A 71273-nucleotide genomic window follows, 5' to 3' on the forward strand; every position below is an offset into this window, starting at 1 on the left:
ATTGCTGTTGTCACATTTTCCCAATCAGTGCTAGTCTTTTTACAAACACCAAAAAGTCTATATCAGATGTCTATGCTGCATCTTTGCAATGCCACACAACAAATGAACAAGCCCAGGGTTTGAAGTTTGGTTACTATTGCTTTTATGGCTGGGGATCCAGAAATTAAGTTCTACTTTATCAATAGGTGTAGAAGAGCTCAAACCCAAGACAAGTCTCCTGGAGATTTGAAAGCACATTCAAGTATGAGAAGAACTTGCTTAGAAGGGATGGCACCTTGTCTGGGGTATTGAACTACTGGAGATCAGGAAGCAGGAGACCCAGGGGCAGAGTGTACTGCAAGGATAATGTGTAGGGAAACCTGGGGATTAGGGGATAACAAGATGCTTTTCCGGTAGTCAGTGATGGGAATTAGACAGTGTCACGGCCCAGACTGAGGTCTCATATAATAGCATCTACCTCTGTGTCCAGGACACTTCTATGCTATCTAGACTAATAAAGCATCCATGGGAGATAGCTCTTGACATCGTTTTGTTGGTTCAAGGTTGGCCTGTTATTTACTCAGAGCTACTCCAGTTTTCACCTTTTCTCGTGCAAAGTCTGTTACCATGATTGGAAAAAGCCCTGGCAAACTGCCTGGTAAACTCCAGGCAACAGCTAAGGAGATTTTTACATTTTCTCTTTCATCTCTTATATAAAAGGAGAAGCAAGAGTATTTCTTTCCACAGAAGTGATAACAATTAAGACCTGACTTTACTGTTTCCCAAAGCAAGCGGAGTACACTTATGTCTCTTTTCAAGAAAACGAAAGTTATCCCAGAGTGCAAAGTGTACAAAGCTTAATACTCAGCATAGAAATGAAGTCTTCCAAGAAAATTGGATTTTAATCATTGCCCTGTTGTAATGCTGGCAGAGCAATCTGTGGTCAGGGAGGGGCCACAGTGCACCAGAGAACCAAAAGCTACAGAGAGTTATCATTTCTGCTCAAATACCTTTTGTGAATTCACACAACAAATTATGTTTCATTTTTATGCTTCACAAAAACTTCCAGAAAAGACAGAGTTCTAAAAAACTAAAATCTCCTCCTCCATAAAAAACTCTTTCACATAAGCAAAGCTTTTATTTCAGCTTTTACAGTGCTCTTTGCCATTTTGTGCTTTGTCCTGAAATCTTATAAAACCAAGATTTGGCTCTTTTATAATTCATGGCATGTTATGTTTTCGACCCTTGGATTTTCTTTAGACAAGGAAAGTGATTATACAGTTCAGTTCTATTGCATGGGGCAAAATATTTCATTATTTTTCTATGAAAGCTGAGGATTTAGACTTTTCCTGATAAAGTCAGGTACCTATACGCTGCTGTCTCAAAGTCTAGCAAAAAATATAATCATGTCACATTTTTTAAAACTAATTGGATGAGAAGGCAAGCTAAATCAGTAAAAAGTTTGAGTTACAGAAATACAATTTTATTTGCTTTCAAGCACAGATAAACTCAAGTCAGGTTAATCAAGTAGTGTCTGATAAAGGTCCTTTGAGGACTTGCTTTAGCAAATAAACAAGGATGCAGTGCAATTAGCACAACTCATTGATTAGTATTCTTAAATACCACTGGTTTATGATTAGCTCACCAATACTCCTGGTTTATTTTTATTTCACTTCAGTCTTGCTTGTGTAGGTGCAAACTTCTCAAGTTTATTTACTTAAGTAATTAAAAGAATCTCAAATCTTTTTTGCAATGTTAATTTGCTCAATAAAGCATGATTTCAACCATACCGCTTTGTAGTCAAGGTTTAGAGGGAATCTAAGCGTTAGAGGGGTCTGCAGCTAAATGATCTTTAACTCTGATTTGATGGTGCCCTTCAGTGAAGTGTGGTTTAGTGGAGGAAAAAATGAAAAGACCTGGGTTGGAGACAAATTATTAACCCTCTCTGATTTTATTTGCTCATCTGTTTGAGGTTGATCTATACCTCCAAAGACTGTATTAAGATGAAATAGCTTTTAAGTATGCTATAGCTTTCAAAATTGCTCTTTAAACAGGAAAGAACTATTCAAATGTTGGGTATTATTACTATTTCAAAATCTGGATTGCTGAAGCTCAACCTAATGAGAGGTTTTTTTTTTCATGTATGAAAAGAACTTGTTCAGTCAGCATTTTCCCAGGGTGAATCACTCCTTCTAAGTAAGGAAGCTGATTGGGAACTCATCTACCTTTCCCAGGAGTCCAGAGGGCTACCCTGTTTGCAAAGTGTTATCCAGGGGGTTCAGAAAAACAAACTTACCTCTCCTGGAGCAGCCAGACTAAGGTCTGTCTTATCCAAAAAGCCTGCTGTGATGACTTCATCTCAGTTATCTCTCTGCCTCTTCTGTGATTAGATAAAATTCAACAATTACTGAAAACCCTCCAGGGAAAAGACCACTTTGCTGGGTGCTGAGGTAGAGGGTGAGAGGGTGGTAGGACCTGAGATGGAAAGAGGGCTCAAGGGCACAGCCAACAGTCCACTGGCCCAGTCCTCTGGAATTCGCGGTCTGCAGAAGGACACTTGTTGGACGTTCCCACCCTATCAGGCAAGTAGGGGTAAGTGCAAAATAGAGATATAAAATGTGTATAGAAAGGGGAGATTAATTTGGCCTGGGAATGTCTAGGAAGACTTCTTAGAGGAGATGGGATTCTAGCCACATCTTGAAAAAATGTATGGGATCTGGGGAAGACAGCTGCCTTCTCACTGTGTCCTCACGCGGCCTTTCCTCAGTGCATGGGCTTCGAGCAAGAGAGGTCTCCTGTTTCTTCCTTTTCTTATGAGGGCACTAATCCCAACACAAGGGTCTCACCCTCATGACCATATCTAAATCTAATCACCTCCCAAGGCCCCACTTCTGAATACCATCACATTAGGGGTTGGACGTCAACATATGAATTTTTGGAGGGGGTGGATATAAACGTTCAGTCCATATCAATAATGTGTGCAGTAAACTCAGGTCCATGCAAAAGGCAGGACTGCTGTTGGCTCTGTACCAGAAGGAGTAGTTAGGGCCCAGCTCCTTGTTTGAAACAGGGGTGGAAAACTGGAACTACAGAGAATAAAACTCAAGGTAATAATATCTCAGAAAAGAAAGCAGTCACGTATTTTATAGCTTTTCTCATATGGCTGTATTTTGCTTTATTTTGATCGATTTTTCAACCTCACCATATTGTATGTACCTTAAGGCCAATAAGTAGGTTTTACATCTGTTTATCCTCTATGGCACTTAGGCGAATTATATGATCAGGGTAAGCATACATACAAACGCACACACACACACACACACACACACACACACACACACACACACATACACACCCCTCAAAGGACATAGAAATAAACAAGAACTTCAAAGTCACAAGAGTTTCTTATTTTGTAAGCTATTTCTTATTTTTCTTATTTTTTTATATTTTTTATATTTTTATTTTTTATATTTTTATAAATATTTATAATATTTTTTATATTTTTCTTATATTTCTTATATTTCTTATTTTGTAAGCTCCTTTTAGTGTTAGGTGATGGAGAAATTCATACTTAGTATCACTGTAAAAGGTTTTAATTTGCTGAGTAACCTTCACACAGGAAACTTACCCCATAGAAAAGTTATCAGATACTGCAAAAAGACCATGGTCCCTTGAAGCCACATTTCTAAAGGTTGCAGTGGTTGGGAGCCAGGGGGATTAGTAAATTGAATGTCTTTATTACCATTATAACCAAGCAAAGCTAAAGGATCCCCTTCTTTCTCACATAGGCACACACAGAAATATAGATACATACATAAGCTGACTAGAATTCTAAATAGAGCGTGTATGAGATTCCTACGGCTACTGTAACGAAGTAATACAATCTTGGTGGCTTGTAAAAATAGAACTGTATTCTCTCATGCTTTTGGAGGCCAGAAGTCTGAAATTAGTATCATTGGGCTAAAATCAAGGGTCAACAGGGCTCTCTCCTTCCAGAGGCTCTAGGTTCTAAAATGCCTTCCTGGACTCTTTTAGGTTTTAGTGGCTCTGGCATTCCTTGGCTTGTGGCTGCCTCACTCCAATCCTCAAGGCCAACATCCTCAAATCTCTCTGCTCTGTCTTCACAACACCTTCTCCTCTGTGTGTTAAATCTCCTTCTGCCTCCCTCTTATAAGGATATGTGTGACTGCATTTAGGGCCTACCTGGATAACCCAGGATAATCTCCCCATCTAAAGATCTTAATTTAATCACATCTGCAAAACCTTTTTTTTCCGTATAAGGTAACATTCACAGGTCCCGTTGATTAGGACATGGCTATCTTGCAGGGGCCACTTTTCAGCCTACCATAGAGACGTTCTTATGACCAACCCCAGGGACCCCATATTATAATGATTAATGGGATGATTATCCAGTGTGTAGGCTATTTGGGCTTTTGCTTTCCTTCTCCATTTCTCTTTTTTCTGCCCCATTACCCTAGGAGTTGGGAGACGAAACTCAAAGAAGTCAATTTAACAATTATCCACTCCAGTCAAAGGTTGATGAAGAGCTTCATTAGTTGACTAAAATGAAAATCATATTACCTGGGATTTATTTATTTCTTGCCTAATTGAGTTCAGCTAATCAAGAATCAATGATATATGTTCAGTAGAGAACACAGAGGTAGGTCAAATAAATCCTTTATTTTCTTTCTGTATTTTCTTCAGGCTTTTATATTGCTAGTTTAGCAAATTGCAAATTAATAAGCCATGGAGTAGTGGATTGTGAAATTCTGACCTAAGAGGCAGGTTCTGTTTCTATTTACTCTGCATTTACTCTGACCAGTCACTTCACTTCACTGTGGGAAGTTTGAAAAATGAAAAGAATGGTTATATTTACTTTCTGTATGTCGTATCAGGATTCTTTAAAGACAGCAGGTGTAACGGATTCATATTCATTTTGTACAAAAGCTTTAGAAAATAAAGCATTCTAAGTGCGCTTTTGTGTTTCTAATGAAATGTTTAAAACTGTGGTTTTAAATTTTTGTAAATTCATTCATTCATTTATCTGTTTATTCAGCAAATATTTACCCAGTGCCAGTGACCTGTCTGCCACTGTTCTGGTGGCTGGGTACTTTAAAAGCCTGAATGTGCCTGTAGGACTCTAAAAGCATGGCTTAAATACTGAGAGAATCTAGTTGAATTAACGTATGTTGGTTTGCACTCCTAAGAAGGGTGTTAGAGAAATCTGAGTTATGGGCCTTCGCTTGCTCCTTTGAGTTTTAGGCAGCAGTGGCAATGGTGAGCAGAACATAGAAGTACCTCCTTCTGATTCCTCCCAGCCTGGCTGCATCGGAAAATAGCCTCCAGCCAACTAGGATGGAGACTGGAAGGCATGCCTTTGGAGGGTTTAAATTTATGTTTCAACAGTCCCATGTGAAATAAAGGTCTGGTCGATTAACCAGTTGATTGAATCAATGAAAAGAGCTAGTCAAAATTATCCTAACTCTGGAAAGGATTTTTTTCATCTAAATAACCCACTGTAAAAGCCTAATACATCAATCAACTGAATAGTGATCGTTATCAGGATATTGGTTTGACAAAGTTTATGTGATTTTAGTGCTACGTAGACACAAACTCAAATCTTGCGTAGATATAGCCTCCCTTTCTTCTGTACATCCTTCATGGCCTGACTTTGTATGCTTATAATTTTTATTATTAAATATCTATTTTAATGATAAACTCATTTCTTTCTTTATTAAGACTATTTACAATTCAGTCTATATTAGGATGGTTGACTTTCTTAATTGCTTGGTATGCACTAAAACCAAGAAGCAAATGAATGTAACTTAAGGAGAAAATAGAGCTAGCAGTTGAGAGGAGGATTAGGAAGGACGTGGCACCATCCTGGTACTGACCTGTGTCTGACCCAGAAAACAAATTCTCTCCTGTTTGGAATGACGAGGCTATTGTTTGGCAGGGAAGACTGCCTCTACTAATTCATGGATTTCTTTTCTTTCTTTTTTTTCTAATGTTGAGCCTTCTTTCAATTTATTTATTTTTATTTTTGGCTGTGTTGGGTCTTCATTTCTGTGCGAGGGCTTTCTCTAGATACGGCGAGCGGCGGCCACTCTTCGTCGCGGTGCGCGGGCCTCTCACTGTCGTGGCCTCTCCCGTTGCGGAGCACAGGCTCCAGACGCACAGGCTCAGTAGTTGTGGCTCACGGGCCTAGTTGCTCCGCGACATGTGGGATCTTCCCAGACCAGGGCTCAAACCCGTGTCCCCTGCATTAGCAGGCAGATTCTCAACCACTGCGCCACCAGGGAAGCCCCATTGATTTCTTCTCCTCCTAGAATGTGAATATAACATTTACTTCAAGGATAATTTCTGAGTGTCAAAGACAAAAATACTAAGGTATTTGCTTGACATTTCCATACACCAAACGTCCTATCTACTTTTTTACCAAGAATTTGATAGTATCCAAAGTGGGTGGCTGGGTTTTACCTATTTGCTCACGGGTGTTTTTAAGAAAATCATTGAGTACAAATAAGTATTTATTGAGACTCAATAGTCAGTTCCCAGCCTTCCATTGTCTTCTCCTTCCCGACAGCCCACAACTTCTTTTTCAGGATTATTGATCAGGTGATAGTTTTATTACTTAGCTTCAATGTATTGGATCTAGGCTGTCCAGATGACCTGGCATGGCTGGGAAGGATTATACCTTGCACTGATGTGACAGTAGGGGGACAGATGGGAGGATGCCAAGGGCTCTAGGTGAAGCAGAAAGGAGCAGACACTGGTTCTGCCCATTGCTAGCTACCTGATGAGGGCCAACAGATCTACCCTTTCTGAACTGCCAATTTCTCCACTATAAAATGTAGGCAGTGATAAGCCCAGTGATCGCTGAGTTGATGTACTGAATCAAATGAGGGTCTTCATTTACCTAATGTGCACAGTAAGTGCTGACTTGATAGGGCTAATCTATATCCCGTTCTTTCAGTCCCAACCAGCCCTCCATACCTTGCCATGAGGAGAATTAAGTAGAAGAGAGTTTTTTGTTTGACAAGCACCCTTTCTCTATCAAGCCTATACTTTGGTGAGTGGGTTTCCATCTTGACTGTGAATTCCTTAATGGTATGGATTCTGTCATACTCATCTTTGTATGGCCACCATCTTGCAATGTATGGCTGTTTGTTTCACACGTGTATGCTAAAATGAAATGAAAAATAGATGTAGAACCCACCAGAAGGTTGTTTCTCTTCAAATATGAGTATAGATGAATTTATGCATTCACGCGTGCATCAGATTGTATTGAGTACTTTTTATGTGAAAGATCCCCGAGCTCCTCTTATCAGCTGTAACACGCTTCAGATCTATAGAAACCCATGAAGGAAAGAAGTTGAGCCCATGAAGGAAAATAAGCATAGCCATTTTTAATGACTTATCTGAGGTAGTTCGGCTATTTGAATACCTTTTCACTGCAAAACACTACTATCCATCTATGTAGGTACCTTTTCTTACCAGGATCCTCTCATGTACTGAAGCCCCAGTCAGCTTCAGTTGAAATTTTCACTGTTTTGAACAACTCATTCCTCATTTTCTTTGCCTTGAGGAACTCAGAACACTCCACATACCTTTACTGTCTTCTCTGCAATCTTGCCTGTTCTATCTCAACAATCTGTTAACTCCAGACCATCTTTGCATTGCATCATCTGAGAGAATAACTCACTAGCAAGTGAAACTGCCTTTGTCCCAAATGATAAATAGTAGTAGTAATTAACAATAACAAGAGCATGGCTAATACTTGCACAGCACGTACTCTGTACTAGGTGTTATTCTAACTGCTTTACACTTAACTCACATTCTCCCTCTTAGGTAGGTATTACTATCCCCATTTTGCAGGTGAGAAACCTGAAGTTAAGTAACTTGCTCAAAGCCCTATATCTGGGAAGCAGTGGAGCTAGAATTTGAACCCAGGCAGCCTATCAGAATCAGTGCCTATACCCACCAGGCTCTACTGTCATAGGGTTCAACGAACAACTGCAGGTCAGCTACATTCAGAGCTTAATCTATACACAGACAGGGGCTGCATTATGCAGGGGAATTTGTAGGGAAGGACCTTGGAATTTGACAGGGACTGCATTATGTGGGAAAGTCCTTTGAACACTCCCAGGACTCTGGGAGTATCATCTAGTTAATCTGTAGACCTCGAGGGAGTCCATGTTTCTGCTGTATGGCCATGATACCTAGCATGAGCACTGTATTCAGGTGCAGCCCAAGATAGGGCTGTAGTCTGTAGTAGATGCTCAGAAAGTACTAGCAAAATACAAAGCCATTATTAGATACAAAAGGGAGAGAGCTTCAACCTTCATGGCGGTAGCCAGTAGACCTCCCTCTTACGAGATAAGGAATTATAATGTCAATGTTGTTTTTCTGTAAATCCTTGTACTCAACATAATACGGTGATGTTCTCAAACTGAGTACAAGTGTCTGCTGCACCAAGCGTTTTACTCATGGCCGCTTTATTTACACTGGATTATTGTAATTTAAGTTGGCTGCCTTTACAGTTTGATGTTCAGCAGCTTGCAAACTTGTTTAGCCAATAGAAACGAAGAAGTTTGGAGTCCAAGAGGAGATTCTTGTTTCCAATATGTATGCAATAGAGTGATTTGGTGTAGAGGTGTCAATCTGATTACTTCAATATCTGTTACCTGAATAGCTCAAAAGGAAATAGAGTCTGTTACAGTCTTATCTTGTAGACTGTTATAAAACCAAATGAAATCACGTCTATACACTGTCTTGAGCTTTTTGGTGGAAAATACATTATAACCAGTGTGTCTTCTTGTTATACATAATAACTTGTTGCTGGTAACAAGCTCAAAATTACTTGACATGGAATGTGATCTGGAAATTAATGTCAGTCTCCTTTGCACTTATTTTTGGAAATGGCCAATTTTCTAAAATAAGAAATGGAAATTTCCAGGGGCAAGTGTAGAAGATTAGAATAAAGTTTTCCTTTATTTTAAAATTCTTCCCCAAACTAAAGAACCAAAACCAACTCTGTGTGTTGGGGGAGGGGGTATAATTCTCATGAATCAACTGGGTCCATTGATTTCAGGAACTATTCAATCCCTATGTGATGGGGGAGGGGGAGGGTTACTGCTCTTCTCTTGGTGTGGTTTCTATTTCCGAACTACTTACTATGCTCTATTCTTATCGTACACATTGATACATACCCTGAGGTTCTTTCTACACTTGCAAAGTGGACTGAGGAGCAAGCCACTACTGAAGATGACCTGAGTCACAGTAACGTGACAAAGGTGTTACGACTTTGTGACCGTATCAGATCTTGGCACAGTGGGAATAGGCAGAGGCCGGTTCTGGGCCTCTGGCTCAGTCACTGGGATCCAAGGTCATCTGCGACCACGGAGGCAACGTCACGAGCAGAAGCCTAATCGCCACGACTCATCAGGCAAGGCAGGCACGGGTAGCCCGACCAGAGCCTTTCGAGAGGCCGCAGTCCAGGTGTGAGGCTGGGGTGGGAAATGGAGGCGTGACCAAGGACCTGGCATAGAGAGGCCTGTGTGGATTTAGCAGAACCTTCTGTGGCCATTTTAACTGACTTCTATGCCTACAGGCTCAGGCAGAGGCTTTCACTGTGAGGCAACTCACAAGCACCTGATGAACTCTGGTCAGATACTTTGGGCAAACAGAAGCAATTGTACAGATTTGTATAGGAATTGTTCACTTTATATGGCTGAATAAAGCCTGGGACCAGAACTTTGTTCAATAGAAATAAGATACGCCTTCCAGGATTTTCTGAATTTGTGTCTCAATCAATTTCATTAAAACAGAGCAAAGTCACTCAACAGGACAGATATGAGAAGTAGCTGATATGAATGGAAACTCACCCAGAGTGCTGTCTGATGGATGTTGATAACACCAATCCAAGGTAGGCCAAAGGTCTGTGTGTCCAGGCAAGGTGAGGTCAGGTGCTCAACACAAGGTCAGAGGAGTGCAGGGCTTAGGGGAGCCTGGCCAGCAGGAAGGATCATTACTGTCCGTTTCACAATTCGACCTTGGATCTAAAGGGTCTGGTGTGGATGGCCCTGAAGAAGTTTGCATTTCCTCTGCTTTTGGCCAAAGGTGGATTCCCTCATTTGAGTCCTGAGATTGGAAAGAAAAATAAAAGACCTTAACAATACAGTTCAAAATATTTCACCTTGTGGAATAAATGAATTCGATTGACCCATGTGAAACTGTCATCTGTGACCTTACCAAATTCCTATTGCTCAGACATTCCTGTTAAGTGTTGTTTAATCACATCAGCATTGTTGATTTATTTATTGCATCAGTGAAAGACACAGAAACTAGTAAATGTAAACACATCAGTTAGAGGATGTTTCTCACTCAAGGGATTTATTAGTAGAATGACCTTAGAAGTTGTTATTTCAAGTCAGACAAAGCTGTATAAAGAATCCAAAATTCAATCGCATATAATGTTAAGTATTTTAAAGAGCTGTATGGTCCTAAAACAAAAGAATGAGAGAATCCATCAAGTTCCAACATCTTTAAAATGGCATTTCTTGTGATCCCATCCAGTTCAAGGTGTAGAGGTAGAAGGAGAACGACATTTATTTGTCTTAAGGATTTACCAACTCGAGTGGGAGCTGCGGGCTCTTAGTAGTTGACAGAAGAGCAGTTCACGTGCTTAACTTGAATCCAGGGGAGGGGCAGGTGATCACTCCCCTCTTGAATTGAAGGTACCCTTGACAAAACATCTGTAAATAGGTTAAGCACCCCCCGCTTGGAGTCACAAGAGAATCCAAGCAGCTTCCCGCCTAAATCTCTATAGTAGATATCATCAGTTGCAACAAAACTGGCCACTAGCAGCCTGAGGCCCTTCTGTGTATAAAGACCAGATGAGGGCTACATTTCAGAGGACTCTGGAGCTCAGCCCAGGAGGTTTCCATTCTCTTTCAACTACTGTCTTCCAACACCTGGAGGGCACTTGCTGTCACCGTAGACCCCTTCTCTTCCGTGTCTTTTCTATGCAAAAGGCCAACAATGGACCCTCACCAACATAGCCATACTGGCCAGGAGACAAGGCTACAAAGATGATTCTGGAAAAAGTCTGCCTTGGCCCCAACGAACTGAACCCTGTGAAATTCTCTTGACCATCCTCAAAGACACAAGCATTTCATTGTGAGCTGGCCCTACGTCACTTCCAGAGACACTTGGATAACAAGCCACAACCACATCCGATTTACCATTCAAACTAGATGAGGCTGGTATCCTAAAATATTTAAAAAACCAAACAATCTGGTCTTTGGTATAAATAGACTTATTTGTTAGTCTTCAGCTGGGGAGGTAAACTCACCCAGTGCCATCATTAAGGGGTTGACAAACTCAATTAAAACTGTAATATGTACTTAGAACATTTCTCAGTAATCTGTGAGGTCCATACCAGATGGATCTAGAATGTCCTGCACTTCAGATATTGACATTGAAATAGATGAAAAATAACTTTGTTAAGGCTTTTTTCATTGTTCCCATAAGGAAAAAAAAGATGAGGCAGATTCGTGCAAATTTTGGAGAAAATTTAAAACCTCAGAAAAGTCCTAGAGGACCGTCCACAGCCTTGTGGCAGCTTCAGAGTAAGAGGTAAATGATTTAACCAAGACCACAACCAAGTTTTGAAGAACTGGATAAGGAGGCAGAAGACACAATCTCAGGGCTATTAGCATGAACCGGAAAATCACCAGGCTAATACCAGTTGTAGGGTGCACAGGTTTTGCTTGCAACTGTAGTTTGCTGCTCGCTAAGTAGAAGATCCTTCTTCCTTCTTCTCCTCTTGATCATTTCCCTCAAGTGTCTCTTACAGTGATGATGAATAATCATTATCCTTAGAAAGGTATGATCATAGCTTCATGACTATATAGATTTAAGTGTGGATTCGTACACCCAGGAGCAGGTTGACAAGAGAGACCAGCCCCTCCATCATCAAAATAACTTGATAACCCATATCATATATTCTAAATGTTTAAAACATAGCTAACAAAAATATTCCTGATTTTTCACTCCCTCAAGGTCATAGCCCTTTTGTTCTTCAATAAATACTGTGACTCCCTTTCTTTTAAAATGGATACCTGAATTTCTCTTCAGATATATACCACACTTTGTTTATTACCCTTGCTTTCAAAATGTATGCTTGGATCTGGTTTCAAAACATGGGCTATGGGACGCAGTGGTTGAGAATCCGCCTGCCAATGCAGGGGACACTGGTTTGAGCCCTGGTCCGGGAAGATTGCACATACTGCGGAGCAACTAAGCCTGTGAGCCACAGCTACTGAGCCTGTGTGCCACAACGACTGAAGCCTGCGCGCCTAGAGCCCGAGCTCTGCAACAAGGGAAGCCACCACAATGAGAAGCCCGCACACCGCAACGAAGAGTAGCCCCCGCTCACAGCAACTAGAGAAAGCCCGCGCGCAGCAACGAAGACCCAGCAACGAAGACCCAATGCAGCCAAAAATAAATTTATTTTAAAAAAAACAAAAACACGGGCTAGAGTTTATATGTTTGGTAACTTGTGAGTACAAAGACCTAACTAACTTCCCTTGTGGACTGCGGAACAGTTTCCAGAAAGGTGGTGAGGAGGGAGGCTTAGGTTATAGTCAAAACAGAACATTTTTAAAAACAATGTGTTAAGAATTCAGATGAGGTAGTGACCTGACTCCTAGCTGGTGGATGCTCCTTCATTTCTTCTTGCATGCAGATTTTTTTAGGCAAAAGCCTTTTTTTTAAAAAAAAAATCACTAGTAGAGGGAGCATTTGCTAACATAGATCTTTAAAAGACTTTAAAAGGTTATTTAATGTGTTCATAAATTTGAAGGATGAAAGTGTGAACAAAAGTGTCATGGAGACCTGATTCCAGGTACTGTTATATTTTCATCTCTTATGTTAACAATAGCCATCTGTGTTGTATTCATATAACAAATTGGAAGAAAGTTGGTATCAGACAGGCTGAAACAGTTTTTAAATAGCAAGAGTGAGGGCAAAGGGCAAAGCCACTTAATGAATCAAGTTATGTTTTACAGCACTCATGCACTCAGCATTTATAGATTGCCTTCTGTGGGCCAGACCCCATGCCCAGCACCATAGTTATAAAGCTTAGTAGGGTGAGATAAAGAATAAAAGTACTAAATGACAAGCAGAACAGTGGAAAGATTGACAAGTTATAAGAGTAAGGCAGAGAAACGAGTGCTTAATTCTACTTGGGAGAAATCTCTCAGAGAAGATCTCTGGGACCTTGAACTGATTTGAAAGCATGAGAATTTTTTTCCATTGGGTTTTAGAGGGAAGGAACGAAGAGATTGTAGGAGAGACAAGCACATGTTCAAGTGCATGGTTCAGCATGGCACGTGTATGAAATTTCAACTATTTAATATTATTGGAGCGAAGTGTGCAAAGGACAGAGCAGCAGTTGATAAGGCTGAATTTTAGTTAATATCCAATCTTAAGTCACAACTGTTGTCTGTCTCTTCTTTATTCTTTTTCCCAATTCAACAACTAGTTTCCTTTATTACCTTTCCATTTTCTCTGCAATTCCCTAAAAAATGGAGTCAAGGCAAATGTTTTTAAGGGTCATTGAATTAAATTCCAGATACGCAAGGAAATGCTGCCACCTGCTACTCTCAGAAACCGCCCCCTTGTGCGTCGATGTGTCATGCCATCAAATATTCCAGTAGGATTGCTAAGGTGATGGCAGTCTTCTTCAGGGAGGCAGAGTCAGAGTCCCTCTCCCAGCTTCTCCCTCTGTGAGCTCTGGGCCCTGAGTAAATTACTGTAGCTGAACCCCAGTTTCCTCTTCTGTGAGATCTGGGCAGCTTCACAGGGTTGTTGTCTTAAATACCATGCAAAGCCCTCAGACAGAGCCGGGCATGGAGAAAGCACTCTGAAAGGTGGCTGTAGCATTGGGGTGGGGATTCATGCCCACACAGGCTTCGGAGCCCAAGCCCCACTCTGCAATCTTTAAGCAGCAAAGCAACACTGCTTCTCCCGTGGGAGAGAAGGGAGAAAGCTGAACGTGGTCCCTCCCTTGTTGTACGGCAGGGTGTATTCATTTCCTGTGACCTCTGTAACAAAACCCCACAAACTGAGCGGCATAAAACAACAGAAATTTATTCTCTCGCCATCCTGGAAGCTAGAAGTCTGAAATCGAGGTATTTGCCAGGTTAGTTCCTACTAGAGGTTCTGAGAGAGAATCTGTTTCATGCTTCTCTCCTACCTTCTGGTGGTGGCTGACATCCCTTGGTTTGTAGGTGCATCAGTCCAGTCTCTGTCTCCATCTTCACATGGCGTTCTCCCCTGTGTGTGCCTGTATCTCTGTTTTCTCTTCTTTTAAGGACACCAGTCATTGGATTAGGGCTCACCCCAATCCAGTATAAACTCAATCTTTTTCCAAATAAGGTCACATTCACAGGTGCTGGGATTTAGGACTTCAATGAATCTTTTGGGGGACACCATTCAAACCATAATGTAGGGTGGAAAAGAAATAACATCGTTTCTGTTTAGTGTTCCACTTCCTGCAGTGCCCTGGAACACCTTGTACCCTTTGTCTTGGCAAAGGGACAGCAGGGAAGAGAGAGCTTTTCCCACAGAAAACCTACGATCATTCAATCTACACCAAGCAACACTTGGACCAGTCCATGGGAAAGCAGAGCAGTGCCTGGCAGGATTTTGGATGAGAACTTATTTCTCTCTTTCACGTTGATAGTTTCAGAAAGGAGGACTTAGGTTGTCCACTGACCATTTCTACATCTTCTTTCCTTGAGCCTCTGTCTTGACTGACAGCATGAAAATAAAAGAGCATGTTGAAATGCCTCCTGAGCTGAAGGATAGTGCAATGGACACGTAGAAAATTGTCCCTGTGAAATATGCTATCTGCTTCCAACTCCGCCCCATTCAGGTAGGAAGAGGTTCAAAGTGTTCATCATATGGTATCTTTATTAAAACCTGCTCAACTATCTGAGTTAACACTCTAGCTTTAGATCAGAATGGATAAGACTTTTTGGTTATGCTTATCAACACCCAAAAGTTGGTACAGGCATATCTTGTTTTATTGTACTTCACAGATACTGTGTGTTTTTTTGTTTTGTTTTGTTGTTTTACGAAGTGAAGGTTTGTATTAACCCCACATCCAGCAAGTCTATTGGCACCTTTTTTCCAACAGCATTTGCTCACTTCGTGTCTCTGGGTAACATTTTAGTAATTCTCAAAATACTTCAAAATTTTTCATTACCATTATATTTTTTCTGGTGATCTGTGATGTTTAATGTTACCATTGCAAAAAGATTACGACCCACTGAAGGCTTAGATGATGGTTAGCATTTTGTAGCCATGAAGTATTTTTGAATTAAGGTATGTACATTTTTTTAGACATAATGCTATTGCACACTTAATAGACTACAGTATAGTATAAACGTAACTTCTGTATGCACTGGGAAACCAAAACAATTCATGTGACTCGCTTTATTGCAATATACGCTTTATTGCAGGGGTCTGGAACCGAACCTGAAGTATCTCCGAGGCACACCTCAATTATTTTATTTTCTTCTTGGTCTGTTAAACTTTTCTATGTCTGTCATGAGAAATAACATTTGGAAAGAAGGACATACAGGGCATTAAGAATATCAAATTATTTGCATGCATGATTAAAACTTTTAAAAAATCATTTAAGATAGCAGAATTGCTTTGAAAAAAAAGGTTTCAATCCTGAACTGTGAGTGCATTTCAAGATTTTGGGATGAAGACCAGGTGCCTGTAGCAGCTGTCTGAATTTTGTCCTGATCAGCAATGACCCAAAATCCTGTAGTAGGAACCCTTGCTGACATGTCTTAAAATATATGACAGTTAAGGGGACTCCTCCCCAAATTCATCTTGGGCACTATTTCAATTATTGTTAAATTGATTTTACCTTACAGATAATCAAAAAAAGTAGACCATGGAGTTTGCATTATTGGCTTATTGAATATAATTGTTCAGCCTTTCTTTGTAGTTATAAAAGAAGAATCAAAGGCATACAGCACAGAATTCTTTGGAAGCAGCATTGCACTTCTATTTCCCATATGTATCTTATTGGGTCCTTTTAAATTGTTCAGAACCCTCAAGAGGGGCCACGTCCACATCAAATCACTTTGACCAAACAAAGGTGTAATTAATACTGATCTTTCAGCCTAGTTTGACAACAATATCTGATCTAAAGTACAAGTGTGAAGTCAGCCTACAAGGATTAAAGCTGCTACATGGTATAGCGGCAGGTCAATTTTGCTTCAAAGATGAGACAAAGTCCAACAAAAGACCAACAGGTGTTTAAAGCCTGGTAAGTTAAAGGTGTTACAGTAAATATAGTATTGAAAAAGTCATAGCCAAAGCTTCAGTTGAGACTTGTTAATTATGACAATAAGAGGAAAGAGTTGAGTTTTGATGTTGCTGTGCTGTCTTAGTCTGTGCAGGGTGCTCTAAGAAAAATACCATGGACTAGGTGACTTATAAACTCAGAAATTTATTTCTCCCACTTCTGGAGGGTGGGAATTCCAAGACCAAGCTGCTGGCAGATTCAGTGTCTGGTGAGGAGGGCCCACATCCTGATTCATGAGCATCTTTTCACTGTATCCTCACGTGGCAGAAGGTACAGGGACATCTCTGGGGTCTCTTTTATAGACATTAATCCCATTCATGAGGGTTCCAACCTCATGACCTAAACAACTCCCAAAGGCCCCACCTCCTAATACCAGCACATTGGGGGTTAAGAATTCAAAATATGAATTTTGAGGGGACACAAACGTTCAGTCCACAGCATGTCCCAGGCATATTCCAAGAATTCCCTTAACTTAGTTTTTTCTAATGCTCAGAGACTTTAAGATGACATCAATATGGCTGACACATAAAGGTAGTTACCTATGTGGGTTAGATCAAGCAAGGGCATTTTTATATCAGGAAATACACAAAGTATAACAAACATGAATATATATATAATATAATATATGAAAATATAACAATTTGAGCTTTCCTTAGATCGTTAGATATATTGCTATGAGTTATGCCAAAATGAAATGTCCAAAGGAAGAAAATCAAATCCGTGTTATATTAGTTATACTGGAAACCATGCTGTTGTTGTGTTTTTGTATAATAAAATTTACCCAAAAAATGAAAGCATGACTTTGATAAGAAAAAATAATACAACATCTAAAAGCACAGACTATCTTGCTTTTTAAAAATGTAATTCTAGGGCTTCCCTGGTGGCGCAGTGGTTGAGAGTCTGCCTGCCGATGCAGGGGACATGGGTTCGTGCCCCGGTCCGGGAAGATCCCACGTGCTGGGGAGCCGCTGGGCCAGTGAGCCATGGCCGCTGAGCCTGCGCGTCCGGAGCCTGTGCTCCGCAACAGGAGAGGCCACAACAGTGAGAGGCCTGCGTACCGCAAAAAAAAAAAAAAAAAAAAAAAAAAAAAGTCATTCTAAACTAGGAGCCTGGAACTGTCATCTTAAAACTGAACTGCTTCCTCTTTTAGTCTAACATAGTACTGAAATGTACGGCTTTATCCTAAAGTAGAACTGACTAAAATGTAGCATATAGAAAAAGTATAAAGATTTTTTAAATAAACTTGTAAAATCTAGGCACTGAGAAGTTTCTGAGTTAGATATTTTGTTGTGGTTAGGTAAACAGTAGCTAAAGAGAGGGAAACATTCCAAGGTGAGTTTTAGATGATGTCTTAGTTCCTCATTGGCTTTAAACAAACTTGTGATGTATAACGACAAATTTTTTCCATTCATTTTTTCACCATGAAAATATTTTCCATCGTAGTTCAGGGAAGGGTGGAAGAATATCTTTTTTTGGCAGGCGTAAAATGCCAAATAGTATTGGCAGTCAAAGCTTGATGTGGTGGGCTTTCCTGGTGGCGCAGTGGTTGAGAGTCCGCCTGCCGATGCAGGGGATACGGGTTCATGCCCCCGACTGGGAAGATCCCACATGCTGCGGAGCGGCTGGGCCCGTGAGCCATGGCCGCTGAGCCTGCGTGTCCGGAGCCTGTGCTCCGCAACGGGAGAGGCCACAACAGTGACAGGCCCGCGTACCGCAAAAATTAAAAAAAATAAAAACTTGTGTGGTACAAGAATACAGATCACACAGACATACTGCGTGGTCGCCTCTATTTTTATTTTCTGTATTGTTAATGGAAAATAACCGACAAGATGGTCATCTCTCTAGCCTCTACCCCCGCAGATGCTCTGCCAGATGGCTGAGAAACACATGGTAAATTTGTTACCTAGGGGATGGCATCTTTCTGATGTTCAGTATTTCCCTTTGCTTGTGGCCCTGGGTCTCTGAATCTGATGACATTGCAATCCTATTTCAACCAGCAGTTGCTGGGAATGTCCCAACTAGAGGTTTTGTGAATTGCCATACCGGATGGTGCATGTCTCAGTCTTCCCCAACAAGGACTGAGTTTATCGCTGGCAAATTGAAAACAGTGATTGATGCAATAATTGCTGACAAGGAGCTTTCCTTCTTATTCCAGCCACTGTTTATTCCAGCATCTGTAAACGTAAACTTCCTTAAATAGGTTGGTTATGGGTGGCAGCAGCAAAATGAGAAGAACTTTGTTGAAACCTTTGGATCCTGGTAAGGAAATCCAATGAGAGAAAACTCTTATTGTGGCCTGAAAGTTGATTAGTGCTCACTCCTCCTGAAGAAGCAAAACTCTTCATTCTAATGTCTGTCTTACTGCTGCCCCTATAGGAACATCAAGTAAATGAAGTATTGGATTATAACAATTATTTGTTGGAAAGGTACCAGCCTGGGCTAATATGGGTAGGAGGAGGGATGGGATTGATCCTAACCTGAAACCAGAGGTTTGTTCTGAAACACACTCTGCCTGTGTAATTAAAGACGCATTTTCTTGTTTTGAAGGTAGAGCCAGGAATAGGTTTACCTTCTGCTAAGCTGCTAAGGTTGTGCTCAGAAAGTGGGCTTGCTTGTACTCACTGGGTACAAGGGAAACACAAGAAAATTTGAATGCCACCAGCCATTAGATCCCTAGCAAGAAGAGAACAAGAGATTCTGTTTCTCTCTACTCTGTAGGGGGCCCTGAGCATGCAAGGGGGTGGGAGAGGGAAATATCCTCAGAGTCTGCAGGCACATCTCAGGCACATCAGTCTGCCCCAGAGTGAGGGGGCCACCATTTTCTCTCTCTTTATGGAGTCATCTGTCATGGAGAATCCCCAGGCACAAGCAATTAACCAGCTTTTAAGAATATATTGCAATATACCACTAGTATTCTTTAGGTTTTAATATAGCAGTTGCACTAAATTTAAACTGCCATCCTAAATTCAAGTTGCCTGGGCCAGCTGTATGTGTTAGGGTCACCAGCTTCAGCTAGCTCAGGAAAGTCGGCCAGCCAAAGGAAGGAAGTCTGTTACAAAGCGGTATTTGTTTGAGAAAAATACAGACCACCCCCAAACTCCCAGGATTCTTCTGCCAAAAATGCAGCATTTACATCAAAGTCATCTGAGTTTCAGTAGACATTTGGAGAGTACCAGTTTCCATGGTAAGTCCAAGGAAGATATAGTTTCCCCAACTGTTGATCTTTGAGTACAACCTAAAAATGGCATCACATAGGAAAGCCTGACCCACTTCAGTTTGAGGCATAAGATCACTTTCCGATTAAAGCTGTATTAATTCAGAACCTCCTATGCTATTGTATAGATAGTAGATAATTAATGCCTGCATTCCTTTTCATGGAGACTGAAGGAAGCAGTAGGATATCCTGGAGAAAATTCTAGGAGTGGAAGCCAAGGGTTCTTCTGCTGGTCCAAAAATTTGTTGTGTGATCTTAGGCAAATGACTTTAAATCTCTGGACCTAGCCTCCCAGTCTGCACAGTGCAAAATTATATCTGGGTCTCTTAAGATCAGACTCAGCACTAAAACCCTAGCAACGTCTAGCTGTGCTGTAGCCTAGAAAAACTGTTCAGCTTTCATTTTCAAGTCTTATATCTAGAAATATACTTTCCAATCTTCCTTGACTTGTGCAATTAATATTTGCATAGGAGAATTTCCGCAATAATATTTCGGAGATAGTTACTCTATGCAAAAATGCAAAACTCTTAAGTGTTTCAGCACGTTACATTTTTGTGTGTTTGCATTGTGATTTTTCACAAGACTGTTTCTTCTTCTTTTTACTCTTGAACATTAAAATATTGTGAATGATTATTAACAAAACTGTGGATCAGGATTGAGTTTGCCTGCGTGAGAAAGGGTTAAAGTTACCCTTCTAGAGTGTCTTACTCTCTCCTGTCATAAATTTTGGATTTTCTGACAATATAGGAGTAAGTAAACATTTTTAACCAGTCATGGGAAGTTAAAACACACACACACACACACACACACACACACAAACACACACTTATGTACGTATGCATATAGGCATGTCTATGTATATATGAAAACCATGCTAATTTTCATCAGATGTTAAAAGCTAATTACCAGGCTCCACTTACATAGTGCTCTAGAAATATCTATCAGGCAAAACATATAATATTTATAAAAAGAAGCTTTATTGGGCAAAGGTCCTAAACCACAAGATATCATATTCAAATCAAGATTATAAGCACATTTAAACTTCTACCCGTCTTAAATCTCTACCTGTTTCACTTCAGATCCCAGTAAACCAGCCTTACTTTCACCGGTTTTTACAACTTGGAAAATGATTTGGCTTAAGTTTCTTAGGAGATTCTTGTCCTAAGAAATCTCTCCACGTTCTCACCATTACTGTGAAAGTCTCACATTTAAGAAGTCTGCTGTAAGCAAGTCTAGATTTGGAGAACTAGAGATTCTCTTCCCCCAACCTTACACAACTCCAGACAGTTTTTAAGGGTGTGTGTGTGTGTGTGTGTGTGCGCGCGCACGTGCATGCGTGCTTGTGTGTGCACACACGTTTCCCCTTCTCATTTTAGCTTGAACAAACAAAAGCGATATATGCCAACTATTTATTTACAATTCCAACATACCTAAATAAGATTCAATAAAAAATCTTTGAACCTGTTTTATCACAGTAACTGTAATAACCATTCTTCAAGTCGTATTCAGCATCTGTCACAAATTATCTCAAATAGGAGCTGAATTTTACTTACACGCCCATAAAATAGAACCATTTTATTAAATATTTATAGTAGTATCATTTATGCACTGTACAAATATTTATGTAGCTCTTCGTCTATGCTAGGTACTTTGCTAAGCACTGAGTACTCAAAAAGCAAAAATCCAAGAAAATAAAGATATTATACTAAAGGCTATCACAAGACACCCTCTTATAGACACTCGCTTCATCTAGAGCTTGCTTCTTCTCACTCCCTTCAGAAACAAATCGTAAAATGCATAGAATCCAGGCAACGCATGAGGTTCTTACCACGTCTTCTTTCCATGCCAGGCTACTTTAAAAATATGCAAACTGTGTTGATGAGTATAAATAAGCTCACAATCTATTCAGTGGGATTCCAATGTGCAAAACAAGAAACTTTATTTTCTTTAATGGATCTTATCTTGCTCTTGAGCTCAAAAGTGCTCCATTTTTGGTCAATTAAAAAGTGACGGATTGGGCTTCCCTGGTGGCGCAGTGGTTGAGAGTCCGCCTGCCGATGCAGGGGACACAGGTTCGTGCCCCGGTCCGGGAAGATCCCACATGCCGCGGAGCGGCTGGGCCCGTGAGCCATGGCCGCTGAGCCTGCGCGTCCGGAGCCTGTGCTCCGCAACGGGAGAGGCCACAGCAGTGAGAGGCCCTCGTACCGCAAAAAAAAAAAAAAAGTGACAGATTATTTTGTAACATACTGTGCAGAAAGAGTAAATGTGGCAGGCCTGAGACTGCTGTCTTTAGAAAGGCCAGCTTACAAGGTTGGCCCTTGGCTGGCGTCTGGGAATTTGGAATTGGGAAGGGTTCTCACCAGTCCCAGAACTGATAAGAATGATTCATGGTTCCCGGGCTGTCTATGCAAACAACATGGTTTATGCTGCACACCTGCTTTGCTTTGGGGAGTCTGAGATTTTGGCACCTGCCAGGCAGAGGGTGCTTATGTGTGTGACCAACTTGCCAAACAAACCCTGGGCCCTGAGTCTCTAATGAAATTTCCTGGTAGACAGCGTTGTGTATGTCCTGTCACAACTCATTGCTGGTTGAATTAAGGGTGTCCTATGTGACTCCACTGGGAGAAGACCCTGGGAAGCTTGTGTCTGGTTTCCCTGGACTTTCCTCTGTGCCTTTTCTCTTGCTGAATGTACCAGGTAGCCTTTCTCTGTAAGCAGTCTTAGTTGTGAGTACAACTCTGTGATGACAGCTGCCAGTCCTTCTAGAAAATCACCAGACCTGGGAGTGGTCTTGGGGGCCTCCAACACACACATAATTATTATCTTCTATGTGCCAAGCACTTTTCTACACCTGAGGATATAGCAGTGAGCAAAACAAAATACCTGCTCCAGGAAGCTTACATTCTATTTGGAGGGGGTAGAGAGAAGACAGGGAGAGGAGGAAGGCGTCAAGCAATAAAATATAAACAAGCAAATTATGGACTGTGCCTGATGGTAAGAGGTGCTATGCCGAACAAGAAAGCAGGAAAGAAGGTATGGCATGTAGTCATGAAAGGCTTTGAGTTAAGAGCGGAAGGAGGTAAGGAAGTGAGTCGTGGCAATACCCAGGGACAGAGCTTTCTAAGCAGAGAGAACAACTGGTGCAGAGGCCCTGAGGCACAGCATGTTCAATTCAGGAATAGCAAGGGGGCCAGTGTGGCTGCAGGGCAATGAGCAACCAGCAGGAGAGGTGGGAGATGGGCTGGAGAATGAGGGGGACCAGATCACGTGGGCCATTACCAGTTTTCTGGCTTTTATTCTGAGTGAGACGAGAAGCCATTGGAGGGTTATGAGAAGAGGAGTGATTTGATTTTAAAGCATCACTGTGGCTGCTTATGGAGGACACGCTGTAGAGCGGCTAAAGCAGAAGTAGGGACATGAGTGTAATAGCCCAGGATTTGTGGATGGATTAGATGTAGGGTGTGTGTAAAAGAGAGGAGCCCTAGATTCTAGGGCTTTTCTCCTGAGCAATTGGTGAGGTTGTCATTTATTGAGGTGGGGATACTGAGGAAGGAGCAGAGTTGGCAGATGTGGAAGTAGGTTGGAATCAGAAATTTTGTTTTGGGGTGTGTTAAGTTTGAGATGCCTAATAGTCTAGCCAAGTTGTACAATTATTTCCATTTTGTAGATGAGGAAACTGAAGCATAGAGAGGTTAAGTGACTTGCTCAAGGTCACACTTGCAATCATCAAAATTAAAGTGACTCTCCCATGGTGCAAGAATAAGCACATTTGAATAATAAATACATAAACATTATTTAAATAGTATTATAATAAATACAATAAAAAACAAATATCATTGTCATTAATATGCTGCAGCTTATCAGTGTACGGTTGGTGGCTAAGTGATCTACCAAAGCCCAATTTTCCCCAGATAATTGTCTATTGGGAACAGAAATTCCGGGATTGTGCATTGCCATTTGATACTGGTTTCCAGCCTAGGATCAATGAATGATAGTTTGGGGACTGTTGGGCTTCCCTGGTGGCGCAGTGGTTGAGAGTCCGCCTGCCGATGCAGGGGACACGGGTTCGGTGCCCCGGTCCAGGAAGATCCCACATGCTGCGGAGCGGCTGGGCCCGTGAGCCATGGCCACTGAGCCTGTGCATCCAGAGCCTGTGCTCCGCAATGGGAGAGGCCACAATAGTGAGAGGCCCGCGTAATGCAAAAAAAAATTTTTTTTTAATTTAAAAAAAAAAGATAGTTTGGGGACTGTTGAAATGTTTCTTCAACATTATTGTCACAGTGATTTAACATTTTGATTTGCGTGCACTTTTAGAACTTTTTAACTTTAATACGGCAAAGAAAACACAGAAATAATCTAACTATGCATTCCAATGCAGTCACTGCACAGATATTTTAAGTAATAAATTGAATTATTCATTTAAAGGAGAGACGGCAATATCACTGAGATAAATATATAATCATTATTTGAATAAGTGGTATGCAATTGTAATTAAAATTCAATACTTTTTATATGTCAAGTTCATGTTTGTAAATATCTTACTTTACTATATCTGGAGGCTGCATTGATAGTTTTATTTTTTTAATTAGAGATAATTGCATTAACCTGATATACATTCCCTTAACCAAGGGACCAAGGGCAACGATACATCATGTCAATATCTTCTACCCTGACAGGGTGCAACGGGAATGGCACCTACAACTCTGCCTCAAACTCAAATCGAGGGACATTCTACAAAATACCCAAGCTGTACTTTTCAAAACTGTCAAGGTTGTGAAAAATGAAGGACGTTTGAAAAACTGTCACAGATCAGGGGAGACTAAGGATACATGACAACTAAATGTAATGTGGTATCTTGGAGAGGACCCTGGAAGAGAAAAAGAGCATTTGTCGAAAAACTGGTGAAATCCAAAAAATGTCTGTAGTTTTATTTAATGGTATTGTTCCAATGTCAGTTGTTAGTTTTGACAAATGTATCACAGTTATGCAAGATATTAACATTAGGGGAAACTAAGTGAAGGGTGTATGGAAACCTCCGGGGACTATCTTTGCAAATTATTTTAAAATAAAAAGTTTGTTTTAAAAATGACTCCCTTAATATATATCTACTCATAAGTTTGCTAAAATATAACTTGCTTTGGGAGCTGAACATTTATTAACTCAAAAACATTTCGATACCCTTACTATTTGTCAAATAGTTCAGAAAGGACTGGTTTAGCCTGCTGAATACATTATTAAGCAATGAGAACTCAGGTTATATTAGCCCAGATGACAACCCATTTTCTACTTTCAAGAGTAGAGGAGGAAAAGTTTTGAAAGCTTTGGTTGGAAGTGGAGGAAACCAGATAATGAAACCACAGACATAAAATAACAATCTGTGAGGATTCTATTCAAACTAGGAGTTTTGAAGAATATTAACTATTAATAAGTTGGATTGATGACCTGGAAAATAACTTCTGATTGAGGGGGAAAGGCCATGCTATTAGATTCTTTTTCATGAAGATAGAGGAAAGTAGATTTTTTTAACCACATATGAAGATCAAAAAGATAAAATGGGGGCTTCCCTGGTGGCACAGTGGTTGAGAGTCCGCCTGCCGATGCAGGGGGCATGGGTGCGTGCCCTGGTCCGGGAAGATCCCACATGCCGCAGAGCGGCTGGGTCCGTGGGCCATGGCTGCTGAGCCTGCGCGTCCGGAGCCTGTGCTCCGCAATGGGAGAAGCCACAGCAGTGAGAGGCCCACGTACCGCAAAAAAAAAAAAAAAAAAAAGATAAAATGTTTCGCTTCCTCACACCTGTATAATTTTATATTGTATGTCAGCTCACCCTTTAGAAAACGGTATAATGTACAGTAAGTCATAACCAGGAAGGTAGAGACTAAAAAAGGAATGCCATTCTTTTACTGAAACAAAAGGACAAAATAGGAGAAGAAAATTCCAGGATCAGCACAAATTTAAAGAATTCTATAATTTTAAAGCTCTGCATTTAATCTTAAGATCAGTATTGCTAGTTCAAAGAAACCATTTGGAATAAACTGCTTTGCTAATAGGTCCTGTTTTTTGTTTGTTTATAAGTTAAAAGTCTAGCTAAGCCAAATAATAATGAAACTACCAGCATAACAGTTTAGTGATTTTTTTAGTAGTGAAACAAAAGGCCACGTAGAGGTAACCCTGACTTAGAACTATAGTCCACACTTGATCATCTACACTTACCTAGATTATGCTACAGTCTCTACAGATGATCTAGAAGTGCTTTTCTGCCGTTCAGCTATCATACCACCTACTTGGATTATATTAGTAGCCATGACTATGCTGAATGAATTGTGGTCACCACAGAGGACAGTGTTGATAGACCTACTTTCCAAGAGCCCAAGGCAAAAGGCTATTTAGGACAATGCGGCCAGTTCAATAAAATGATGAATCAAGTTCAACAACAACAAAATGTAGCCCAAGTTAAATACTTCCTCACATATTCAATACAAAATGAAAGAAAATCATATAAATTGGAAACCAGTAGAATTAAACTCAAAATGAAATATAACTGGTAATTAGAATTTTGATAATGAAGTTTCAGAATATATACTCAACAGCAGTGATTTTTAATCATTTACCAAGTAAGTTCCACTAAGGAAGAACATATAAGAGGCAGGTTCTTTTAAGGTAGCAGTAGGAAATTCTGAAAACGATTTTGACGTAATCTAATCAACCACCTTCTTTTCCAAATGAGGAAACCTATGGAGTTGTAATAATGGCCAATAATTATTGTAGGCTTATTGGGTGCCAAGGACCCTGCATAATCTCATTTAGTCCTCACCAAAATCAAACAGGCAGGTAAACTCCTCAGAGATTATGAAACTTAGGCTAAGCAAGGTGAGTAATTTACACATGATCACATAGAAAGTGGCAGACTTACAACGGAATGATCTTACAGTCAACGAATAGGAAACATTGGAGGTTGGTAACAAATGACTTACCATTTAACTTAGCTTATAAGCTTTTAGAGAAAGCATCGCTTTATTTCTCTCTGGAAGTATCTCAGACATTGTCATATTAAAATATATACTTGGTGTGTATATATATATATATATATATATAAAGACATCCTTCTGTATGAAAATGTCTTTAGTATGATTCCGCTTGTTCCTCCAGTTAAATTGGTTCCTTCCTTTACATCTGAAACTACATGTTGGTGTTACTGGAAGAACCGTCAAAAGGTTCTGCCTTAATATTTGTCCTGGGGCAATGAGATGATATTATTATAATTAACAAGGTTCAAAGGACTTTCAGGTAAGTAGAATGTATGGTATTTTAGAAAATAAGAAACATGGGCTTAGTAGAATTTAAAGACTACCAGAACTACTACTTTTCCAGTAACCTACTTGTCCAAGTATAAATACCTGCTAAATATTATTTGGGGAAATAACCTGAATGTTAATTAGTATCTTGAATTGACAGAGTGGGTAGAATAATATTAATATTTATCCTTTGAAGTGTAACTAATGGAGTTTCAGTCTATTCATAGTGGAACTCCATATCAAAGTTCTATTTCTTTGGTTAGTTTAAAATACCTCATAGTATTTCGAGTAATGCTAAGGAACTACAACAAGACTATTTTTAATACTTTTTTTTTTTTTTTTTTTTTTTTTTGGTACACGGGCCTTTCACTGTTGTGGTCTCGCGGAGCACAGGCTCCGGACGCGCAGGCTCAGCGGCCATGGCTCACGGGCCCAGCCGCTCCGCGGCATGTGGGATCTTCCCGGACCGGGGCACGGACCCACGTCCCCTGCATTGGCAGGCGGACTCTCAACCACTGCGCCACCAGGGAAGCCCATACTATTTTTTTAGATAGCAAAAGCAACGGCGACTCATTTAAATTTCTAAAATAAGGAAAATTAGGTGGTTTTTTAAAAAATTTCTTTTTATAAATTCCTGTTAACCAAAATAATCACAGCCAACATTTTTGTGTATTTCCTTCCAGGTTATTTTCATTCATAGATTTGGTGTGTATTTTACATTCTGTTAGTAGTTATATTACCCCAATGGTTCTTAAACTTTAATCAACAGTGAAGTAAGGAGGGAGGGGTGATCCTAAAGGCTCCGCTACCCTGGCAGATTCTGTCTGCTCTCTGCTCTTCTCTTCTATTATTTTTGCTGGGTATGGGGGATGATGAGCCCCCAGGGGCTGGTCACCCTCAGAGGCCTACAGGAGAATCTTCCTCTGGGGTGGAATATGCAGACAGAGGCTGAGAGTATCCTGAAGGTGAGCACCTAAGGGTTAGACAGGGCTGAGGTATCTGATAAACCAACCACACAGGACTTGCCTGCTATGTGCCACTTGACCCTTGCATACTTTTCCTGCTCCTTAGGTGGCTGTGACACTCATTTTCCATTGCCACACAAAGGGAAGGAGAGCTGACAACAGGAGCACCAGCAGGAGAGCTGCGAGGCAGTGAAGCAGTATCACCAAGTGACCAGAGTCTCGTTATTAGGGAAGGTAGGAAGGTTACTGAAACTGGTAAGAAGGTCAAGGGAACTGAATAGTCCCAGCGATGAGGGAGGGACTGGTGAACAGTGAACCCTTTTCATAGTTTAATTTCTTTTGATGAAAGCATACAGTGAGGGCTTTGTAGCTTGGAAAACCTGCAAATAAATGAAGGTTAGTCCAGTGAGGAATGGCCAAGCCCTCACAAAGCTGACTGTCAACCCATCTAATTGGAATTTGATCGCAGCAATTAAGGGCAAGTGTCTTAGCCTTCTCTCCTTATGACCTCCAAATAAGATTTCAAGTTTGAAAGCCCCATCTATGACGACAATTGATTTCGGAAACTGCAAAAGTGTGTGAGGGACATTAAGGAGAAGGTCTGGCCTTTAATAAACCCTTTACATTTCTTTGGAATAGGTGTGTTACATTGTGTTATCTTTGCTTTTACTTTAAAAATGATTATTCTCAACCTGAGGCATATTCTACAAGATCTATACTCTTCAAAATATCAATGTCATAAAAGACAAAGACTGATGAAATGTTCCAGATCAAAGATGGATAAAGTGTGACAACTGAATGCAAAGCATAACCCAGAGTTTTTCTTTTGCTATAAAAGACACTAATGGAACAATTGGTGAGATATGAATCAGGTCTGGATATTAGATAATAGTATCACATCAAAGTTAATTTCCTGATTATGATAATTGCATGTGATTCTGTAAGATAATATCCTAATTTGGGGATATGTGGATATTCATTTCAATTAATTCTTATCCTTGAAGTATTTAGGGTTAAAGGTAGCATCATGTCTGCAATTTACTCTCCAACAGTTCAGGAAAAGATTACATACATAAAGAGAAAGAAGGATAAAGCCAGTGTGATCAATATTTGAGGATTCTGGTGTAAAACTGCATGGAAATTCTCTGTACTATTCTCTCCTGTAAGTTGAACGTTATGTCAAGTAAAAAAAAATTAAATAATAAAAGATGGCTTTTAAACCTTAAAAAATGTTTAACATGGTCTTATTAATATTACATAAATATTGCAAGGCACCACTGTAAATACTTAGGATAGTTTTAATTATTGATAATGTGTTTTCCTTTTCATGACATACACTAAAATTCTAATGGCCAAACATGATTTTACATTTATAGTAAGGAATGATCTAACTGGTCTTACTATATATCACCAGAAACAGCAAATCCCGCCAGTCATCCGCCAGCAAGAATTGTCCCCTAGGAGAGCTGATTTACACAGCAGTACATCAAATGGATAATAAAGGCACAGAACACAGGTGAGCGATTTAAAGGAATACTACCATTTTACACTGTACATTTGAATATCACTTTTTCTTTTCTAAGTATTTTTGCCCATATTATCTCATTTTATACCCTGCATTCATGTACCATCTAAGACTTGCTGTTTTTAAAGCAGGCATTTTCACAGCTAGATGAGATTTTTTAAAAATCTATATATATTTGAAGCTGGTTAGAAACAACTACAATCTGAGAAAGACCTCTTAATGACTGGAGCTAGAAAAGGAAGGGGAGGATTTCATTATTCTCAAAGCACCTGGAAATGTGAATGTTGCTTATTCTTAATCTATCACAATGCTGAAATCCAACACCTGCCTTGGGCTGTTTGTCTATGATAAATCAAAATAGGTTTTAGTCATGACAAGAACAATGATATCAACCCAAATAGAATCTTGTTTCCATGAGTGTATATTTGCCCTACTCTATTAAACTGAAGCCAATTAGAACTTTGTATTACAAGTTTTTCCATCTAAATTCAACCCCAAGATAAAGAGATTTGCTGTCTGAACACTGTTTTCCTTGCATTTACCACTGGTGGCCAGATTCTGAGAAATGGATGAAAAAAAAAATGTTTAGGGTTGATGGAAAAGAAAAAATAATACTGAATTTTAACTTCCAGTATTTTAAAGGAAAGCCAGGTTCAAATGTAAGGATTTTTAACAGAGATAATTTGTCAATTATTTACACATATAATTCTCTTGGACTTTATCTTCAAATATGAAGAAAATAAAATGCAGTCATTTTTAACAATGGATATAATTCAGATTCTGCTGTCACTCCTCTGCCTAATTTCCCCCTTACCTTCAAGCTCATACCCTGCCCCCAAACGCCAAAGCTTTTCACTGGGGATTTGCCCTTCTGGGAAGGCTTTCCCCACAGATATTCATTCACAGGACTCCATCTATCCATCCCCTGCATCCTTTGGGTCTTGCTTCTATAACTTTCTCCATGAGCCTTCCATGGCCAATTTATCCAAAACTGCAAATCATACCCCACCCCAACTCCCCATACTTCCTGTCCCCCTGCCCTCAGTCATTTTTTGCTTAGCATTTACAGTTTACTTGCTTATCTTGTTTATGGTCTATTTACCTTCCTGGAATGTAAGTTTCATGCGGGAAGTTTTGTTATTTATTCCATCCCTAGTGTCTAACACTTTTTTAGCATATCTTTCATCTGTTGAATAAATGAATGAGTGAATGCTAAAGACCAAATAAATAATAGCAATAATAGCTTATCAATGAATAATAACAACAACAATAATAATAATAGCAGTGAGCAAATTTATGAACTGCGTACTGTCAAAACTATCAGTTATAAGCATTTTGTTTGTTGGTTTGTGTCCTTACTTTTTTTTAATTTTTAAATTACTTTTAGTGTGGATAAATAAAAGAATATGTTCAAATTTCACAGTAGTAAGCAAATTCCACAGCAGACCCTCAGCTCAGTAAACACTAGTGTCTCCTGTAAGCATGTGCTAGAAAGAGTTTTACTCTGGGTAACAAGTTACTATGTTGCTCAGTGAAAATGTGAACCAAACCTCAATTGATGAGCTACTAATAATTCCTTCCTCAGGTCAATATGAATAGATATATATTTGAACTTATTCATTATATAGAAAATGTATTAAGATGGGAAATGTGTGTGGGAGTACATGGAATTGGTGCATTCCTAAATGTTATGGACTAAATTGTGTCCCTCCCCACCCCCAATTTGTACATTGAAGCCCCAACCCTCAATATGATGGTATTTAGAGGTGGGACCTTTGGAGGCAATTAGGATTAAATGAGGTCATGAGGGTGGGGCCCTCCTGATGGAATTAGTGCCCTTATGAAAAGAGACACCAGAGAGCTTGCTTCTTCACTCTGTCTTTCCACCATGTGAGGATACGGGGAGAAGGCAGCTGTCTAAAAGCCAGGAAGAGAGCCCTCACCAGAAACTCACTATGCTGGCACCTTGATCTTGGGCTTTCCAGCCTCCAGAACTGCAAAAGAAGACATTTCTATTGCTTAAGCCACCCAATTTATGATATTTTGTTACAGCAGCCTGAGCTAACTAAAACACTGAAAAAAATTAAAAACCAGATCCTCCAAGGTGGAAAATAAGAAGTAAACATTCCATATATGTAGGCAGGTGGACTTCTCACCTTTCTCTAGAATTACTCCTTATAATTACTATTATTGCTTCCATACTGTCCCAAGAGTGGTTCTATATAATTTGTTTTTGTTTTTTTGTTTGCAGTACGCAGGCCTCTCACTGCTGTGGCCTCTCCCATTGTGGAGCACAGGCTCTGGACACACAGGCTCAGCGGCCATGGCTCATGGGCCTAGCCGCTCTGCAGCATGTGGAATCTTCCCAGACTGGGACACAAACCCGTGTCCCCTGCATTGGCAGGTGGACTCTCAACCACTGCGCTACCAGGGAAGCCCGGTTCTATATAATTTAAAACTCAGATGCAAGGGAGATCCTGAGGTCATTCCCACCATATTCTGTACAAAGCTAAGACAGGACTGGGCTGTTTGGACAAGTTTTACATGTGATTAAGGGATAACCAAGGGTAATTACATAAAAACTAAGGTCAGCACAAGACCTGGTTTGCTCTCTAGGCTTCACAGTGCCCATCTAGGCCTAACTCTTGGTGGGCACCAGATTCACACCAACCACTGGGGCGCACGTGCTCAGACTCTTCTTCTGGAAGTCTGGGCCTTAGGAAGGGAAGCATCTTTTGCTTGAGCCAACCTGAGAAATTCCCACAACCCCCACCTAATGACTGCTGTGTCCCTGGGCTCTGGTAGCTAAAACGGCTCTGATGGAGGGCTAGGGTCTGAGGTTCAGATCCATCAAATCACATAGGGAGAGACAAGGTTGCTTTCCCTCATCCATGGATGCAGATGGCTTCTTGTCCAACCTCTCCCAAGAATTCTGAACCAGGGGAGAGAAGAGGGAGGAAAAAGCAATGGACAGAGGATGCTGGGTACTTATAGCTACCGAGAGATTGCCAGGGAGAAAGCAAACCTTTGTTTTCAAGTCATTTTCAAATCATCACGATCTCTAAAATCACAGCCAGGACAAAATATTGAATAACTGAGGCAAGGGTAAGATTTGCATATCAAGTGTTATAATGTATGCAAATGTCAGGCACAGTAAGTGAGCTGGGGAGAGGTGGTGTGATTGAAGCTTAGTGAGAAGTTGCTTCACCCCGAATCACTCAGTTTTCATTATCTTGTTTAATAAGAGCTTGTGGTTCTTCCAAAGTATGTAACTGATTTCATGTCCTTTTGCTATTTCTATAGCATTTCTAACAGTTGTCGTTTTATCCCTGGAAAGTTGGTACTACCTCATGAGCCACTGATTTTGAGAGTGGCCACACCCACTAAGTTCTGTGTCACCCCCGCACACACACAATAGATCATGCTAACCCCTTTTTTACAGAAAGGTATGCTCAGACATGGTGTGAGGGGCAGGGAAGGGGGGTGTCATTACAGAGCAACTGGTTAGAACACCTACCAATTAGGACAGGTTTGTGAGTTTGAACCTCGGGCACACTGGGTCTGTCCTCTGTTCCATGGCTCCCAGCTGCATCCCTAGCATCTATCTACCCAACCTCATTCAAGATCAGAATGATTGTACACCTTGTTGTGGGTGGAATAACACTTGCATATCACCAGACCTGAGAAGCAACTGCCTGATCATTGATCATCTCCATAAATAGAAGACAGGTATTAAAGTATTACACAAAATAGTTTTGTTGTTACACAAAACCTGCCAAATTGGAAATTATTTCCCAGATCTGAGCATCTCTCAACTAAATGATACATGCCAAAGAAGTAAACATGTCATAAAGTGTGACATATCAGGGCATACTAGGAGTAAGAAGGAAAACAGAGAAAACAGTAATATTTCAGAAAATTTAAAAAAAAAAGAAGAAGAAAGCTGAGAAACAGTAATAGTTGGAATTTTTTCATGGAGGTTGTTCTTTCTGTTTATGATTTTCCTAATATTCGTAACACTAGGTTTAGATTCGGAACTCCCACAGCAAGTGTCTCTTGCTCTCTTGATATTTCTCCAGAAGTTCATGTGCAGTATTTGATTATATCACAATCAAAATTTAGAGCACATTGCATGCAAAGTACAAAAGTAAAACATCAGTACTAACTGGAAATGCCTGATAAAATACACCTACTTCGTTTTTTCCCTTGTACTTTTCAATCTTTTCTAAGTAGATTACCATAACTCTCACAACTAGGAAAAAAACCATTTCAACTGCCTGCTAATTAAGACAATGCTATTTAATATGTTCCAGAGTTTGTAACACGGGCATTGCCTATTCTCTCTCCATTCCTTCTTTGACTCTTCAGACAGCCAGTTTTGGAAATGAGATGCTCTGCTTTGATGGTAGGCCAACAGCAAATTAAACTACTCCTGAATTTCACAAGTCTAACATTTCAAATGAGATTTCAGCTCACTCCACACAGTGTAGCACACTTGTGCCTGATGAAGCATTGCTGATAGAATAATTAGCTTGAACAATGTGTGAAAGCCAAGGGACAGTTTTTTAGGCAGTCACTAACTGTTGTTCCCTCTATGCTCTTACAAATGAACGTTCAAGAGGTGAAGAGGGAGAAGGGCCTTTCCTTTGACCCAGCACAGGATTTCTGCAGTGGTGTGTGCAGCATTTAGAGAGGAATGCACGTGGAGAGGTATCCAGCCAGCCAGATCAGACTTCGTTTGCAGCCAGATGACCACCACATCTTATCCTACAAATATTATCTGGTGCTCAGTCTTGAGCCCTCATATATGAGAGAGTAAAAGTGTGGAGTCTGGGTGTCTTTGAACAGCCACTTAAACTATGGTTTCTATTTTTAAAATCTACCTTCACGCAACTGATCCTTTTACTTTGCTGGTTAATTTTAATGCTATCTTTAAAAGATGATAGCTAATCGAGAGTGTAAGATAGCAGACACAAGTAACATGTAGCACCTCTCTGGCTAATCTGGAACTGTGAGTCGCAGCTCAATCCAATATAGTTACCACCCCCAGGCCTGGGTGTGCAGGCTTATTTTGGAGTTAGACCCAGCTGAGGCTTGAAACTGGCTCCAGGCGTTTCCTAGCATTACCAGACGGTGGGATCCTCTAGGAAGCAATTCTACTGTGGGCTTTCTATTCCCGAACCGGGTCTTTGAACATAATTCTGCTTTCTCACCCAGTAACCAGCAAATTCAGCCTTCTCATTCCTGACTAACCTGTCTCTCCATCTCTCTACTCAAGGAAAAAAATTAGGAAAGAAAGAGAAAGACAAGGAAGAGAGAGGTAGATTAGGGTCTCCCATTTCCTGTATATGCTAAGAGAAGCCAGTATTCCTTTTCTTCTTGGTCATGATGATTTCTGTCCCCTCCCCAAGTGCCGTTTTTTCCTATTTTTAGCATTGTTTTGTTTTAAGAAATCCTTCTCCTCTAAAGTCTTATCTGGTGATTCAATTTCAAAACCAACTGGAATCTTTACCAACCATCCCATAGCCAAAGCATAATCTGGGTTTGTATTAAGAAATATCCCTGGTAAAATCCCAAATATCTGGTGTTTGGTTGTTTTGTTTTTTGATTTTTGTTCTTGGCCAATCAATATGTCTCCCTTTCCATTCATTCATGCCTAGTCCCTGCTGATTCTGTGAGCTCCCCAAATTTGTGTACCAAATTCCCTTTTGCTTAAATTAGCCAACTTTTGGTTAGTCGTCGTTGGTTTAGCCAGCTTAGTCGCTCAATAAACAAAAATGTTAACCAATACACTTGGCCTCCATCTTGCCCCTCACCTCTTCTCCCGGATCTAAAATTTCTAGACATTAAGCATAGATTAGATAACAATTATCCAAATGTTATCTCCCAGATAAATTTACCAGATCAGTAAACTGAAATTAAGTGAATGAGGAACAAGAGCTGATACAAGACGGGACTATTTCAGCAGCGCAATATCATGAGGTGTATTCTTAAAAGACACAAAGAAAGATGTGAGTGCGCATGCCCGTCTGCAACACTGGTGGTCAGGACTTGGTTTCGTTTTAGCCAGAGTCGGCTTTAGTGAAAGACTATTGGAGGAGCCTAACCAGTAGTCTTCTGCTCTGATACCCTTCTTACTTCTTCAGAAATGAAGACAACCAGGACAGAGATAATTGGAACTTCAGGAAAGGGATAAGGACAGAAGTCATAGGCAGGCAGTGACAGAGCTGACGTTACAGGTTTCCTTATATGTATCATGTACCGGGTCATTCAAGTGCTTTTTGTTTGTTTTGTTTTGTTTGCGGTACGCGGGCCTCTCACTGTTGTGGCCTCTCCCGTTGCGGAGCACAGGCTCCGGACGCGCAGGCTCAGTGGCCATGGCTCACGGGCCCAGCCTCTCCGCGGCATATGGGATCTTCCCGGACCGGAGCACGAACCCGTGTCCCCTGCATCGGCAGGCGGACTCTCAACCACTGCGCCACCAGGGAAGCCCTCAAGTGCTTTTATGAACATTATCTCTGCTGCTTTTCACAGCAATGCTGGGGAAAGGCGGGGCAGAGATTGTGGTCTCCATCTGACTGCTGAAACACTGAGCTGCAGAGATATGAAGTCAGTTTTCATCGGTCCAAAGCTGAAACCCACATCTCTGGCTTCTCCTATAAAGAAACCAGAGGTAGGCTGAGTAACGCGTTGACTAAGAGAAACAAGTGGTAAATGAGGGAAGACTTGTAGACCTTCAATTATTAATACTTTCTATTGAGATTCAGAGATAAGTCCGTTACTCTGAAGGTGGGGATAACACCTGGTTGCCTGAGAGAAGGGACTGGCATTGGAGCAGGTGCTCCATTAATGTTTAATGAAAAATGAGCTAAGACGTGAGATAGGCCGGACAACCTGAGAGAGGGCCTTAGTGCCCGTACGGGGTTTTGATTCTGCACAACGGGTAAATAGAAGCCTTTGGAGAGGTTTCATAGAGAAAGCACTAGGTCAAGCTCCCTGGCTTACTGAACGACAGCAAAAACTTTTATACTCATATTTTGTTTTCTCAATGACGAGGTCTAAACTAAAGAACAAAAATTCCGCCTTCCTACAGCCCACTGAGGCAAACCCCAGGGAAATCATCATTTTCTTTTCAGGCTTTGGGGTTGCACTCTTTGCTATCTGCTTTCACCACGACGACCACCACCCCGCCCCCCAAACGCGCTACTGGAGCGACCCAAGGCTTCTTTCTGAAGGCGGTAGCTTGGAGGCGTTTAATCACTGTATATTCAAGTCCGACAGAAAGGCGAGCCCACGTGGGAGCCCCGGGCGGTCGCTGGCTCGGAGCAGCGTCTCCCAGCGAGCAGAGGTAGCAAGCGCGTTCCGGGGCCTCCCTCCTTGCGCAGCGCTCAGCCCCCGCGAGCTACCACCTCCCCGGCGGCCGGGGGAACTCAGCCGGCTCTGGGAGGTCGGGCGGCGGCCGAACGGCCGCTGCTATTGGCTGGTCGGGCGGCGGCGGAGGGGCGGGGCCTCCGTGATTGGCGGGGGCCCCAGCCGAAGGGGGCGGGGCCGCTATATCAGAGAAGTCCCCGCTGCGGCGCAGGCAGTCGGGCTGCTGGAGTGCGGCGACGTCGCGGGACTCGGAGAGCCAGCTGGCGGGCGGGCTGGAGAGGGGGTGGCGGGGAGGGCGCGGCGGCTGCGGGTTGCAGGGCAGTGGTCTGCAGGGCTTCAGCCTCCCGAGGGCCAGCCTCGCCGAGCCCGGAACTGGGTCTGAACCCCGCGCACAGCAAAGACGAGGCGGCTGTGGCGGCAGCGGCGGCCCCAGCCATGCTGTGCTATGTGACGAGGCCGGACGCGGTGCTGATGGAGGTGGAGGTGGAGGCGAAAGCCAACGGCGAGGACTGCCTCAACCAGGTGAGGACCAGGGGCCAGGCGCGGGGTCCAGGCCGGTTCCCCGAGGCCGAGGGGCCTCGCTGTGGCGCCGGGACGCGCCGCTTGCCGGGGTCCGGCGGCGCAGCGGCGGCGGCGGGGTTAGTGCGCCCCAGGCGCCCGGCCTGCGCCCCCTCCTCCACGAGGCCGTGGGGCGCACGGCCCCTTCGTGGCGTGCCGGGGGCGCGTGGTGGGGTGGGGGTGGGGGGCGCGGGGGACGCGCGGCGGGCCTGCCCCCCTGCCCCCCAGCCCGGGACTTTCCCGGAAGAAGGAGGCCCAGCACACCTGCCTCAGGTGTGTGAATGATGCCTCCTGTCGGGTCCCCGCGGGGCCTGGCAGCGCCACCTGCGTCCCGGGATGAGGTGGCTGGAGGCGGTCGCAGGTCGCTCGGGTTGCTCGGCAGAGACAAGCAGTGCCCTTGTCTCTTGATGCTTCTCAAATGGAGAAGCATTTCTTATGCACCTCCTTGCATCTCCCGATTCGCGGGGGACGAGAGGACGGTAGGTTTGGGTCGTGGACTCCTCGGTTGTCTTTAAGCACGCGTTTCCTTAGGAGTGAGGAGGAACGGTTCCAAACAGTGCATAGTGGTGTGGCAGAAAATTTGATCTCAAGTGAAACGCTGTGCCCTCCAACCCCCTCGACCTGAGATGTTTGGAAAACCTCCTGCAAAGCTTAGCTGACACTTGTGGCGTGTTTCCTCAATGTGTTTGCTTTTTTGGAGTCCAGATGGTTAAAATTGTCCAGATAATAAGCTGCCAGATCAGCTGTGCAGATTGTGCTAGTGGAGGGAATTCCAGTGATTGGAATAAAAAGGAAAATACCCCGTGGATTCCCGTCCTCAGCCTTTCTGGAAGGCTACATTTTGAGAACTCCTTTTGTGCCTCTATACTACATCTAGTGGTTTCGCGTCACTGGAGCCTTAGAACTCTGTTGTTTTAGCTGACAACAGGAATTGTAACACCGTTGTTGAACTTTGTTATTTTTTAAAAAAAAAAGAATAGGCAGGAATCTTAGACTCAGATGGAGCCTTTGGGTTTGCTTTGACCACATGGACCGCTTGCTCATCCACACTGCATTCATTTTTGTTTTAGGTGTGCAGACGATTGGGAATTATAGAAGTTGATTATTTTGGACTGCAGTTTACGGGTAGCAAAGGTGAAAGTTTATGGCTAAATCTGAGAAATCGGATCTCCCAGCAGATGGATGGGCTAGCCCCTTACCGGCTTAAACTGAGAGTCAAGTTCTTCGTGGAGCCTCATCTCATCTTACAGGAGCAGACTAGGTAAAGTGACGCTAAAATAAACCAATGTCAAATAGACCTCTGATTCCATTTAGGAAGGGCCACTGCACCTTCCCAGAGATGTTCATAGGCAAATTTGTTTTGATACAGAGTGAGTTGGTTATAACTTAGAAGTTTTCCATAGCACAGTTCTTTTGTTGAGGTGAAAAGAGAGCTGCATAGTTGGCCTGGGGTACATTTTCCACCTCTTCTGGTGTTTTTCTTATTTTTATAGACAATGGGAGAGTAAGGTTGAATTCTTACAAACACTTGAGATCAGTGCCACAACGCAAAAAAATTAAAGAAAGAAAGAAAGAAAGAAAAAAGACCTAACTGACTTCCTGATAGTGGCATCTACTGCCCGATAGTAACCTCTGTCTCAGCAGTGTTACTACAGGTCATTGCAGACTGCTCTAACAGAAAGCAGGAAACAGTTCCTCTTGGGTTACTTAAACTTGGTCAACTTCTTCAGCCTAGTGTCAAGTTACAGTGTGTAGCAAAGAGCTCTGTCCGAATTTTAAAAGTTTTTCAGTTTCTTGAAAACTTAGTCAGAAAACTCTTTTAAGGCCAGTAGTAATCTAACACTACCCCACAGATAGTTTATACATGATTGTTGGGTTCAGATTGTTAAATTTATCTCTTCTAGAAAGCCACCACTAGTGGTAGACAATTGGAGCATGTGGTTTCCTTTTTCAAACAGAAAATGGATTCTCCCCTGGACTGGCTGTAATACTTTTCTCAAGGATGAGCCAAGCTAGGAAACTGGTGTTTAATATTTACTGCTGAAATGCAGGAGACCTAAATCTTATAGTGGCATGTAAAAAAAAAAGAAAAAGAAAAAGGAAAATGACTACTTTTAAACATGGTAAACTTTGGATCTTAGTTCTAATGTTTTTCATAATCCTTTGGATTGGAAATTTGCCATGCACATAAAAAATGTGAGTGTGAGAATTATGAGTAATGAGTGAGCCATATCCTTTAAGAGTTTTTAACATGTCATTTTTTTGGTTGTTTACCAGAGGACGTATAGACACATATTTTGAAACACTATTTATTTGAATTTGAAATCTCTCCTTTGCCTTTTTATGGAGCTTTAAATGGTGAGAGAAGTGTTCAATTTTGTATCTGAGGGAAGCTAGTATATTGAATTCTTAGTGCTCCTGAAAATATGTTGCAAAATATTCAAGTGATTTCATATTTAAGGATGTTTTAGCTGTCTATATGAATCAGGATAGGTTGGGTTTTTTATTTTTTTATTTTTTTTTAAATTAAAGCGGATTTGTGAATGCTTCCACTTTGCACTTCAGTGTGATAACTTGCAGTTGAGTAAGAGAAAATAATATATATATAAAACACCTTGGAATTTTCATTGTGTGGCTTTATCATTATTTTGCAATTATTACAGGGCCTCCAGATTCAAATCTATTTTGATGACACAGGTTTATTTTTTAAACCTGCAGAAACTTGGAGGACCAAATACATCATTTAAACAATGACTGAGGGACTTCCCTGGCGGTCCAGTGGTTAAGACTTCGCCTTCCAATGCAGGGGGTGCGGGTTTGATCCCTGGTTGGGGAGCTGAGATCCCACATGCCTCGTGGCCAAAAAACCAAAACATAAAACAGAAGCAATATTGTAAAAACTTCAATAAAGACTTTAAAAAATGGTCCCGATCAAATAATCTTAAAAAAAACCCAGTGGCTGCAGTCATAATATAATACGTACATCTGTATTATAAATGCTTACAGATTTTACAATTTGCTACTAGTCTTTACCTGTGCTTTCTTGTAATAGAGTGAATAACTATTATCAGCTCCATTCTATTCATGCAAGAAATAGAGATATTTTATGAATTAGAATTGGAATCAAATTTCCTACTTTATTGACTCAATTGACTTTGACTCGAGATTCATGTCTAATAGCACTCAAACATTGCACATACCTAGTTAGACTAGGTAATTTTAATTGATTTTCATTCCTTTTGAAATTATACTGAAAAATTCATGTGATTTTGACTTTTAAAATATTGGTGTATTTTACTTGTTTTTGTGGGGTTGTCTGAAATAAATACAGAATTTTAAGAAAATGCCACCTAAACTTTATATAGCATTCTGCTTTAATAACTAGATAAAGTGCGTTGTAATTAGCATTGTACCTTTTCATTAGGATCAGTAGTCGTGCTGCGTCGAATGTAGTTACAATTAGCATTGTGTTTATGTGCATGATACTACGGAACAGAAATACTTATTTTCCCTAATATTATGTTATCAAGATAAAGCTGGTTGATAAACTTTTTTGATATTTAATCATTTGTTGTAAAATATTCATATAAAATGCCATGAAAATAAAATCGATCTGTTTACATGGTGAGTAAGCTCAGCTTTGCCAGTCCAGTTATGAGAGGTGATATTTTCCCAGCTCTTCATCAAGTCATGAGGTCAAGTCATCAGTCATTTCCATTTAATACTCAGAAAGTGTCTGGACAGTTTATTAAATGTGCTGAAATATCCTAGCCAAGTTGTCTCTGTGGACAATTAAAGCAGCCTGCTCACAGTAGCTGGCCTGACTGGGGGCCAGTTAATATATTAGTTTGCATTAGATTAGGGAAGCTGCTGTGAGAATGACAGGCAGGAAGGCCCGTCTGTAAGAGCAGAGCTCTAGGGGCAAGGCAGAAGCCCCTGTGTTCTGGGTCCAGCTCAGCAGTCTGCCTCCAGCATGTACAGCCTTCCAAGACTTGAGCCCAACTGAAAACCCTGGAAGAGATTCTTTAAATCCCTTCTAGCAGTAGACTTTTTTTTTCTTGGCTTCTGCTTCCTCTCCATATTATTTTCCTAATGCTTTTTCTAAATACATTTCTCTGAAGAGAGGAAAAAATATATCCAATGTCTGCTTAGATTGGTAGATAGAGTTAGTCTGGCCTCTGATGTGGCCTGATTTTAGATTTGATTCTTTACCTGGATAATTATGTTTGCTCTGGAATGGGGGATTCTGGAAAGTAACCAGAGAGTTTTGTTTAGACTCAGCTGGCACCTTTCAGAGATTGGCGACAGCAGGTGTTTTCAGCAGATGTTTGCCATGCTATGGATTAAAACGAAAAGTGAAATTAATATATTCCAGAAGTAAATCTGAAATCATAATCATCTTTGAAATTATTACCTTTCAGAGGCTTTCGGTTATTCACAGCAATTCAGACCAGATTTTGTCAACATTTTCAAAACCAGAGATTAGAGAATTATATGCTTCATCTTCAGGGATGGTAATTATACCATCCATTCCCAGTAAAATCTTTCTGTTTCTCCTTGACTGCCGCATTTTAGCAGAGCTCTGTGTTCTTTGCTAGAGGCACCCTGCTTGGTTAAGACTTACCAACACCTGAATCCTCTATCCCAGAAACCAATCCCAATACAGGGGCTCCGTGAGTGCTGAACTACATGTTCATGGAAATGCTATAATCCTGAACATTGCATCTCATTAGGATCTTAAAAGTCGCAAGCAGTGATGCGTTTGGCTTCAGACCCCAGCTCACTCATCACTCCCCGGGGAAGCCTTCTCCAGGCGTGCTCAGGAGACTAAACTCTCCCAAGACATCGTGTAGCTTTCCTTTATAGCATTTAATGAGTGTGTAACACTCCATTTACTTATGTGACAATTTGCTTATTGTCAGCCGCTCTAATAATCTAAAATTCCATTAAGCAAGGAGCTGATCAACCTTGTATACCCAGAATCTAGCCAGTGCTTGGTGTGTAAATATTTGTTGAATCAATGAATTAAGAACTTGGAAATAAAAAAAAATAGGGTTAACTGATACTGTGATAATATAAATTTTCTTACAGGTATTGAAATGTTTGCCAGTTTGCTTCTATAACTTGAAAAGTTTGAGAATGTCTAAAAGAATTCTCACCACTAAAAAATGTTTTGTAGTGATTTTTCTCAGTTAAGAATTTGCTCAGTGCTTGGCATTCTTTTGTTTGCTTGCTTCCTTCCTTCGCCCCCTCTACCTCATTCCAAGGCGTTTGTTCATTGTGGTTGTTCTTATCTAGAATGAACTACCACGCTCCTGGACCTTTTATGAAGTTCAGATAGTTTTCAAGCCACAGGCTCACTTTATCTAATTTCACCCAATTTGTAGGTCCTGACTACTTATTAAACTCAATTTTTCCCTGTCTCTCAACAAATATTACTTAGACAAGTGAAAATCGAAGGAAGATGGCATCACTGAAACCCACAAAGCAAATGCCACATGCAAACTATAGGCAGGTGGGGGTGATAATCTCAAATCAGTACACAGCTGAATCACATTGACCCTAGCCAGTGCCTGTAATCACATTCAAAGTCTTATAAAACATCATCACGCAATGAGAAGCCCACGCATCGCAGCGAAGAGTAGCACTCGCTCACCGCAACTAGAGAAAAGCCGGTGCGCAGCAACGAAGACCCAACACAGCCAAAAGTAAAATAAATAAAATAAATAAATTTAAAACAAAACACATTGTCACGATGGTAAAGGTTGATTACAGAATTTACCTTTGTGTGATTCAGGATGGGTAAATTCCATAGGATGCATTGCAGGAGTATTATGCTCTTCATATCAACTACATGCCTAAGAGTGGAATGACACTGTTTTTTTTTTTGTTTTTGGTATGCCCAAATACAACACAGGCTCCAGGAAAGTAAAAAATGGTAAAGACAGACGTGTATATTATTTCCAAAGAAAGTATTAATTACATTTCTGAATTCTTATTTATCTTTTAAGTTTTTCTTTCTGTTCAGAGTACGGGATGTTTGTGGTGGTATATGGTTATTTTAGCCACAGACCGCCCGCCTGGGCCCCTTCAGTCTCTTTTTGAATTTCTGATATTTATATATGTGTATGAAATATCAGAGAACATTGAGAAATTGATTTTTATGTAACCAAAATGAACTGTTCATTTTGAATGTCATTATAAATAAAATTTGAATATTTAAATGGCACAAAGGGCAGATTCAGGGTGACCAGTGGGGTCAGGTTCCAGGTTTATTTATTCTCTGAGCCGTGTACCACTACAGCCCGATCCCAGATCTCTTCTGGACCTGATAGCCCTCCACACTAATCTAAATTGTTGAGAAAGAGATTGTAGTTAATGCTCTTAAACTACAAGATTGCCCGGACTGTTGTTTGCCTAGGGACAGCTATCTACTGTGAGTAATCATATTTTTTAGAAGTCCAGATTTTATGCTTCCAAGTGTTTTTCTGCTGTGAGTTGTAACTACTTTTGAACTTAGGAATTTCCCTCACCTGTACCCTCCTTATCTTTTAACTGCCTTGGAGCCGAGGAGAAAGCAAATTTATCGGTGATTCCCATTTTGCATTTTGGGCTTTGAGAAGGATTTCCTTAAACCTGAATAGAGACCTGACTTGGTAATTATTGGCTCTGACAGGTTTGTCAATTGTAAACCTTCCATGAAGTGTGGTAGATGTGATGATTCATTTTAGGTGTGGCTCTTCATTTGAATTCTGAACCTTGACCCTAGGGATTTTTACTGTTGTTATTTTCTCAACCTCTTACTATGAAAAATTTCAAATGTACGGATAAGTTGAAAATTTTTACAGTGAACACCCAATACCTAGATTCTACTATTAACAGTTTAATATACTTGCTTTATCACATATTTATCCATTTATTGATCCCTCTATCCATCCATCAGTCTATTTTTTCATGCTTTTCAAAATAAGTTGTGTGTGAGTACACATCTCCCTAAATACTTCAGTATGTGTATCACTAACTAGAACTCAGTATTTGCCTACAGTTCTTTTTTTTCTTTTGATTGATACAAAATTTATATATGATGAAATGCCTAAATCCTAATATACCACTTAATGAGTTTTGGCAAATGGATGTACCTGTTTAAACAAAACCCTTATCAAGTATGAACCATCACTCCAGAAAGTTCTCTCATGCCTCTCTGCAGTCGTTCCCACCCCCCCCCTTCCCTACCGCCACCCCACAACCAGGTTGTATGTTTTTCCAGCATAGTTTAGTGATGCCTGTTCTACTTCATGTCAGTGGAATCGCACAGTATGTACTCTTTTGTGTCTGGTTCCTTTTGTTCATCATAAATTTTTCGAGACCCATCATCTTATTGTATACATCAGCGGCTCGTTCCTGTTTATTGCTGGATAGTATTCCACTGTAGGAACGTGCTGCTGTTTGTTTATGCATACTCCTGTGATGAATACCTGTTTTCCAGCTGTCGTGAATAAAGCTGCTCTGAGCGTTCAAGCACAAGTCTTTTGTAGACATGTGTTTTCATTTCTCTTGAGTAAATGAGAATGGAAGAGCTGGGTCCTAGAGGAGGTAATTGTTTAGCTTATAAGTAACTGCCACATCTTTTCCCTAAGGGATTGTACCATTCTGTACTCCTGTCAACAATGTACAGGGGACCAGTGCGTCTGCATCCCTGCCAGGTTTCAGGTGGGTTTATAGTGGTAGCACATTGTGGTTTTAATTTCTGCATCTCTGTTGATTAATAACACTTTCATGTGCTTATTGGCCTTTTGTACATCTTTTGCGAAGTATCTATTCAAGTCACTGGCCCTTTTTTATTGAGTTGTTGTCTTTATTTTTGAGCTGCACAAATTCTTTATATATACTAGTCTTTTGTCAGATATGTGTTTTATAAGTGTATTTTTTTTTTCCTGTGGTTTGCCTGTGTTTTTGATGCCTTTTGATGAGTAGAAGTTTTTAACCTTGGTGAAGTGTCACTTATCCACTTTTTTCTTTTACGGTTTTTGCTGACTGCATCCTGAGGGGAACCTACCTCCAAGTCGTGAAGATACTGTCCCGTGTTTTGTTCTAAAAGGGTTACAGTTGTAGCTTTTACATTTAGGCCTGTGATCTATCTTGAACTGATTTTTGTTTCACTGGAATTTAAGATACAAAACAAACCTATAGCAATTCTGTTGTGACTTGATAATTTTTAAATATAACTTGGCAGTTCGAGCTTGTGGTTTAATGACTCATTGGACTGAGACGGGCATATGGGTGATCTCAGTGGGTGTCTCGCTCTGTGAGGGACAAACCAGCCATTACAACGGAGGGCCAAGTTCAGTCAGTCTCTTGGGGAGAAATTCACTTCAGTTATTAGGACTGGAGACTTTTTAAAAATAGCTACTTAGCCATTTTCGCGATGTCTTAGGTTAGTTACTTAATTTTGAGTTTAATAGTAAATGTGGAGATAGTTGTTTTATATTTGTGTCATGAAAAGCTCTTCAAAATTATGTAACTGGGAAGATAACTGGAGGGCAGTAATTGAGAGTAACTGTGATGAGCAGATCGACAACTCCCGATTGGTTTGCAGAGAGTTCTGCTTTGATTATTAGATGATTTCTTTATGAGACAAGCCAGGGTTTAGAGGAGAGTGCTCTGATTACAGTTCTCAAAAGATAAATGACCTAACTTTATTCCGTAAAGCTATGGAAAGGAGTTCATTTTAAACATAGAGGAAATATGAAGTACATACTCTGAAACAAAAATATATTAAGGATATGTGACTCTTTTTAAAATTAAAATATGACATATCCTTATATTTATCCCTCCCCCCCTTTTTTTTAAGTCTTCCCTAATGCTGCAGCAAGTGTGAATTCATTAAATGCAGACATGAGTTAGCTAGAACGTTTCACTTTGGGGCTCCAAACCCCATCCATATATTGAAAGTGTATCCGTTTTCTTAGTAACTGGGTAAAGCTTGAAGAGTCATGAATTTCAAGGTGCAACCAGAACAATGTTTAGAAAATGAGCTTATGTCTGTTAGGACATATTCATAGACATTTGCTTAAGACAAAGAAATCATTTTTTCCAAAGGCTTTCTTTCTGTTTATGATTCTAACATGTAGCCTAAATTGAATTAGATAGGCCAACCACTTTTGATCTTTAGTTAAAAAAAAAAAAAATTCACTGCAGGCCTGACTTCTTTGACCACATCTGCTCATTTTGATATTATTGGTAACTTTTAACCACTTTACGAAATGGGAGGTGCGGTGGGGGGGGCGGGAATCCACGAGCCAGACAGTTACAGGCCAGATGGTTGGAGAGAAAATAATAGGAGAAAATACTTGACTGAAAACCACCCCTAATTATTGAGCCATCACTGGATTCCGTGTGGAAATGTTTCTGCATGCCCTGCCATTCTCCCTCTTCGAAAGAGCACATTAAATAGAGTCTGCAGATGGCCTGCCACCGCGTGACCTTTGCTGTCACTGCTGCACGTGCTCTTCTCCTGGAGAGCATAAACTTATCACCCAAGAGCCAGTTTGTAGCCAGAGTTATTTTGATAGGATACATTCCTTGACACCAAAAGGCTGTACCTTCCATCGAAACAGGAGCGATCAGATATATCCACCCTGGGACCTCGGCATAGGGCTTGGCACAGTGGCGATGCGTGGCAGATTTGTTGACTTGAAATGAAAAGGTTGCTTGATAGCCATGAAATGGCAAAATGCAGGAAGGGCCTTACCAGAAAGTTTCTGTAAATGATAAGGAGGAGGATTTTTGTACTCACAGGGTATCGACCGCAGTGCAGCCGAGAATGTGGAGTATGTTGAAAAGGCTCTTGTCCCCCACCTCCTTTTGGAAAATTCTGACTCCCAGACCGAGGAAGGATCACATTACTCTCAGGCTGCTGACCACCTGTTAACATTTTGTTACTGCTGCTGCTTTGCCTTTGATTTTGACAGCTGTCTGTCCAGAAGTCGGTCCTGGATAGTTTGGAAAAGGAAATTGGATCAATTTTGAAACTCTTCTTTTGCAGGCTAAACTAGTCTCTAACTTAATACTTAGGAAATAAGTTAAAAGACATTTTCACATAAGCAGTAATTAAATTCAGAAAACTTAGTTTGGGTGATACCCTTAAAATCTTTCAGCACATACTTCTTTAATGGAAGTATATATTTAGGTTTTTGGGTGATACCCTTAAAATCTTTCAGCACATACTTTCTTCTTTAATGGAAGTATATATTTAAGTTTTTGTTCCCTACTAACGTGTCCACTGATGAATGCAGAGACAGAGGTACCTTAATCAAGATGACGTTTACCGAACAGTCCTCTAAAAAGCTTTCTGAGGGCTGAAGCAGTGTTGTAACACCAAGATTTTAAGGGACGGCTAGACCTCAGTCCTCAGATAGCTATTTTAAAACAAGTTATTTTTGTAGTTATTTCTTTGCCCCAGTAAGGACCCCCTTCTCAGTTTAGCAGTATGTCAGAAATACTTTAAAGACAAGCAGATGTTTGGGTTAATAAAAACCATGCTTATCTTCTTCCAGTGCTATTATGCATTCTTCACTGTGATTTCTTCATAGGGGGCTTTGAATAAAGAAAAAACTGCAGTGTTTGGCAGAGTCTGATAATTTTAAACATTTCTTTATCATTATAGAAGGCACAAAATGTTGAATTTAAACATGTCTTAAAGGAGGATTAAATGGCTCTTGTCAGCCTGAAGTTTTGAGACTCTCAACAGAGCCCCTCCTTGTATTTCTAGCCTCAAGTTCCCTTGCCTCCTTTTTTTGCATTGTTCACGTTATCCCTTCTACCTGGATGTCCGACACAAGGCTAGCATATAAATAAAAGCACCTCGAGGACTGGAATAAGGGTATCCAGCTGAAGGGGAGGAATTTAGGAACCCTGTTCAGAGCTTTACAATGATGATCATAATTCATTTGTTAACAGAAGGAATAGTATGGCATTGCAGCATGTTTGAGAGACTGTGTTGAGTCATCCAAGGAAGGTTATACATTTGCCAGAGACAGATTTCATAATCCAGGCCAGTGTGCCTATGACAGTTTAGATACTCTGTTCAGAATCTTAGGCAACACGGATTGGCAGCCAACAATATGTGAAGTTTTCCAGGATTTCTAATTCTCACATACCTTTCGGTAAATGTAGAATGCAGTGTTGTATACAATTAGGACAGGCTCAGATGGAATAGAACCAGGATGGGAATATAAACTAGTTGCAGACACGTGTAGTTTTACGTACATTTATAGAACTCTGATGTTAGAGGCACTGATGAAGTCAGCTCAGGTGCAGCTAAATACTAGAAGTTAGAACATGTCAAATATAATAGAGGAATAGATAGTTTGCATGTGATATAGACAAAAGGGTATCCAAATGAGGGGACAGGAGGAGTGGCCTTCAGGACAGAGGGAATAGCAAGACCAGAGACGTGGGGGGCGTGAATGTACTTGGTTTTTCCAGAAGGAGGAATTGTCCCTTTCCTGGGACGTAGTGGCTGGAGGGAATGACAGGAGATGTGGCTGGAAATCTGGGGCCAGATGTGGAGAACCCTGGGTTCACGCTGACAGTGTGCTTCCTCGGCAAACAATGGGGATCCCTTGAAGGATTCTGAGTGGAGAAATGGCAAGTTTATATCAGAAGCAAGCAACTTGGAAGATGGATTCACAGAGTCTAGAAGAGAGATCAGCTTAGAGGATATTGTAAATTCTCTGACAGTTGAGAGCTACAAGTAGGATAGAGGAGGTAAAAATGGGAAAAACGGAACTGGATTTAAAGAGTTTTCAGAGACAGAGGAAGATGAAGAGTCAAAAGTGAGTCTGTGGTAAAAATAACAAATCAGTCTCTGGTTTCCACTGGGAGAAAAAGTGGGTTTGGGGAGAAAGTTTGGCTTTGAAGAAGGTGAAATTGGGATACTGAAGACCATCCAGTGGAGAAGCCTGTTAGCACTTGGATATTTGAATATGATCCTTAGGAGAGAAGTTGGGGTTAAAACTAGAGATTTGGGGCTTCCCTGGTGGCGCAGTGGTTGAGAGTCCGCCTGCTGATGCAGGGGACACGGGTTCGTGCCCCGGTCCGGGAAGATCCCACATGCCGCGGAGCGGCTGGGCCCGTGAGCCATGGCCGCTGAGCCTGCGCATCAAAAAAAACTAGAGATTTGAGGGTCATTTGAATAAAGGTGAGGCTTGTAAGATAATAATTACACGTCAAGATAAAGTTTTTCTGATTAAGATCATTTCTTTTAAATAGTGTAATGCAGAAACATGTATATAATTATTTTACATTTTGTAACTTGAATGTTACTGAACTTGTCATAGTTAGACTTGTTTTGTTTGGGTTAAGACTTTTTGTTTCAGAGAAACTCAATCCTTAGACTTATTTTGCCTTACTACTCATGATAAAAAAGGGTCTGTAACTGTAAGCATTTTTAAGGTAGCTTTCTTCCTTGCTCTCTTTTCCTTACTTAAATGGGATTATGAAGTTGCTAAGCGGTTGGGTCCGATACCAAGTTAGTCCCTCAGCATAACCTCACTCTCACATTGCTTTGCAGGCATATCTTTTTCTTGCATATCAAGGAGGCCCTCCTGGCAGGCCACCTCCAGTGTTCACCAGAGCAAGCAGTGGAACTCAGTGCCCTCCTGGCCCAGACCAAGTTTGGCGACTATAACCAGAACACAGCCAAGTACAGCTATGAAGAGCTGTGTGCCAAGGAGCTCTCCAGTGCCACCTTGAACAGGTGAGGCTGCAGTTCAGGCTCATGTTTATTGTCATAGATCTAGCAAATTTATAAGAATTTCCAGAAGAAAATCAAACTATGATAGATACAGGTAATTTGTAAGGTTGAGACTAGACCATTGCCCAATATAACCAACTATTTTCAACAGATTCTTAGCCTTTTCTTTGAGAAACTTACAAACACAAAACATAATCCACACAAATAAATGCCCTTATACAAAATACTATATAACAGGAATTGTAACATCTCTGACCTTTTAAGAATGTATATCTCTTAAAAAGTCTGTCATGTTTATCGGCATTTTCCTCATCCCAGCAAGGATTAAACCAAGAGACCTAACAAAGATGTCTTAATTATCTATTCCTGGGTAACAGGGTTGCCCCCCTAAACTTAGTGGCTTAAAACAACAAAATCATCTCACAGTTCTCTGGGTCAGGAATCTGGCTGTGGCCCGGTTGGGTTCTCTGGCTCCAGATCTTTGAGGAGGCTGCAGTCAAGCTGCTGGGGGGGTTCAGTCTCATCTGAAGGCTCACACGAGGGAGGGATCTGCTTCCAGTTTGGCTCAGGTGACTTGTTGGCTGGCCTGTGCCTTCACCATGGCGGCCTCTTCGGGGGGGCTGTTTTGATAACGTGGGGACTGGCTTCCCCAAGGACAAACAGTTGAGTCAGAGCAAGAGCAAACACCCAAGACGGATTCAAAGTCGCTTTATAACTTAATCTCAGAAGTGAGTGACAGCACATCACTTTGGCCGTATTCTGTACATTAGAAGCAAGTCGTTACTCCAGCGTACACTCAAGTGAAGGAAGTTACATGAGAGCATGGATACCAGGAGGTGGGGACCTTTAAGGATGGTATTGGAGGCTGTCCGCCCCAATAGATAAAATAGATCCTGCATTTTTCAGTTGCAAATGACCTAATCAATCCCATATAATGATATATTATAATGAAACTTAGAAAGCAAATCTAGACAAATGGCATGAGACATTGCTACGTATAAATTTCTTATGTATATTTTTAGAGATTTTCCATAGTTCTTTTAATTCATCCCCATCTGGCATCCCCCATAGTTTTTTCTCCTAATGATTTAATAGTTGAGATCTTGAACAGTGTCTTAAAAGTCTTTTACAATAAGTTTGCTAAATAAATGAAATATCAATAGTATATAGCTTTGAGTTTTTGTGATTCGTAAATGACAGTGTCAGTATAATTCACTAGTAAAAATGATACCGATTTATCTCTGAAGACTACATCAGTTAATCCTTCTGTATGCCTCTCTGCCCTTTTGGTGTCTTGCAGCATTGTGGCAAAGCATAAGGAGTTGGAGGGGACCAGCCAGGCTTCGGCTGAATACCAGGTTTTGCAGATTGTGTCCGCAATGGAAAACTACGGCACAGAATGGCATTCTGTGAGGGACAGCGAAGGGCAGAAACTCCTCATTGGGGTTGGACCTGAAGGAATCTCAATTTGTAAAGATGACTTCAGCCCAATTAATAGGTAACCCAAGTCTTAAATTTTTGTTTAGACCTACGTGTGTACGTACTTTTGTAGCTCTGATGGTGAAAATAGGAAATGGGGAGGGATTTACTAGACAGTCATCCTTTAGGAATAATGTATTTCATTTTTGGTAGGTACATTCATTTTATTCAGGCCTTGATAACCATTCCAATATTTTTTTTTAAATATAGGCTCAAGTGTACTGATGTGACAGAGTTAATATTTTTCACATGTCATTCACGGCTATAAAAATCTCATTTCACACACACACACACACACACACACACACACACACTCACACCCCACACTCACACATACACACACTCACACACACTCACACACACACTCACACTCACTCCAAAACTTGCGCCAGTGCTCCTCTCCAACTCTTTTCAAAGAGCCTTCATACCTAGGGAGCAGAGTGCTTAGCTGATGGTCCCAGGCAGAGTGTCTGGCTTTATGGCTGGGCCCTGAGCACATGGGAACCCTGCAGAAGCACACACATGGTGACCCATCTCCCCTGGGCTTGCTCACTTTTCTCTTCCCACGTTTCAGGATCGCTTACCCTGTCGTGCAGATGGCTACCCAGTCAGGGAAGAACGTGTACCTCACCATCACCAAGGAGTCTGGGAACAGCATCGTGCTCTTGTTCAAGATGATCAGCACCCGGGCAGCCAGCGGGCTCTACCGAGCCATCACCGAGACGCATGCTTTTTACAGGCACGTACCCCTGTGCACCCCGTAACCCCAGCGTCTGCCACAATGCTGAGATTTCCAGGTGACAGCAAGGCTCCTGTGGTTCCTGGTATCACTGTGTCAGTGAACCTTGTATAGAGCTTAAGAAATCGGTTGTTTTCGAACCCTTCATTTCTACCATAGCAGTGGGGTCCTTCTCAACATCATCCTGCTTTTCCCTCAGGGGGTGTGTGTGTGTGTGTGTGTGTGTGTGAGGGTGAGTGACAGAGAGAGAGAGAGAGATGCATGGATTCGCTCTACTGCTTATCTCTTAACCCTTTCCTCAGAGCTCCCCTTCCCCGAGGTGACTGAGCGGAGGGGCCTGTTCAGCCGCTGCTGTTGCCCTTTTCCCGCAAGATGACCCAAGTCGTCTTTCCTTCCTGGGAGAGCTGCTACCCTGAATCCTCAGTGTGTAGTCTCGATAACTGTATTGATAGCCTTATTTCCAAGGGTGCTTTAAAGTAGACTTGTGATTTGACTCAAATATTTGGAAAGTTTTTTAAAAGCTAAGAAGTTTAATTGGCAGGCAACCAACCCTTTTTTTATGTTAAAGTAGACACACACATTGTGGAGCAGAATGGAAAATTTGTAGCAATTTTTAACATAAAGCCAAGACTACAAAGAAGAATTTCCTTTTTCTTGCCATGAGCTGCTTTGGACTGTAGTTCTGTCCCTGGAGGTGGAGGTGCCCTCTGGTTTACAGCTGCCTGATCAGGGCTCCTTCCTTTGCAGACACTTGAGAAGCACAGAGGTAGAATCATTGAAATACCTAACACCTATGAAACTGGAAGAATTCATTTTCAAGCACACAAACAAGAATATTTAATGTCTGCTCCCATGAGCATCATTATTCACAGCAGTGTTTAAGGTCTGGCTCGTGGGGACGCCCAGGCCTGTCAGTACTGAGGTGGGTGTTACATCTCTGTCCGTAGGTGCGACACGGTGACCAGTGCCGTCATGATGCAGTACAGCCGAGACCTGAAGGGCCATTTGGCTTCTCTGTTTCTGAACGAAAACATCAACCTGGGCAAGAAGTATGTCTTCGATATTAAAAGAACCTCCAAGGAGGCGTATGACCACGCCAGGAGGGCTCTGTACAACGCGGGTGTGCTGGATCTCGTGCCGAGAAGCGACCCCAGCCCTCCAAACTCTCCCCTGAAGTCCTCGGAGAGCAGCATGAGCTGCGGCAGCTGCGAGGGCCTTGGCTGCCAGCAGACCCGGGCCCTCCAGGAGAAGCTGCGCAAGCTCAAGGAGGCCATGCTGTGCGTGCTGTGCTGCGAGGGTGAGATCAACTCAGCCTTCTGCCCCTGCGGCCACACTGTGTGCTGCGAGGGCTGCGCCGCCCAGCTCCAGGTGAGGATCTTCCCAGCTCCAGGTGAGGGGGCGTTTCCAGCTCCAGGTGAGGTTCCTCCTGGCTCCAGGTGAGGGTCCTTCCGCCTCCAGATGAGGGGATGTTTTCAGCTCCAGGTGAGGGGGCATTTCTAGCTCCAGGTGAGGGTCCCCCGGCTCCAGGTGGGGGTCCTCCTGGCTCCAGGTGAGGGGGTGTTTTCCAGCTCCAGGTGAAGGGGCGTTTTCAGTTCCAGGTGAGGGTTCTCCCGGCTCCAGGTGAGGGGTCAGCCGGCTGGCATGGGCCAGGTGCTGACTTGTGGAGGCACAGATGGAGAATGTCCATCTCCGTCCAGAGGGTCTTTGTATCTGTGACTTGGAAGGTGTTGCCCTTTGGAAACAGTTTGGATTAGCACACTCTTTTCAGCAATGTAATTACTAAATCACAGGCTTCTTTCAAGTCCTGGATATGAGGTTCAGATTCACAAGGTACCACATCTAGTTAGTGGCTGAGCCGGGCAGTGGAACCCAGGCCTCCTGGAGGCTGGTCACCTCCTTCTCTTCCCTTTTCATGTTGTCTCTGCTGCTTGACACGTCGGAGGATGGTCTTTTTTGCTTACTTGTATTATTTGGGAAAGAATTCTTAGAGTTTTGAGTGATAGTTAACTCTCACTTATCCATGGGTGGGTTGTCGCCTCATTTTTTGTGATTAATTTCCTTCTGGTACTGCCTATGCCTCCAAGGTCCCCTTGGATTAGCTCTCACTTAGCAAGTCAAACTAATTTTAATATTAGTAGAAAAAATAAAAGCACCTCTTACATAGTATCTGTTTCTTTCTTGCACCTTGCATTTCCTTTTACAATATTCTCAATTTGTTTTCATTTCCCAGAACGGTTGGCTAACTGTCACTGTGATTTTACGTAAAATTAGCCCTAAATAACATCTAGTCCCTCGGAAGCTGCTAATTTCAGAACTATTTTTAGGGCTACAAATGAGCCAAGAGGATGCCCATGTCTTCCTTAGAGTAGATCACGCTCCTAAGACGAGTGATTTCCCTAGGAGTGGTCGTGGATTTGCCTTTTTCATCCACATAGTCTGATTCTCATGCCTATGGCGCCCCGTGTGGCTGAGGAAGGGACATGCTTGCTGAGAGGCCAGCAGGGGTGTGGAGCTGTGACCTGTGACTAGGAGCGGCCATGCTCACCGGCCACGTGGCATCCCCCCCCCCCCGTGATGCACCCTGAGCCAGCTGAGCCAAGGACACAGTCTCCGGGAGGGTCTCCTGCATCCCTGCCTGAGACTTCATCATCAGCCCATGTAGGGACCACAGCCTCATTGCACAGCAAGAAGTCTTCAGTAATCACTTTACTCACGGTGCCTTGTTTAAGAGTTTGACTGAAAACCTGATTAATTTCATTCATTTATACTTTTTCCTAGTATTTATTTTTAATCCTTTGTCAGGTATAAAATGTCAGACTTGTTAGAAAGCAAAGAGCCCTCCCAGTGGAAAGCTAGAAATAATTGTGACCACAGCGTATTTAGAAAAAGCACTGTAATAGGTACCATGGGTGAACACTGAAGACACAGACCCTTGGAAGTGTCCTAACCCATACTGTCGGCTTCTCTTTTCCAGTCCTGTCCTGTCTGCAGGTCACGGGTGGACCACGTCCAGCACGTCTACCTGCCGACCCACACCAGTCTTCTCAACCTGACTGTGATCTGATCTGCTGTGCACTTACCGGACATGCCATGTCTCCATGAACTGCACTGGTATAAACTATAAACATGATAGATTGTGGAGAGAATAAATACTCCAACGCCCATCTGCCATGCAACGTTTAGGGGGAAAAAAAAAAAGGAAGACTAGAAACAGTATGACTACTCCTTACCGCCAAAATGTACCATGCATAGAATCAGCACCTCCGGGTTGGTGACCAGGAAGAGCTCTGGGACCCAGACACGTTCCTTGGACTTTTCTTCTTTTTATGATCAAGTAAAGAAATCAGGAAGATCTTTGACGTCAGTTAAGTGGCAGCATAGCCCAAAAGTGAGTACCTTTTAGAAAATGATGTTTAAGTCTCCTTAACGTACCCCAAGGTAAGTTTCCTACTTGCAGCCAATTTTGTAAGGATTCATTTTAAGGATTTACTTGGTTCTTTTTGTACGGGTCACAGAGCTCTGGACATTTTTAATAGGAAAATTTTTCTTAAAGAGATACTTGTCATTTTAATGTCATTTCTGTTTTTCTAACTTGTTCAAGAAAGATTGGGAGGCAAACATATTTAAAAATCGATTTGGGGACTTTTTTTTTTTTTTTTTTGCCATACACGGGCCTCTCACTGCTGCGGCCCCTCCCGTTGCAGAGCACAGGCTCTGGACGCGCAGACCCAGCGGCCACGGCCCACGGGCCCAGCAGCCCCGCAGCATGCAGGATCCTCCCGGATCGGGGCACAAACCCGCGTCCCCTGCATCAGCAGGCAGACCCTCAACCACTGCACCACCAGGGAAGCCTGATTCGGGGACTTTTTTAAAGTGGACACAAAGTTGTCAGATTTAAACCGGTCTAACCAGTGGAAAATAGATCCCTCCACGTGGATGGTGTCCTATTCTTTCCCCCTCTCCTTACCCTGGCCCCAAGCCTTTCAATTATAAAATGCTACCAGTCTGGTTAGACGATTTCTGTGGAGTAGTCAGCACTCCTTGGGCCTCTTGAGTTGGTGGAATATTTTAAGATTGAAAAGGGAGCGCATGTTCCTTGGAAGGAAGAGCATTGCTCGCTGAGATGAAGCTTCGCCATGTACAAAGCAGGGGTCGTTCGTGAGTTCTCCGACGCACCCTGCTCCAGCTTCAGCCAGTGGGGTTGCTTTTGCTTGAGCCATCAAGCCTTTTACAGCCTTATAGTAGGTATCCTAGATATCGTAAGCTTTTTTTTGGTAGTAAATGCTTAAGTATTAACTTTTTGTTGTCCCTCTATATGTTTTAGAGGGGTTTCGGGGGGTTTTTGTTTCTATATTCTTAATCATGTTTTCCACTCCCACTTGGGCATTTTGGAACCTGGTCAGCTTGTTGGTTTTCTAGGATGTCTGGAACCTGGATGACCTTATTGGGTGCAATACTAGCTAAGTTAAAGCTAGAAACCTACACTGTCACTTTACTGAGATTTCTGAGTATACTTTTCATATTGCCTTAATGTAGCAGTAATGTGTTTATGCATTTGTTTCTTTGCACAGACATTTTGTCAGATATTAAAACTCTACTTTTTTATGGCACATATTAGCATATAAGCCTTTATTCCAAGAGGTATTTATTTTTTCACTTGTAAAAAAATAATGTTTCACATATAAAGAACTCTGTTATATCTTAAAGGATTTCTGTCTTTTATATTCAGGATAATAAAGATGTTAAAGCAAACACGGGTGTTTGTATCTTCACAGTTATTGTCATTTAAGCCAGATTTTATTCATTTAATAGAGCATGGATAACGTCATGGTTGGTATCTAATGTGGTCCTTTGTGGAAAGTTTGAAAATGTTTAAGGTATTGGCTCTAATCAAGGAGACTCTTTACCCAGTTCCTCATTCAGCTATGTTTTCTGGTTTATAGGATTGGAATGTAGGTGAAAATAGGGTAATACACACAAGCAGACGAAAAGTAACAATTGGGAAAAGGACTGTAAAGTATTGGAGAAGGAAGGGAATGGCGAAGTTGGAAGTTAAAACTCTAAACCCAGATGATGCCGCTAGTGCGTTGCGTGGTCAGGACAGGTGAGTGCCGGGCTGGGTCCCAGCAGAGATGGCCTCAGCCCACAGACTCTAGGGCTGCATTCTATAGGGCGGCTAGCCTGCTGCTGCTGGGACCTCGCTGCCCTGAGTGTGCTCACTTGTGTTGCTCAGGAAATACTTTGTGGAGTAGAGAACAGTGCACATAATATATGTAACTCAGAACTATCTGTCACAGTCAAGTAATTTCAGCTGCTACAGAGGTTCAGTTCGGTACAAGTGCAATGATTTCAAGCAAACAACTTTTTAAAAATCGAGAAAAACAAGATTTGTTTTCCACTATTCGTATTCCTAAGTCAACCTCCCATCAATTTCTAGGAACTAACTTATTTATTCAATCACATTTATTGAGCACCTGCTAAGTTATTATTGAGCACTGGAAATTTAATAATGATCAAGACACGAATGATACAGGATGCCCATGTCATGTACTTAAACCTGTAATTTACACTATTTTCTCTATATATAGAAATTAAATAATATTCAAAATGATAGAATACTAACACTGGAGGGGATCTTAAATGTGGTAGTCTCAAAATGCTGGCCAGAGTAATGGATGGATGGATGACAGGCCAACAAATGGATAAGATATCGTTCACCCCACTACACCATGGACTCCTCAAGCTCAGTGACTAACATGAAAACTACTGTATTACAAGGTGACTTAGGAGAGCTAAAAGAAAAGTGCTGTGTAGGCACAGAAGGTGATGGTTAATTCTCCTTAAGAGCCAAGGGTAAGGGTGCTTCACAAAGACCCTTTGAGCTGAGCCTTAACATTCTAGTTGAATTTTACCAGGTGGAAAAGAAAGTATATGGTGCATACAGGGTTAGAACGCAGTTTGGGAGGCTGGTCCCTCCCCCTGTGGTCAATGAAGTGGTAAGAAATGAAGTTCTGAAGGGAACGTGGTTAGAGTTACCGTGGTGAGCGACCTTGAATTCCAGGCTTCACTTGGACTTGGTTCTCCACTGCCTTCAGAACCAGGAACTTTGGGGATGGGAGAGTGGCAATGAGATCTGGTTTCTTGCACAGGGAACACAGAGAGCCACAGAGGAAAGCATACACAAGAGCAGGAAGAGAACAGAGGCAAGAACTCAGTTTTGATCATCTTTCGACATGAAAATGAAACAGATCAAGAGCCTTTGGAAGTATGAGCAGTATTTAGTGAGACAGAGGAGTCATACACCAATTCTGCTTACATCTTGGAACAAATAGTCGTTAACAGAGGGACAAACAGGGGAGCAAGCCATGGGGGTAGGAAGGGAATCGAATCTGGTTTTGAACATGATGCATTTGAGATGCTTGATGACTGGCAAACCTGGGGTCTGTTGAAAACTTGGGCTGGAACTTACAGAGGATGGAAAAGGTAAAGAGAAGCATTTAGTGGCCATTACATTTAATTGATATTTGAAGACATGACAGTGTAAGAAGTCATCATAGGGAGAGCATTAAGGGGGGAAATGAATAAAGCTGAAGATGGAACCCTGAAATGACCTAGACCTAAGGTGGACGGTGAGAATAGGAAGGAGTCTGAGAAAGACAAAGGGACGAGGAAAACTCAAGGGACTGAAAGCCAAGCCCGGAGACAACTTCAAACGGGCGCGCCCACTCCGTCCAAACAGGCAGGCCAGCAGAATCAAGGAGCTGGAGGGCCAGAAAAGGCCGTACAAATGTGGCAATATCAGGTGGTCCCAGGTTCCAAGAAAGAGTGGGTGTATTTTGAGATTGCGGGCATACTCCAAGGTTGCCAGATTGTAGTGAGCTGTGTATGAAAGTGAGACAGGGGCATGAAAGTGATAAAGGGGGGCCGACATGCATTGGTGACAAGGTGGAGTAAGTCAAGATGGTACCATAGGAGGAGGCGGGCTCAAGAGAAGCGTTTGCGTTTGCATTTTAAATGGGAGGACTCGGTAGGCAAAGAGGAGGGGGCCGTGGAGAGGGTGAGTCAAAAGGTACAGCAGAGAGGAATCAGCGTTGGAACTCTGGAGAAACGGAAGCCTCACGAGGCTGTTCTGCCAAAAGTCACGATCCATGAGATGTGAACAAAAGCATTCTTTCATCCTTTTATTAAGGGTTACAAAAAGGAGTGGTGAAGCTAGAGACATTTCCCCCACCCTATATGTCTACACTGATCCTGTTGCAGATGTCGAGCTCAGATGCAATGTGGGTACATTCTGGGGTTGTCCCCTTAACCCTGCCATTGAACACGGAGGATCAGAATCCCCACGGGTGACTACTCTTGGGCAAAGCATGAACTCTTCCAAGAAAAATGTGAGAAAGAAATGCCCTATAGCCCAGAAGTTTGAGCAAATTTCCAAACACAGGCCTTGGGAGAGTGCATGTATGAGTCACTGTAAGTAAGCCTGAAGCAGGATGGTGCAATGGATGCTTTGGCGCTGAGAGAGCTCAGAATAAACCAGGAAGCCAATGTTTTTAAGATAGGTTTACCAACCAGTGGAAAACGAAGCCTACGTGGAGTTTGAGCACAGTCAGAATTTAAGACCAGATGCAGCTATTTTTGCCTTTCTCATTGCTTATCGTATTTACTGCCTTCTCACAGAAATCCTATAACATTGCAAATTACTTTTATTCATATTTGCAGAATCTCCTTGAAATGAGTTTGTTTAAAAACTGCAAGATGTTAAAGAGTTAGCCCTATGCCTTTTAAAAACGAAACTATGTCAAGACCATACCAATTACACAGATTTAACACACCTGCCAGATGTTTATGGAAGAAAATACACTTCAAGCAAAAGCTAAACATCTGTTGTTCATAAACTTGTGCTAATGCTAAGGGGAAGCAAAATCTCAAAAGCATAAGCAAGCCTTCTATCAAGGAGCGATTCCTCTGGTTGAGAAGAAAACTCCTATACACATGTGAAACAAAAAGATGATATTTCTAAGACCAATAGTATTGCACATACATGTATGTATATATGTATATATGCTTAAAACTTTTCATAAATGTTTAAAGAATGTGAAGAAGTCACTGTGCATTGGGTGCATTTGGGGAAGGCTTTTTGAAGTAGATAAGTTGTTCTTTGCCTTGCATTCAGTACAGAATTTGGATTGGCGGGAAGGAAGACAAAGCGGAGGATGTGGAAGAGCCTGCAGGTGAGGGACAAAGGGTGATAAAATAGGAAGAAAGTAGAACCAAGTCATAAAGAGACTTCTGGAACAAAGATCCTAAGTTTGGTGAGTGTGTGAAAGATACAGTAAGATCTTTCTTTATCTGTGGTCCATTCGGTTTTGTTTTGTTTTTTTGCGGTACGCGGGCCTCTCACTGTCGTGGCCTCTCCTGTTGCGGAGCACAGGCTCCGGACGCGCAGGCTCAGCGGCCATGGCTCATGGGCCCAGCCTCTCCGTGGCATGTGGGATCTTCCCGGACCAGGGCACGAGCCCGTGTCCCCTGCATTGGCAGGCGGACTCTCAACCACTGTGCCACCAGGGAAGCCTGGTTCATTCAGTTTTTATTCATTAACTTGGACATTGATTTATTAACTCAGCAAATATATATTAAGCACCTGGTATATATCAGGCTCTCTGTTAGGGCTAGAGCTGTAGTTCTCATCCGGGCTGATTTTCTCCCCAGGAGGCACTGGGCCATGTCTGAAGATGGTTCTTTCTCATCACACCGAGGATGGTGTGCCACTGGCATTTAGTGGGTAGAGACCAGGGATGATACACAGGACAGCCCTCACACCAAGAAATTTTCTGGCCCCAAATGTCAATATTGCTGCTGTTGAGAAACGCTGGACTGGAGGGTTCGGATATCCTAGGTGAAGTCCCTGCCCTTTCAGGATCACAGGGGGAACTGACACTGTAAACTAAGATTTCCGGTGCACTACGCTCCATAATGAAGCAGATACTGGGTACTATGGAAGAGCGGAATAAGATGCCACTCAATTTGCTTAGGGTTGAAAAGATTTCTGGAAGAAAGTCACATTGCAGATGACTCTTAAAAGATGAGTTGAAACTTGCCCAGGTAGGCGGTGTGGGCGGAAGGAGGGTGTTCAAACATGCAGCATATTTGGGACCAGTGGGTAGTTCAGCGTAACTGGAATATAGGCTCTGTGGTTGGAGGGGATGGTGAGAGATGCGGCTGGGAAGTTAGGTTGGGACTACATCCAGGAGCGTGCTGTGGGCCCTATTCATCTCTATCCCAGCCACACTCGAGAAGGACAATGTCCACCAAGGCAACCTCGAAGTAGCTGGGTTCTGCTGTTCTGTTTATGGCACTCTTGTCTGTAGATTTCATTTCCTCATCTGGGCTCCGGTAAGCATGTGTCCTCTGAGTTTTGAGTAAAGGTAATAGCGAAATAAAACTCTTGCTGATAATTTGTCCTAAAGATAGAATCTGTCAGATAATCTTTCAGAGTTTAAAAGCTCATGTCAATATTCCTTCAGATGAAAAGAACGGTAGGATAAAAATATAGCAGGGCTTATTAGTAACATCTTACCCATTTTTTCCCTAAATGGTTAGAACATACTGCCTTTCTCTGCTCTTTACATCAACGTTTCTGTTATTAAAGCTGTCTATTTTTCAGTTCTAAATCCTGGGAGGATTTTCCCCATGAATTTAACATGACTGAGGAAACTTGCTCCAGGGTAGAACTTTGCTGCAAATTATCTAACTGAGACTAGGCTGCTTAATAAAGAGACTAAAAATGAATCACAGGCTTTTTGTAGCTTCAAATGTGGAGTTGCCTTTCTCCTTCACCCCCAATTTCATGATTATTCATAACAGAAAGAGGCCAGCTTTATACAGTGATTTCATGGAAGAAATGTCCTTTGTGTTCAAAACTGGAGGCTGCCGCTGATACGGGCCAGGAGAGTGTATGTGGAGAGAGTTAGGGGGTACTACCTAGTACTCCTAGGTAGGGGAGCTACCATTTCTAAGCTTCTTCAAAGGCCACTCCTGCCCATGCCACACAATGCTTATCACTGGGGGGCGTGCATGACACTCCTGGGGTCGGGCAGTGCCTTCTAAATGGCACTCAGGTTATCTGTTCAAGCCCAAGTCTCTGCATGTGTATAACCATGACCTTACTGGGTTTTAGGTATTATGTAAGTTCTGCCAAGAGCAAGTGTATACAAATAACCCATTATACTGGAAAAGGAACCTTAAAGCAGAATTACAAATCTTTCTCAGTGCCCCCTCTTCTGCTTTCTGACTCTTTGCAGGGGAAAGTGTAAGGGGTACCCTACACTCTAGTCTGTGGGAGCCATGAACCCCGCCCTCATTTTTCAGTAATTGATTCTGGAAAGCTTTTCCTTCTTCCTATCATCCTGATGTTTGAAAGTTCTTTTTCCTTTGGAGAAGCCACCAAGCTTCCCCTCTCCCTTCTGGTATTTAACCTAAATTTATGCACAGTACTAATTAATACTCTTTGGTAGGGTCCCTTAGCATGGATGTCAACAGAGGTCCAGCACCAGAGGCTAGACCATTCTAACGGCTTTAGGGGAATCAACTCGTTTCATCCTCACAATGTGTCCGTGAAGTAGGTACTCTTTTTGGCCTCATTTATAGATGAAAACTTGAGGCACAGAAAGATGAAGTGACTTCTAAAGGTCACGGAGCTAGAAAGACGGAGAGCCAGCAGTCAGTTGTGATGTGATTCATAATAAAAATATATATTCGGTCTTTGTCACCATTTCTGGCACGGAGCTCCTAAAACCCTTGGCATTTCCTTAGTGATGAGAGCAATAAATATGTCTTGGGTTATGTTAATGAGGTAACTTTTGGACCTCACCTTGCCAGGGTCCCCATCCATGAGATTAGAGGGTCAGATCTCTCAGTCCCATCCCCCAGCCTCTGGGAAGGGGAGAGAGTCTGGAGCTGGAATCAATCACCAATAGCCAGTGAATTAATCAATCATGCTTATGTAATGAAGCCTCCATAAGACCCAGAAGGAGAGGGTTCAGAGAGCTGCTCGTTGGTGAACATGTGGAGACTTGGGGCGCCTAGAGAGGGCATGGAAGCTCGGCACCCTTTCCCACACACCTTGCCCTGAGCATCTCTTCCCTCTGGCTGCTCCTGGGTTTTTTTGTTTTTTATAATGAACTGGTGATCTAGTAAGTGAAATGTCTCTCAGAGTTCTATGAGCTGCTCTAGCAAATTAATCAAACTTGAGGAGGGGGCTATGGGAGCCTCTGGTTTATAGCCAGTCAGAAGCATAGGTAACAACCTGGGCTTTCGATTTACCTCAGAAGTTGGGGGAGAGCAGTCTTGCGGACTGAACCCTTACCCCATGGAATCTGATGCTGTCTCCGTGTAGATGGTGTTAGAACTGAATTGAATTCGCAACACCCTGCTGATATCTGAGAATTGCTTGGTGGGGTGTAGGAAGCCCCCATCCCTGACACCCACACTGGGATTAATTCACAGATGCAGGCCAGTGGGGTTCTGAAGCCCCATCCAACATGGCGGCAGAGTCACACAGGGCCTCAGATGGTCTCACCCAGAACGTCTGAAGGGACTTAATGGCAAAGAAATGGTTTTGCTTCTTTGTTTGTTTCTTTTAGTGAGCATGGTAGCCCAAATGTTCTCCACCCCCTTGAGTCTGAGGATCCAGCTGTTGATTGCAAGAATCCTCGCTATTCGTGGTTCTTATACTTCTGCTTTGAAACAGCCCAGCTCCACCGCATGAAGCAATTTTTTAAATCATCATGTGTTTACTAGGGGGGAAAAATACCTTAAACAAACAAGGTATACAGGTAGATTAGGGGATGGGATTAGGAGTCTGGGATGTCCAGTGCTGTGTTTTTGACCGACTGAAAGGATTGTTGAAAACAACTGAAGGACTTACATCTTGGCTAGCTTGTGCATTTTCAAAGTATCATTGTTAATACCCATTTCTTCGCCAGCCCAACTCAGCTGGCTTCATGTTACCACCAGTAATCCCTGAGGAGAGAGCAAGAGCCTGGGCTGGTTAGGCCTTTGAGTTGGAGGGGAGAATGTGTGTGCACTGCATCCCCTTTCTGTAACCAGCACGGTGGACGCTCGGAGGGCAGCCCCCGTTCCAGGCCCACACCCACCAGGAAAAAGGCCAGCATGCTAGAGCCAACTCCACAAAGCGTTCTTGAGAAATGGGTACTTCGCTCAAGACATTGAGGAAAGATAGGAAAGGACTCACATTATATATACACAGTGTGGCAACAATGTCTAAAACCCCCCATGCAAGCATCTCTGTTCTTCCTTGCCAGACACCGTAAGCAGCAACAAAGAGAGGAAACAAGAAAATGAGCCTAATAAATATAAGGAAGGAAAATACGGAGGAAGAAAGAACAAAGGAATGGAAAATAGTTTTCTTTAAACTCAGGTGAACCAAATATCTCTGTTGGCTGAGTTAGCAAAGGAGAGTCAGCTGGGGGGTGATAGTGACATAAACTCATGAAAGTATTTGTTCCTTCTCTTCTCTTTAGGGCTGTTTATTACTTATGAGGCTGTTTATTACTTATGAGGGTGTTTATTACATGAGGGTAAAGTGCAATGTCAGGAGAGTGAAGATGGTAGAATCCATTCCTTACTGTATGTCTCTGACCATCAACAGTCATCCCTCAGTAGCCATAGGATTTGGCTCCAGGACCCTTCACAGATTCCAGAATCTGCAGATGCTCACGTTCCTTGTATAAAATGGTGTGGTATTTGCATATAACCTAGGCGTGTCCTCCCGTATACTTTAAATCACCCCTAGATTACTTGTAGTACCTAATACAATGTAGCTGCCATGTAAATAGTTGTCACCATGCAACAAATTTCAGTTTTGCTTTTTGGAGCTTTTTGGAATTTTGTTTTTTCAAATGTTTTTGATTCATGGTTGAATATTAGAATATGGAACCCACAGATACAGAGAGCTGACTGTATATGCAGTTTGTCAAGAGACGATGCAAGCCACATCTGTTAATGGAAGCCTTCACTGAGGCTTGGTGCAAGAAATCATTGGGTTAGCAGTAGATCTCAGCTTTTCAGCTCACAAGTTGCTCAACTATACTGTAAGAGGAAGGAAGTGAATGTCAGGGCCTCAGTTTACTGCCCTTGAACTTGAATATCAGTGGCTTAGAAATGAAGGAAAGATCATATTTGAATGTAAATGTCTAGCTTGCTATCCTGAATCATCTGAGTTATAAGATAATGCCCCTGTTGAAGGAAAACCAAAGACTGCTTATCTCAGTGCTACTGGGTGTCAGCCACCAGGACCAGCACCGCCCCAGGTACCTCTGGACAAGGCATCCAGCTGACATATTACTGTTTGACACATTGCTGCCTATAAACACATCTGCTCAGGGCACTTGCCACTGCTAGCAGAGCTCAACCCATGCTCCTTGAAAGTCAAAATCCTTCATCACTTAGCCTCTACATACCTTCTTAGACTGGGTTTTTGTTCCACCTGTTATCCCACCAGTGCTGAGACTGGAGTAAACTATTCAGCTCTTCTGAATGTGGTTTGCATCCCCTCTCTTCGCACTCCTGGACCTTTGCTGAAATGTTTCCTAATGCCTGGAGAGCTTTTTTTTCTTGCCTCTGCATCGTGGCTGTATTCACCTGACCTAAACTTTCTTCAGGCTCCAGCTTAAATCTCCCCACTTGCACAGATTCTTCCACGAATCTTCCCTTCTCTGTCAAAATGAATTTCTTCTTCCATTATAACTGAGAGCACTGTGCACCAACACACAGCATCAGAGGGTTTTCGTTTGCATTTTAATGCATATGCCTGGATTACAGTAGTTACTCCTTTGTACTTACCGTTATCTAGCATACTATATATTTACTTATTTATTTCTTTATTGTCTGTCTGCATAAAGCACAGGGACTTTGTCTGCTTTGTTTATTGCTGTATCCCCATTGTCTGAACAGTGCTTAACGGATAGTAGGTACTCAATAAACATTTTTAAAATTAATAAGTGAGTGACTCATGGGAGCCTAGAAATCCCAGATTGCCCTCATCTTTCCATCGCCTCAGAGTGGCTGGCAAAGTGCTTTGCACATGATTCTCGAATCCAGCTGGATTCAAGAGCCAGCCACCGGGATCTGGCTATGTATATCTCCTCTGCTTTGAAGAGGAGATGCGGATTTAACTGCGATTGTACGGCTGTAGTGCTGTGAGGCAGGCAGACATGATGGAGGATGAGACTCTTACAGGAAAATTCTAGGTTAATGGGCAACCCTAATTGCTAAATCTAATTAGGAAGAGGAAATCAGTTAAATTAAGAATCCTTCATGTAAGAGAACCCAGTAAGAAGCCGTTGGGCAAAATTTTTCATTTCTCATTCACTTCAATCAGCTTCCTTAAGAGAAGGCAGCAAGACAGCAGGACTTCAGCAAGAGTATTTTATTGGCCCCAAAGCTAAGCTCTCATGACTACAGAAACCAAGAGGAAAGGACAACCTGGTCTTTGGCTACTAGATTCTTCTTTGGCCTGTGCTCGGGAGGAAGCTGCCATGTCGTCTCTCCTAAGATTGAAAGGATTATCACGGTGAAAGCTCAGGCTCTCATGCTTGAGTCTTTGCCAGCATGCTTCCAATTTGGAGAGCTAATCCCCCTAATTGGGTACAATCAGACCCATCTCCACTGAAGCCAGCAACACAGAAGCCCCATGCAATTCACCTCTATTGCTGAAAGAGTTACTTGTCTTCAGTTATTTGGTCTGAAAAGATAAATCCTTTTTCCCGTTAATACTTGCAAGTTTAAAGTGTTTCCATCCTCATCTTCTGCAACACCTTAAGAATCACAGGGTCCATTCCTTTTTTCTGAGAAATCCAACAAAATATATTAAAAATGAAGAGATACAATAATATGAATATAAGAATTACCAACATCAATTCCAACAGAATTATTTTATGTAAATACATGTAGTCAGAGCTCATATTCAGAAGCAGAGTGGTAACCTTAGTATCAGCTCCATCAAGATTCTAGCTAAGCTCTGTCACGAACAGTGTGAATTAGGGCAAGCAATAACTCTGATTTCCTCATCTATAAAGTAGGGATAAAAATAATACCTATTCACAGTTGTTTTGCAAAGATTAAATGAGATAACGCTCATATAGCACTTAGCACTGCACCTGGAATATAGGAACCACTCCATAAGTGATGAGTGAATAAATGAATAAACTGCCAGGTATCCTTCAAACCACTGATCCAGACCTGCTACATTTCTGAGACAACAGGACTTATTCTCATGCCCCAAACAAGTGGGTCCCAAGGCTGCTGTTTACAGCTGTTCTGGTTGTAACCGAAGGGGCACCATTCACAGTTCGTACCCCAAGGATTTGTATATTAACTATTACAATTTTACTGCATATTACAATCCTTTTCTAATAGATGGAAAAGTATCAAGAGGAAGGGGAGACTTTTTCTACTTTGCACAAAGGCACTGTACGGGCAAGTCCTGGCCCTGGGCAGTACAGACAAGCATTGGCGCCAGCTCCCTGCATGAAAGCAAGCTGGGTTAGATGACTGGTTTTAGCCACAGTTGAGCTCATTCACGGGACTCTAAACACTATAAGTATTGTTGAATAGGGCTGAAAAGCTGCTCTCACTGGACAGTCATTTGGTTTGTAAATGTTAGCTACTGTGTTTGCTGTCCTTACTATAATCATTATTTCATTTTACCGTATTATTATGTTCGAATTCATCACAGAGGCCATGCTTCTCTCTGTGACGAGACAATAGTTTGTCAGCATCATCTACCTGCCATAATGAAGATCAAAAGGCAAACCAAGTTAGCATAATGCCATCCTGAAGCCAGCCATCCCTCCCTGGAATTAGGCCCTCTGCAGACCCAGCCTCCCTCTTTGGACTGAAAACAGGTCCTGAATCTGGACAGAGGACCTGAACTACCCCAGCTGGCTAACTGGGGGATGACAGAAGGATGGGCAAAATAAAACAAGGTTTGTGAGTTCTGGGAAGCAAAGTTAACCATCATGGCAACCACAGGGCAGCAATCAGAGATGGCCTTTTGAGTGGCTACCTGAACGAGGTGTCCTGGGAACCAGAAACAGTCACAAGGACAGGCTGTAGCTCCAGCATAGGAGTCTCTCCCTTCTTCAAGCCCCTATAACATACTATTTGTCCCTCCCTATGTCAGACTTATACATTGCGTGGTCATCTTCCTGGAAGTGTGTTCATAAAGGGCAAAGGATACAAGAACCATGACTCCTCTCTTTCTTTCTTTCTTGTTTATACTGCAATAGCAAGTCCATGCTGGTTGATCCACCACTTTCGCAATACACTCCTCTCTATCTTACTTATCGTGGTGGTGGTTACACAACTATATCATTTCTGAAAACCCACAGAACTGTACACAACAAAAGAGTGACTGTTATTGTGTGTGAGAGGTGATGGCAGACACCATTGTTGCCTACCCAGTAGCCTTTCTCCCATACCCTGCCTGCCAATTCCTCTTGTCATTGGTTGGTTTAAGAATGACCTTTGAAAATGAAAACGCAATGTCAGAGATATTTGTATCTCCACATCCATTGCAGCGTTATTTACGATAGCTAAGACATGGAAACAACCTAAGTGTCCATCAGCAGATGAATGGATAAAGAAGATGTGAGATATATATGATAGAAGAGTGTTAAGCCATAAAAAAGAAACAAATCCTGCTATTTGTGACAATGTGGATGGACCTTGAGGGCAATATGCGAAGTGAAATAAACCAGATAGAGAAAGAAAAATACTGCGACATTTGGCATAATTCTTACCAGTCAAAGATGTGAAGGTGTGGAAGCTTCTGCTTGTGTTCTTTCTTGAAAAAGCGGTTTTAGGGGGGCTCATGTGCCCTCTTCTTTTGTGGCTTTCGGTATTGTGTGAGGATGTGATGCCTGGAGCTGCTACTGCAATCTTGTGAAGATGAGGAGAGCTAGCACACATGCAGAGTGTGGCAGATCAGGCAGGTCATCCTGACCACACTGAGCAGCTGAATTCTCTGATCCTGGAGACCCGGCCCACCCTAGCCCACTCCTACTACCTCCTGACTTAACCGCTGTGGGAGGTAATACATTTTTTCTTATTATTAAAGCTGCTTTATTTGGTTTTCCTATTACCTACAGCCAGAAACATTGTGATTAATACACTGGTGCCATGCTGTTAGAAATGGGTCAGGAGTCCTGCTGTAGAGTTGTATCCAAGAACAAACACACAGCAGATGTCTGTTATGCCATGGCCAAGATACACTTTGTTTTGTTGCAGCATTGTCTCTTGATTACCAGTTGGCTTTTGCTACCTGTGGAGCCACTTGAACCTAATTCAACCAATAACAAACTCTAGAAACTTAAGGCAACAGCACCTTTAAGGCTGTCGAAATTTGTCTTGGTTTCCATGATGATCCAGTTCCTTTTCCTCCTGTCTTTCTGGGTCCTTTGCTGCTGGATGAATACTCCCATTTTCAGCCCCTCACATGTATAGTCTCTTACTGAGTCTGCTCTCAGTGGGGCTTTCCGATGACTTCTTTGTTGTCTTCATCTGTTTAAAGCTTCATCTTTCTTTAGCATTTATTTTCATCTGAAAACTCTATAGGGACTTCCCTGGCGGCACAGTGGTTAAGAATCTGCCTGCCAATGCAGGAGACACGGGTTCAAGCCCTGGTCCGGGAAGATCCCACCTGCTGCAGAGTGACTAAGCCTGTGTGCCACAACTACTGAGCCTGCACTCTAGAGCCCACAAGCCACAACTACTGAGCCCACGTGCCATAACTACTGAAGCCTGCACGCCTACAGATCATGCTCCGCAACAAGAGAAGCCACTGCAATGAGAAGCCCGCGCACCGCAACGAAGAGTAGCCCCCGCTCGCCGCAGCTAGAGAAAAGCCCGCGTGCAGCAATGAAGATCCAGCACAGCCAAAAATAAATAAATAAAAAAAATTTTTTTAAAACTCTATATTCTTCCTTTCCTCCTTTTCTTGACTTTGCATAAAATCAAGGTGGTCCAGTGAAAGTTATGTTTAAGAATTAATGTGAAGAAAGCAATCTTTAAATCCTTTATGCCTTTTTTAAAACCGCTTTATTCATCACCTTATTGTTTTATTTTTGTTTTTCATATTTTTCCCTGGTTGAAAATGTTTGTCATCCAGGTCATTGGAAGCCTCTTTAGTCCTATGGAACTCTTTCAGATTCGACATCTTTGTCCTTTGTTAACTCAGATTTGATGATCTCCTTATTATTAATCCAACAGAAAGGGCCCCTCCCCTATCCTTTCTGCTCCACAGCTGCAAGAAAAAAAATTATTTGCCACCGGCATCTTGCAGGCAGTGTGCCAAGCAAGCAATACATCAGGCAGCCAACATTTTTCATCAGAACTTAACCTATTTCATATATCTTTCCCTAAAATGCCTAGCGCAGTCATTTGTTGAGTAGATGCTCAATAACTTAAATTTTTTTGAATAAACTTAAATTGAATGTTTATAGTCAGTACTAGATGACAAGCAACACACAAATTTTGGCTCCTTTGGAACCCATGGAAAAGGACCTCAACACTGGCAGCATCTTGAGATCCCAATACAATTCAAGCAACTCAGGACCATCAAGAGCTGAATATTTGTGCTGTGAGTTATCTAGTTCTAGTCCTTTGCTTCACCTTCTGCTTGCTGACACCTCTTGTTCTAATATCTAAAATATCATTATAAAATATCTAGTATGTATAAATTAGTTAATTGGTTAAATGCCAGGAGTTTGACCGTAAGAGGAAAGGTTTGGGAATGTTAGGAGAATTGCAATATCCAGAATCTTAGCCTTCATGAGGAAGGAGGCAGGATGGAATTCGTATGAAGATTCTCAAAATGTCCACTCAGTTTATTATTATTATTTTTAGATGTTGGGGATAGGAATTTATTAATTAATTAATTTATTTTTGCTGTGTTGGGTCTTCGTTTCTGTGCGAGG

The 71273-nt window shown here is 41.9% G+C and overlaps 1 protein-coding gene across 4 annotated transcripts; it reads left to right on the plus strand.

The window, feature by feature from the left end:
• The first annotated feature begins 37004 nt into the window (after positions 1–37004).
• MYLIP (myosin regulatory light chain interacting protein) lies at positions 37005–60581 on the plus strand. Of its 4 annotated transcripts, none has more exons than XR_009520998.1 (8): positions 37011–37264; positions 38371–38561; positions 49875–50060; positions 51358–51555; positions 52111–52275; positions 53223–53643; positions 55250–55663; positions 60449–60581. XR_009520998.1 is itself a non-coding variant. In XM_060023605.2 (7 exons), exons 1-7 carry the CDS (start codon positions 37178–37180, stop codon positions 55337–55339), a joined length of 1233 nt encoding a protein of 410 aa, XP_059879588.1. In that variant the 5' UTR covers positions 37005–37177; the 3' UTR covers positions 55340–57020. The 4 variants fall into 4 exon arrangements, 2 of the variants coding, with proteins under 2 accessions (XP_059879588.1, XP_059879587.1); XR_009520999.1 differs by lacking the exon at positions 60449–60581 and adding an exon at positions 57219–57327; XM_060023605.2 differs by lacking the exon at positions 60449–60581 and having other exon boundaries at positions 37005–37264; positions 38476–38561; positions 55250–57020.
• Positions 60582–71273: the final 10692 nt, after the last annotated feature.

This window comes from Delphinus delphis, chromosome 10 (genome assembly GCF_949987515.2).
Source record: "Delphinus delphis chromosome 10, mDelDel1.2, whole genome shotgun sequence".
In the NCBI taxonomy this organism is placed as follows: domain Eukaryota; kingdom Metazoa; phylum Chordata; class Mammalia; order Artiodactyla; family Delphinidae; genus Delphinus; species Delphinus delphis.

Bases quoted from the DNA above. Each gene is read 5' to 3' on its own strand.
- MYLIP (XM_060023604.1), top strand. From the start codon at position 37,178: ATGCTGTGCTATGTGACGAGGCCGGACGCGGTGCTGATGGAGGTGGAG. The intron at 50,061-51,357 runs GTGAGGCTGCAG...GGTGTCTTGCAG, and splicing joins TCCAGTGCCACCTTGAACAG to CATTGTGGCAAAGCATAAGG. The intron at 53,644-55,249 runs GTGAGGATCTTC...TCTCTTTTCCAG, and splicing joins GCTGCGCCGCCCAGCTCCAG to TCCTGTCCTGTCTGCAGGTC.